General features: G+C 49.8%; 1 protein-coding gene across 1 annotated transcript; it reads right to left on the reverse strand.

Annotated features, from left to right (window-relative positions):
• Nucleotides 1-13771: 13771 nt before the first annotated feature.
• CNDP1 (carnosine dipeptidase 1) lies at nt 13772-48517 on the reverse strand. Its single transcript, XM_075993794.1, has 12 exons — nt 48337-48517; nt 32698-32817; nt 30211-30360; nt 29067-29229; nt 27437-27525; nt 23899-24099; nt 22953-23037; nt 19582-19742; nt 17950-18114; nt 17102-17243; nt 14959-15106; nt 13772-14327 (listed from the first exon to the last, which is right to left on the reverse strand). Exons 1-12 carry the CDS (start codon nt 48358-48360, stop codon nt 14258-14260), a joined length of 1518 nt encoding a protein of 505 aa, XP_075849909.1. The 5' UTR covers nt 48361-48517; the 3' UTR covers nt 13772-14257.
• Nucleotides 48518-58161: the final 9644 nt, after the last annotated feature.

The raw sequence follows: 58161 nt of genomic DNA on the forward strand, positions 1-58161 counted from the left end.
ACCCGCTGGGCCACCTTCCATAAAAGATCCCGGGGGCGGCGCCGGAAACTCGGAGAAGGCCCACGGCCCGGGGGCGGCCCCGCACCCGGCGTGCGCGGACCGCTGCCTTCTGCCCCCAGTGGCTGCTGTCGCCTCTGGGGCTCCGATTTAAAGAAACGAGATTTTCGAGCTATGCAAGGCGTCTGTGCTACTCCAGGTTTTGAGAAAAACCTCTTGAATGACTCCAAAATGGGTCCTCGATTTGGAGGCCTTAGGAAGGCAGGAGCCAAATGCAAATACTAACGAGGAGGTTAAGAGCCGGAGTGTGGCTTGTTGGCCAGTTTGGCAATAAAAGCTGAAACGCCTTGGGTGTTTAAAACGTTCTGTGTGGACCTTTTTTTATGAACGTTAACGGCACAGAGCAAGGGATTGTTAGGAAGAAAACAAGATATAGCAGTTACAACCCCTCTCGCTCCCTTGGACAAGTATGTTCATGAACCTCAAGTTTAGAGCCCTTTCTTCTGAAACTCAGAATCTAGTAGGGAAGACCTGGGTAGACGAATAAATACATCACAGCTTGATAAGTGCTATGTATGACAAAGTCATATGTGGAAATGGACAGTGATACCCTACTTGAGAACAGACTGAAGATACGCCTGGTTAAGGAGTTTTGACTATGTTGAAGGCTTAGGGAGACAGACTCTGTATGGGTCGTTATCAAATTTATATTTAGAAAGATAATTTTAATTGTTAAAATATTTTTTTAAAGAAAGCTAATTGTAAGTAAATGGAATTTTCATAAATGTCCTGCTGAAGATAGGATTTCTAAACCAAATTATCTCTCAAGGCCAGTTCTAGCTCAGTTCAATTTAAATCAGAATACATTCAGGTGATAATCCCATACCTTTTAAAATACAGTTTATAGAGAATTTTTCATAAACATTACTTTGCTGAATTCTCATTGTAATCCACGTGAATTCTCATATCAGCCACAATTGGGAATTGCAATTTAGAAGAGCCAAATGACTTAAAAGATCGTACAGCTAGTAAAAGTGGAACTCAACTTCAAACACCATAGTCAACCTTTTCCACTCTATCATGCTGACTCAGTTTAGTAATAGTTAATTAAAAGTTCTAGAGAAGGATGTGGAAAACAGCTTCCTCAGGACAGGTGACCAGCCTGTCAATGTTACTAACCAACATTTATTGGATGCCTGTTACATAAAAGATAAGTAAAACTAGATTCTGTCTTCAAAGAGTTCACTTGAAATTTACTTAAAACTTATTTGAAAATGTAATGCTTCATGCAATCTTTTAAGAGCTATTTCAACAGTGTTGATCTTATATGACAAAGTGATAACTTTCTTGATAATAATAGCTAACCACAATTCTCTGTATAGATTAGGCATTCTCTTGGTCCATGGGTAATTCATCTTGCTACCTTTCTTACCTTGGGGATTTACTTAACATTTTATCTTCTCTCTTTGAGCAGCGAAGTAAAATCCGGAGTTATTTTTCAGTTCTATTTTGAGTTCTAGGAGGTTTTTGTTTGTTTTGTGTATTTGGTTTTTGTTTTTGTTTTGTTTTTTGAGACAGAATCTCACTCTGTGGCCCCAGGTAGAGTGCAGGGGTGTCATACCTCACTGCAACCTCAAACTCCTGGGCTCAAGCTCCTCCTGCCTCAAAGAGTACTCCCAGAGTGCTAGGATTACAAGCATGAGCCACTGCACCTGGCCCCATCTTAAGTTTCTAAGTTGAGTTTTGTGAGTATTTTGGGTTTCTAAGATTGGACCTTTGCATCATAATGTTACCACCCAACCAAGTCCCTTGCCTACCTCCCAGAGAAAGGCCAATGTACTGAGACAGCAAGAGTTGCAGCAGAGAAAGAGTTTAATATCACAAGACACTAGTCAAGGAGATGGGAGTAATTTCTCAAATCCACCTCCAAGAATTTGAGGGCAAAGATGTTTAAAGGTGCTTTGGCAAACAAAGTGCTAGGGAACTGGTCTGCTGATTGGCTGAGGATGAACTTGTAGGTTTCAGAACAGAAATCGTATTCTTAGTTGAGACAGTTCTTGGGTAGGGGATCACAAGACTTGTTGGATCAGTTCCTATGTAGGGCCACTAGTCTGGTTCCCATCAGTCACAAATGCAGAGTCTGGAAGATATCTCAAAGACTAGTCTTAATTTTTAGAATAGTGATGCTACCTATAGAAGCAGTTGGAGAAATCACAAATCTTGCACCTGTCAAGGAGATGTGAAACTTAAGCAGTGAGCAGTTACAGCAGTAGAGAAGTTAGGGAACAATGCCTGGTTATGTTTTAGCTATATCTATATTTTTATAGAAATCAGACTTTTATCACTATACCCCTGCCTAATGTCCTTACAGTATTTTAAAATAGGTGGTTTCAATGTGATCTTAAGGAAGTCAGTTTGACCTCGTTTCCAATTGAGAGGTTTGGTTGGTCTTATTAAAGACTAATTTTCTGACTCTAAGAGTAAAATTCAGAGCCAGTTTTTTCTTCCTCTCTTTCTGACTGTTTGCCAAGGACAACACGGACTCGGGATGAAGGCAGAGCTCTAGTGACACCTCGAGGCCCAGGGTCAAGCCTCACTCTAAGCCAGCCCCACTTGGGACTTCCACTTAGCCAGAAAAGCAAATCATTTTATAGTTTAAGTAAATTTAAGTCAGGTTTTCTTTTACTTGCATCATGAAGCAGCCTAAATGACATAGAAGGGTTGTCACCAAATCTACCACAGTTGCAGTCTAAGAAAGTTATAAAGTGAAAACTCAGAGCAAAGATTTTCAAACTTCATAAGTAAAAAAATGTATACTCTATCACATTTGAAAAAATAAAGCAGTCAACAGATTTACATCTTTTTCTAGGTATGTGTGATTTTCTTCCATTAGATACTAAATAGTAAACACTTTTTACAATAGCAGGCTGAAAATTAAAAGAACATCTAAAGGAAATTAAAATATATCAACTGTTAAATAAATGCCAGGCATTATGCTAGAAACCTTATATACATTATCTCAATTCCTATAACCACTCTACATAGATCATTATTTCCATTTTACGGATAGGAAAAATGAGGCTCAAAGAAATGTTCTGTTTCTGTCTATAGTGGGAAACCTGGGAGACTATTTCCCTCTGTCTGACGTCCCAGACTTTCGCTTACATGCATGCCCGCTCCTCCTGTTCTGTACCTGTGGCCTGGATGTAATCCCAGCAAAGACAAAAAACACCAGACTGGGAATGAAATAGGATTTTTTTTGTTTCAGTTTCATGGTTTACTACTGTGTTACCTAAACTTTCTGAGCCTCAGTTTCTCATTAGTAAAATGGGGATGATGATGATGATATCTACTACAAAGATTTTGTGAATGTTAACAGGATCACTATGTGAAAACAATGTTAAAAACTGTAGAAAGTTATACAAATTAGAAATGTGAAGGGAAATCCCTGTCTCCAGAGTCAGAGCCACCACCCAGGCCTGTGCGCCACGAGTTGAGAAGACTTTCAAGCAAAGAGCAGAAGATGTCTAGATGTCCTACGTATCCTAAGAGCAGCATCCCGGTGATAAGAGAACAATACAAGGGTGAGAAGCAGCTTCCTGTCCTGGATAAAACCAGGTTTCTTGTACCTGATCATATCAACATGAGTGAACTCATCAAGATAATTAGAAGTCGTGGCACAGCTCAATGCTAATCAAGCTTTCCTCCTACTGGTGAAGGGACATGGCGCTGTGAGCCTCTCCGCACTGCCCCTGAGGCGTATGCAAGTGAGAAGGATGAAGTCGAGATTCCTGTGCACGGTATATGCCTCCCAGATGTTTGGAATAAAATTGTCATTGTAAGACTAGAAAAATGCATCTATTCTAGAATTTTTTAAGCCCTTACCAACAGGAAAAAAAGGAATGTTACCAACTGAGATCCATCAATTCATCTAGTCACAAATCATCTGACATTTTTGTAACGACCGTGTGATCAGTAAGGTTCCTATAAGAAATGCTTTCAAAAAAAAAAAAATACCATGCTAAGAGGGTGAACTATAGCCCACATTAGTGGGTGGTCACTTTATTTATGGGATCTTTAAAACAAGTACATTTTTAATGAACTAAGATGAATAAAGGCACAATTAAAAACTGTCCCAAAAAGTTATCACTACTTTGAAAATGATGGCGAAATATAGAATAATTGAAACGATAACACAAAGCACATCTACCAGGAGACTTTGAGCTGCAGATAATAGAAATGAAACTCCACTGCCTAAATCAATAAAAAGTGTATTGGCTCACAAAACATGTAGTCCAGGGGTAAAGGAGCCTTCATAATCGATTGACCCAGGAGCTGAATGTTGGCATCAAGGACCTAGATTTTTTTCATCTCTCTGCTCTTCTCAATGTCTGATTCCAATTCCTAGCAAGAAAGTGCACATTTCCTAGCAAGAGACCTCAACTTCAAGGCAAAGAGGATCCCAACTGGGAACTGCATTATATGTACCCCAGCAGCACAAATAAGTCGATTTCCAATTCTTCTTAAAGAAACTGTAGAGTATTCCTCTCCTATTGATGAGAATATAGTTAGAAAATTAAAGCATCAGAAATAAAATCACATATTGAATATGTACTATGTGCTAGGCACTGTGCTAAGTGTTCCACATACATTGTCGCTTTGCTGCCAATAGCTCTGCAATGAAGATGTCCTCATTCCTACTTTATACCTAAGGAAATTAAGGCTCAGAGAGATGATATATTTGCACCAGATTATTCAGCCAGCAAGACCTGGAGTCTGAATTCGAACTGGAGTCCACTCAATATGCTTGCACCTCTACAAGCGTGCTCACGTTAGAATCACCTCAGGAACTTCTAAAACTCCCAACACCCAGTTTATACCCCATATCCAGCACAGTGGAAAGTTGGGGGTGGGAGATGGAGAGGAACCAAGGCATCAGTGCTTTGTAAAGACCCCCAGGGAATTCCAACTTGCAGAGGAGAGTTTAGGAACCTCTGTGCTATATTATGTTTACTCTTCAGGCAGGAATTTAAACCAGAATCTTCTCTTCCAAGGCCAAGAGCAGTGAATGATATTTCACAGTGTATACTCCCATTCCCAGTTGATCATTTGCTTCAAGAGTTCTGCATCAATGATGTGTTTTTCCTAATTAGGAGCAAATGGAGGAAGAATATTAGCATTTAAATTTCTGATCTCATTTCTTTTTGCTTTATAATTCTCGATTTTAAAATAATTTCAGACTTACAATAAAATATCCTGCACCCAGATTCTGTCATTGTCTGAATTTTACCATATTCGCTTTGTGGTTTTATGGATATTTTTTCTGAACCACTGGAAAATACATTTCAAACATGATGCCATTTTACTCTTAAATATGTCAGTGTCCAAAGAACTTGGATAGTCTCTTAGCTGTAATACAAATACACTCAGGAAATTAACATTGATGTAATAGTTTTATCTAATAATCATACCTTATTCATATTTCGTACTTTTTTTACCGTTCCTCTATATTTTTTTAGATAATGTAAAGAATCACCAAAAGAGGTTATAGATGAAAATTATAGATGAAGCATAGGAAAAACAAATTGTAAAATAGGAGGCCTTAATTCAATTACGTTATTAGTTACATTAAATGTTAATGACTAAGCACTCTATTTAAAAGGGAGAGATTACCCCAGAATGGATTCAAAAGTAAATCTTAGCCATCTGCTGTCTACAAGAGATATTTGTTAAATAAAAAGATTTGTTAAATAAAAAAATTTGTCTTTAAATGTCTTCTGTCCTCTGTTTATTCCTGATGCGCAGTTGGAGGTCATTCATATCTTTGTGTGCCATCATGTTTGTTTCCTTATATGTCATTTGCCATTTTTCTCTGTCTTCCTTAAAGAATTTCTCTTTATTTTCGGTTTTTACTAGCTTATGATATGACTCGACATGATTTTCATCATATTTGTCTTGCTTAGGTTTTTCTGAGCTTTTTTTTTCCTGAAATGTAAATTGTTTTTATTATAAAGGCACACAGAAGTCTTGATTTATAAAAAAATAAATATATATCATGACAAATTTATTCATGATCCTGGGGCTCTTATGAGGTCAAACTCTTGAATGGATCTATCAATGAAAACAGAAAACATATATGATGCTATATACACAGAAGCATATTCCAGTTGTAACTGCAAATTCCTTGAAGGCTCATCCATAAATATATCTTTAACAAGTCTGAAAATATTTCTCCAAATATTTTTTTTCCAACATTGAGCTTCTCTTGGTTGGTCTCTAGTTAAATATGTTATACTTTTTTTTTGAGACAGAGTCTCACTTTGTTGCCCAGGCTAGAGTGAGTGCCTTGGCGTCAGCCTAGCTCACAGCAACCTCAAACTCCTGGGCTCAAGCGATTCTCCTGCCTCAGCCTCCCGAGTAGCTGGGACTACAGGCATCCACCACCATGCTCGGCTAATTTTTTCTATATATATTAGTTGACCAATTAATTTCTTTCTATTTATAGTAGAGACGGGGTCTTGCTCTTGCTCAGGCTGGTTTCAAACTCCTGACCTTTAGCAATCTGCCCGCCTTGGCCTCCCAGAGTGCTAGGATTATAGACGTGAGCCACCTCGCCCGGCCTGTTATGCCTTTTTATATTATACAGAGCTCACTGAAGCTCTGTCCTATTCTTTTTTTATTATTCTTTTTTTCTCCTACCTTCAGGTTGGATAAATTCTATTGAACTTTCTTTCATGTTCCCTTTTTTCTTGTCACCTCCAACCTTCTGTTAAAACCATCCAGTGATTTATTTCAGATATTATTCAGATTATTTTTAAGCTCTCAAATTTCTGTTTGGTGTTTTCTTGTAATTTCTATTTCCCTGATGAGATTTCCTATTTGCTGAGTTATTACAGTTATGTTTTTCTTTATGTCTTCAGCACAGTTATAATACCTACTTTGAAATTCTATCTGCTGATTCCAACATCTGGATCATCTTGGAGTTTTCATTTTTTTCTTTTGAGTATTACTCATGTTTTATTATTTATTTATTTGAGACAGAGTCTCACTTTGTTGTCTGGGCTAGAGTGCCGTGGCGTCAGCCTAGCTCACAGCAACCTCAAACTCCTGGGCTCAAGCAATCCTTCTGCCTCAGCCTCCCAAGTAGGGACTACAGGCATGCGTCACCATGCCCGGCTAATTTTTTTGTGTGTATATATTTTTAGTTGTCCAGCTAATTTCTTTCTATATTTTAGTAGAGACGGGGATCTCACTCTTGCTCAGGCTGGTCTTGAACTCCTGACTTTAAGCCATCCTCCCACCTTGGCGTCCCAGAGTGCTAGGGTTACAGGTATGAGCTACCACATCTGACCAATGTTTTCTTATTTCTTACGTGTCTAGTAATTTTAGATTGTGTGCTAGACATTTGAGAAACACAATGTAGAGAGATTCCTGATTCTGTTAAGTTCAACTGACAAGCATTGGGGGGAGGGGATTGTTCCTTGGTTTTAACAGGCAGTTATTTGGGCTGTGTTCACACTCCATATTTTGTCTCTCCTGTCAAAGAAGCAACTAAAATATCATTTGGTTCTTTTAGCCTTACCTGGAAGGATTGAATCTGCCTCACACATGCATAGCTCTAAGATCACCCAGTGATCTAGGCACAGTATGCAGAATTCAATGCCTCCCTTCTGTGGCTTTTTGCTTTTCAGAAACTTTCCCCCTTTTACCTGCTGAAGTATCCCCAAACTCTGCCTTCTGTCTCTGCAAGTGGGATTTTAAATAAAATTTAGATTCCTTTCTTTCTTTCTCTTTCTTTCTTCCTTCTTTTTGAGACAGAGTCTCACTCTGTTGCCTGGGCTAGAGTGCCGTGGCATCAGCCTAGCTCACAACAACCTCAAACTCCTGGGCTCAGGCGATCCTCCTGCCTCAGCCTCCCAAGTAGCTGGGACTACAGGCACGTGCCAGCATGCCAGGCTAATTTTTCTATTTTTAGTAGAGACGGGATCTCACTCTTGCTCAGGCTGGTCTCGAACTCCTGAGCTCAAGCAATCCTCCCTCCTCAGCCTCCCAGAGTGCTGGGATCACAGATGAGGGCCACTGTGTTCAGTGTCAGCTTCCTTGATTTGATTATAGTTATGTAAAATTTGAAAGGAAGCATTGGTCATTTTTGGTGACTAGTCATTTTTGATGACTAATTTACTTTAACAGTATCATTTTAAACTTCTAATTTCCTTTAAACTAACATTTTTTTTGTCATTCTTTTCAAATGTCTACTGACAGTAACAGTGATAATGTGCTATGAACACTTAACCACCCACACTAGAAGTTTAAATCTAAGTTCTTTTTGAATGCTGTTTTGGTGAATTTCAATGTGGGAGGTGAGATGATTTAAAACTTCAAATTTTCTATTATAGTCAAAGGCATAATTTCTCTGACATCTCTTTTCATTCTGAATAAGGAATTACACTAGAATAATGTTTTTAAATAAAATTTGTCCACATAATGACCATTATTTTTACATTTCGATTCTACCCAAACTAGAATAGCTCAGAAGCATTTATTTACTTATCATAACTGTTAAGAAATTACAGTCATTACACATACCATTGCTTCTCTCCTACATCGTGCTGGAAAGAAAGAATGCATTGTTTTGTTGCTTCAGAAAATCTTCTGTATTCCAGTCTTTGTATTTCATGAATTGATTGAGACTTTGGACAGCTGAGCAAAGTATAGAACATCTCAACCCAACCTCTGCTTCCCAAGAGCTTACTTCCTAAAGAACATTCTTTTTCAACACGGTTGAAAAGGAAGACTATCTTTCTTATTTAATGTCTCTACAACATAGAATGTAGATGTTACAGAGTTGGTCTATGGAAGAGCACAAGGAATATGCTCCTAGGTTGCAAACCTGTACAGCACGTTGCTGAACTGAGTACCATAGGCAATTGTAATGAAACAGTAAGTAACTAAACATAGCATCCACACAGAGCAAAAGTACAGTAAAACCATGGAATTACAATCTTAAGAGACCAGTCACATATGTGGTTTATACATCATTGCCTAGTGCATGACAGTATGTACTCAATTACAATGAGGATTAGTGCTACAAGGAACCATGGAGCCTATGAGCGGGTAATGGGGATGCCTAACTTACTCAGGGGTAATCAGAAAAATTCTCCCTGAAAAACCACAGCTACGCTGAGATTTGAAGAGTGACGTGGAGGGTGTGGAGGGCGGCAAAGGGGAGGGGAATTGCCAGACCAAGGGGCAGTAAGAGTTTTGCAGGGAAGGGGACGAGAAGCCAGGAAGGCTGAGGCTGGCAAGCTGCTGGTGGTGGAGGCACTGGGAGATCAGAAGGGCGGGGCCACTGGCGAGTAACTAGTGAGGGCAGAGCGAGGCCAGAAGGGTGAGCCGAGAGCAGTCGTGTGGGACCTCTTGTGAAGTCAGACTTCATCCTAAGACCATATGGCCACTCGGGGGTTTTAAGCAGGGCGGGAGGGACACGCAGGCTGCAATGTGGCTCTCACAATGGAGAGGGGCCATCGTGCAAGCCAAGAGATGAGTTAGGGGCTTTTGCAACAACCCAGCAAAAGTTGTAGAAGTTTTGGGTTCTGAGCTACGGGAGGTGCCCGTGCAAATAGGAGGATGTGGTGGCTCTTGGAAAACGAAGTGGACTGGTTTTGATGTTAGTTGGATTTGAAAGAGAGAGAGTCGAAGAAGATTCAGGGCTCTGCTCTCAACCAGCCAACAGCCCGTCCACCAAGGTGGGGTGTTCCTCTTCCTGTTCCAGAGGTGGAGGCTGTTTGGGGGATGCTCGAAAGCCCCTTGTGTTGGACGAGTGGTGTTTCCCAGGTGAAACGGGCAGGAGGATCATCGTCTGGTTCTCAAGAGAGGGGGCTGGGCCGGGAGTCGTGGCCGTGTGGCCAACCAGGGGCCTCGGGAGTGCGGACAGGGAGAAGGGCCCAGAACGACCCTCTTGAGCCAGTGGCTCACTCCCTGCTCCCAGCGCCAGCACAGAGAAACGGCGTGACCGACCAGGGGTCTCGATGCGTGTCCAGCACACACGCACACAGTCTCCCAGCCAGTACGTTTTGCTTTCATGAATACAACATAAAAATGTCAGAATCCGGCCGGGCGCGGTGGCTCACGCCTGTCATCCTAGCTCTCTGGGAGGCAGAGGCGGGCGGATTGCTCAAGGTCAGGAGTTCGAAACCAGCCTGAGCAAGAGCGAGACCCCGTCTCTACTATAAATAGAAAGAAATTAATTGGCCAACTAATATATATAGAAAAAATTAGCCGGGCATGGTGGCGCATGCCTGTAGTCCCAGCTACTCGGGAGGCTGAGGCAGGAGGATCACTTGAGCCTAGGAGTTTGAGGTTGCTGTGAGCTAGGCTGATGCCACGGCATTCACTCTAGCTTAGGCAACAAAGCGAGACTCTGTCTCAAAAATAAATAAATAAATAAATAATGTCAGAATCCTAGTTAAGGCATTTTCATGGAAAAAGATGAGCTGGTTTACCTGGACAGAGAAATCTGAGTCAAGCATGGCATCTTCGTCTGAGTCAGGGCACCAAAGGTGTCAGGGCGGGAGTCTGCCCTCGGTGCTTGGTGTGCTCTTGGCGGAAGAATGGCCAGACACACCAAAGTGTCAAGTCCAGGCTGTTCTCCTGGTCCTCTGACTCCTTGCTTGGAAAACTCACCAGCAAGGCCAATACGACAGAGTAACCCCAGGCTGGGAGCAGTTTCGCAAGATCAGCTCTTTTTTGTAGAATAAAACCGGTCTGTCTCCGCGAGTGGAGAGAGACAGACCAACTCACTGACGCTCTCACTTCCTCCTGACTTTTTGTATTGTTTCCTTTTATTAGCCCAGTCTGGAGTAGGGCTCTCAGGAGGTGTAGGATATTAGAAAATGATCAACAGGTGTCCTCAAAATTCCATCTGTGCTTACGAGCTCCCTCTAAGAAAGCCCACCTAGCAGTCTGGGCTGTGGGGGGTGAGCCGCAAGGCAGAGTCAAGCTAATGTCATACTAATTACCCTTAGGTTACTCTAGGTCACTTTCTAAATCCTATCCTTCCTGGGCTGGAGAATTCCTAGATTGATAAGGCATTCCTTGCTTCTCCAGGTGTGGCAGCTGCTCAGGCTAGGATTAAGGGCAGGGCAGCAGAAAATGGAGCACCCGCCCTCATCCTTCTTCCCAGGTGGAACAACTGCTTGAGACAGCGCCGGAACAGGGAGCCCGAGTGCCAAGAAGAGCCGGAGATCCTAACTATTTGCTTAACAAAACCGGACACGTTCCCAGCCCTCGTTATTCCCCATAAGAGCATCTTCAAAACCCAACTGATGTTCACAACCCCTAAGGCTCATCACGTCAGCTGCACTTCGACACATACACCCACTCACTGTGCCTCACCCAGGACAATAAAGTCCCCTCCTGATGGATGTGTCACAACGTACCCCCAAGTATACTGGGTGGTCATTTTCATACCTGTGCATATATTTCTTTGATAAAAAAAAAAAAATTTCTTTGAGACAGAGTCTCACTCTGTTGCCTGGGCTAGAGTGCCGTGGCATCAGCCTAGCTCACTGCAACCTCAAACTCCTGGGCTCAAGCGATCCTCCTGCCTCAGCCTCCAAGTAGCTGGGACTACAGGCATGTGCCACCATGCCCGGCTAATTTTTTTCTATGTATTTTTAGTTGGCCAATTAATTTCTTTCTATTTTTTGATACAGGCGGGGTCCCACTCTTGCTCAGGCTGGTTTCGAACTCCTGACCTTGAGCGATCCACCGCCTCGACCTCCCTGGTAAAAATTTTGGAAGCAAATATTTAACATTTTTTGCCTCCTTATAGCTAATTAACTGGTCTGACCAATAACTGGGTAGATGTCGTAATGTAAGAGCTTGGAAGATGCTTCCTCTCTGGCCCCCTCATGGGAGCGGGGTTTGGGTAAGCACAGGGCTTAGAGCTCAGAGACCCAACCTGACCCTGCAGGGCAGAGACACGTGGACTCTGCCCTCCGACATTCCAGGATTGGAATCTCCTAGGTTCCCCAACTCAGTAACTATCCACCCTCCTCCCCTTCTCTCCCGGTAGCAGTTGAATAATTAACCAAGACAACACTGGGCTTAGAGAGACTCAGCAGGAACGAAGATCAGTGAATACATCTTACTGTTTAGTGACTTCTTTCAACTGATGGTACATTGCTCTGAAATGGTCATAACACATCTTTTTTTTTTTTTTTTTTTGAGACAGAGTCTCACTTTGTTGCCTAGGCTAGAGTGGGTGCCTTGGTGTCAGCCTAGCTCACAGCAACCTCAAACTCCTGGGCTCAAGCGATCCTCCTGCCTCAGCCTCCCGAGTAGCTGGGACTACAGGCATGCACCACCAAGACTGGCTAATTTTTTCTATATATATTAGTTGGCCAATTAATTTCTTTTCATTTATAGTAGAGATGAGGTCTCGCTCTTGCTCAGGCCGGTTTCGAACTCCTGACCTCGAGCAATCCGCCCGCCTCTGCCTCCCAGAGTGCTAGGATTACAGGCGTGAGCCACCGCGCCCGGCTCCATAATACATCTTATAATAAAATCTTATTGATCAATAGAAAGATCCTTTTTAACATACAAACTGGCATCATATACCTCTTGCACTGTTTGTCCTTGAGAACAAGGCCATATGCATCAAGTGGGTCCAACAGAAGCTAAAAGTGCCACCAAATCCTACATGACCCAGTGAACACGAACGATGCTTAATAGCAAATAGTGGCAAACCCCTGCCCACATTCAATAACGAGGACTTGATATTCTCCAGCATCAGAGAAGACGTGGCGGCTCGACTTCTCCCGCCTCCGAAGCAGACGCTGAATGGGAGCCGTGGAGTGCCCACCGCGAGGCTGGGTCCTCAGTTGGGCCCATTTCTGCGACTGGAGTCAGGGCAATAAACTGCATCACCCCCTGTGGGGTCCAGGCATTTTGAATGTGGTGCAGCAAGTTGTTAAAAAGCCGACATTTCGAGGGGGCGGCGTCAAAGATAAAACAATAAAACCGACATTTCAAGAACCGACAGAGAGATGGAAAAAAGTTGAAGGCAAATGTGTTATGCTTTTGTTTTTATTTGCAATCCTAAGAGGGACATTTTTAATAGACCCTTAAATTCTTCTCCATTAATGTGATTTAAATAATGAATTTATAAAGATCGAATTGATTTGTTTACATACACCCAACTGTGGAAAAATGACTTTTCTGTTGTTGTTTACACCATCAAATCCAATCAAGCCAAACAAGATGGTTAACTAAAATGATTAATGAATGCAGCATTAGCTGATGGCTTTAAATTTAGAATGTGTTACTGATGTCAGGGTTGATTAGTTCTCTATCTAAAACTGATGCTATTAAAAGCTTTGAGCAATTTAGATGTTGTCATTGAGTAAAATTCCAATGGGGTGAGGGAGATTCTATCAGGATTGATTCCGCTACGGTGCACCACATGCACAGATGTCGCAGAGCGGGAGGGAGTGGGCCTTTACTGATGGGGTCGGCAGAAAGGACTTGAGACGGTGGGCTGATTGGGTGGCATCCATCACGGCAAAGGGAAGGAAGCTTGGAATGAAAGAAAAAAAAAAAATACTCATCTTTGCACAAGGAGTCCCAAATGGCATCAGAGTATGAATATTGATCATTTCAGCTTCAGAACTTTTCAAGAAGTGGGGGGAAAAAATAAATGAAGGGGAGGCAAGAGGTTAACATAGCACCATGCTTTAGTAACTCCTCTGAAAATGAATCCACAGGGAAATCATTGTAGGCAGTGGTGGAGACCAACATTTTTATTAATCAGATAAAAGGAAAGAGTGGTAAAGCAAAGGTGATCATTGCATGGAATGATTAGGTGTCAGGGGCGGTTCAGGACCGAGAAAGCCAACTGGAGTGAGGATGCCAATCAAACTGCAAGGTCAGAGTCCAGCTAATTGAAGAATTGCCCTACTCATGCTTAAAGGTTAGAATGAATCCAATCCTGGTGGCTATTGCACAGGACTTGGGGAAATCAAGTTGTTGCAGGTAGCTGTGACTTTTGGAAGGTGTGTAATAGGGGACTTTAAGCCATTTCCCATGTCTGTGCCTTTGAAATATTTTATTATTAGTCCAAATGTCCCAAGGCATTTTAAATGGAAGGGAAAACGCACTTTACTGGACCCAAATTCACTGGCTATTTAGAGTCCATCACCGCCCAGGGGCCTGGGGAAGGGCATCTGTCAGTGGGTGATGAAACCAGAAGGTCCCGTAGTTACTCATGCAGCTTGGCTAACTCTAGGAAAAAGGCAGCAAATAACTTGGACCCCTCTATGTAGTTCCACCTAACAAAAGGAAAAAGAAAAAGAAACTGTTACAATTTCCATTCAAATGAAGGGGGAAAAATATTCTACCATTTATACAGAAAGATTTGATGTTATAAATTCAATCTAAAGTTTTTAACATGCTTCTGAGATCCCAGTATGAAAGGTGCTTGTTAAGAAGTTCAATGTGAAAATTGCAATATTATTAAGATAGAAATCAGTACTTGACTCAAATCCAAAAGGTCCATTTCCCTTGGTGTCTTATCATTGCCAGGACATGGATATCGGGGTCAAACACTTGCTTACCACTAGCCTGGGAGGCTCAGGAGATTTGCACGATCTGCCAGTCATGTACACATCAAATATTCCTAAGTATCCTTTGTTATGGACTGAATGTTTGTGTTTCCCCAAACGCATATGTTGAAGCTCTAATCCCCAGTGTGCCTGTCTCTGGAGATGGGGCCCGGAGGAGATGCTGAGGGTTAAATGAGGTCGGAAGGGCGGGTGCTAATGCAACAGGGCCCGATGCATGTGTCGTGTTCATGCACCCAGTCTAGCATTTTCCGCTCTCACATACGCCAAGTGGGGGATGGCCCGTGCCCAGCCCCGGTTTGTGCGGGGAGGACCCAGCCCCTGGCCAGCAAACGCGCACCTGTTGATCTTCTCGTTCTGAGAGTGTTCTCCGTCATCCACAGCTCCTATCGGGAGCATCATCACACTCTTGCCGATAATCTCCTGGAAAATTCTGGCGATTGGAATGGTCGACCCGTCCCGGATCATGTCTGGGTCTGTCCCAAACACTGAAACACAGGGGAAGAGGACATTTGAGTCAAACAATGACAAGACGACCCCAGTAATCTCCTCAAGCGCAGTGTTTGCTTATCCTTGTCTTCTTTGTTCTTCCTTCTTCCTGTTTCTTTTTCTTCTTCACCGTTAGATTCGGTGCCTGGGGTAAGCGAGCTCCTTGCCATCATGCAACCTTACATTCTAAAACACTCAGTAGAGTCAAGAAGGAAACTGTGGATGCCTTCTTTATGATTACCTACTTTAAAAAAAGTTATTTTAAATAAAATTTTATTTTGAACTAAGTTTTTAGAAGTTTAGAACTTAGAAAAGTTGCAAAAATAGTACAAAGTGCCCATATATCCCTTACTCTGCCTTCCCTAATGTTAACATCTCACATAACTATTATACAACAATCAAGAAGAGGAATTTCACACGGGCACAATATTATTAGCTGCACTCCGGACTTTCTTTGAATTTCACCCATCTTTCCCTTTTTCTGTTCCAGGATCCAACCCGGCATCCCACACTGCATGTTACGATTGCTTCTCCTTGGGTTTCTTTTAATTCTGTGACAGTTTCTCAGTGTCTCCTTGTCTTTCATGAGCTTGGAACAGCTTGAAGGGTATCGACCAGTAGTTTTGTGGAATGTCCCTCATTTTGGGTTTGTCTGATGTTTTCTTGTGGTTGGAATAGGTCATGCGTTTTTGGTAAGACATAAGACAATACCTACTTTTATGGTTTCTTCATGAATTAAATATTACGGAAATCGGACTTTTTAAAGTTTTTTGATAGAAGATGTAGACAAATAAGTAGTTGTACTCACTATCACCAGAATGTCACAGCATTTCTCCCAACTTTCAAGGTATCTGATAAAACAGTTTTAACTGCTATCCCAGGTTCTAGAAAGAGAAGAGCTCAAACCTAGCTTACTGGACAAGCAGCCAGGGATGGAGCAGAAGTGAAAAACAAAACAAAGAAACAGAAGAGAACATTCCACCTCTGTATTCACAAGGCATGGTGTAAACGTGGACACGGGTGACCGACCCCATCAGCAGCACTGGCTTAGCCTGCACGTGGACAAAACGGCGTCTCACGTCTTCCCGCGGGAGAGTCTCAGACCTCTTCATTGTTGCTTACCTTGACACGCCAAACACACCTGTCTCCCCAGGAGGCATCACATTCGCCTTCCAGACTCCTCGTCCTCTTTCCTCCACTCCCAAATTCTCCCAGTAAAACACCTGCTACATTGCTGGGAGCGGGAGCGATGATGTGGAGAAGTTGGGCTTTCGTACTTCCCAGACTTGTTCTCTAAGGGTTGACATCTGTGTTCTTTGCACTGACACCCAGCAGAGAGCTAGTGCTTGCAGGGGGTCTGGGCTCCCAGCCCCAGCTCTTGCTCCGTGAGCAGTGTGGGCTCGGCCCGTAGCTGCCATAAAATGCTGCAGGTCTGTATACACACGCCACTGTGGTCCCACCCAGCTTTTGGGAAGACCCCAAAACTCCTCCATTTTGCCGTTGGTGGCAGGGCCCCCTCCTGTCGCAGAAGCCACAGAGACTGGATGTTCCTTCTCCTCGCCCCGCAGCCGGTGCCCACGGGATTTCCCTTACTTTCGTACAGGTCAATCTGTGCTTTGAAAGGATGTTTTTATATGGCGACCAACATTTCCATGAGCGTTGCCTCGGGAGCGTTTGGAGGTTTTCTAGCTCAGCATTGTCCCCCAAATTCAGGTCTCCAGACTTCACTTTGAACCCTGTCCTTGCCACTCAAAGACTGGGAGCCTTTCCCCAAACGACTTCGTTTTTTTGAGCCTTAATGTTTTGCTCTGTACGACGGGGAGGGCTGTTGGGAGGATCACGTGAGACGGTGTATAAAGTGCCCTGTGCAGGGTGTGCATTCAAAATACGCCCTTTATAGAAGCCGATAAATTTGAGTTTTTACCAAATGTCCCATGGGCACCACTCCTCGGTCCCACAGCAAACTGGCAAGTCAAAATATCTTAAGGTCCCACCTGTTCTGATCGCTCGTTTGGCTGCAAGGTACTGGTTATCGCTGATGTTTGCTATCCACGGGGGCAGTCCTAGCACCATGGAAACGGCCATGTGGTTGGAACTATTTCTTTTGGAGAAAACGTCTTCAAGATGATGCTTCACCTAAAAGGTGACATTTTCAGTAGTCAGAGAGATTTTCGAGTTATTCTCTCCACTGGTTAACGCAGCTCCCGTCAAGAGACTGATTGAACCCCGAGTGTTATAAACTCACACGGTTTGCCAGAGGGAGATCCCTCTGCAGGGCTGAGGGCAGGAAGCCCCAGGCTTCCCCCTGTGGGAGAAACACTCTCTTGCTCCCCCTGTGGTCCTCTGCCCTGCCGCCCCAGTCCTGGCTCCCACCCCCTTCCCACCGGTGTCTCCCACACAGAGGTGTTGGAGTAACGTTTGCTGAAAATGATGAGCCGTCGTAATACAAGCAGGACATCTCAATGGAAATAGCCCTGTTTGGGGACTTATCAGTACCCCAACGAATATTTTGGGAGCATTAAGCACTTGAGAAATTTCCAAGAAGTGGGAGCAATTTGGGGCTGGGCCGTGGAGGAGACTTGTTCTAACATCCTTCCCGCTACCCTGTCTCTCCTTCCCAGTTGCTGCTGTGCAAACGCTCCCGGGGAGAGCTCCGTGCTCAAGCACGTCCCCCACGTGTCCTCCAGCCAACATTAAGGAACATCCGGGAACAGCCAGGGACTGCTCCAGGTGCGCAGATACACCGCGGACAGGCAGGCAGGGCCCCGCCCTTGTGCAACTTATACGGTGTGGAAGGAGGCAGCACGGCCCAAAAGAGTAGAGATGGAAGGACGCTTGTTACCTGCTTTTCCACCACAGAGGCACTCATGTGGGGGACGAGCCGGATGGAAAACTTCCCTGTGACTCGGCCAGGGATGACGGTCTTGGCCCCGGGCTCGTCAAACGCACCCTCGATCCCGTGAATAGAAAGAGACGGGTACCTCCACAGGTGCATGAGAATTTCCTCCTGCGTTAAAATAAAAGTACCCAATAGAATCTTTAATCAAAACTCGGTTGCATCGCCTCGTAGAGTATCGCTTGTATTCCCAGCCTCTGTCCATCTGAGACACCACCGCGGTACGTTAATTATCTCCTTGCAAAGCTCCAGGCGCCACCATGTCTTCGCTGATGACACCAGTTGGACGCTCCCCCAGGACCCAAACCTGCCCGCTGTCCTCCACACCCCCACCCCCCACCCCCCGCGGCTGGGCACGCTGCTTCCTGCCGAGAAGCGCCCGTTTTGCCCGAGCTCTGCAGTTTGCAGTTAATAGATGGCAAGAGGGGCCCTTTCAGAAATTTGGGTTTGATTATGTGATGGGATTGAGACGACTGGGACTCAGGGATTTAGCCCTGTCTGAGGCTGCGAGAGGAGAGGAGGTGAAGGAATTGCCCGAGCAGAAGCCTGGAATACGTGCAGACGTTAACTGCCTAGTCGGGGGCCATATGTCAGCGGTCTGGGAGTACAGCAAAGCATGCTCCAACCTCAGAGCCTCGGGGGTCTCACGCATGAAAAGCCGCAGGCGGCCTGACACGGGAACTCCTCACGGCTGTAGAGGTGGGTTGCAATGTGTCAGCCCAGGAGAAGGGTCTCAAGGCTTCCTCCATAGTGTTTGCACCCTGGGCCAAGTTCCTTCTCTCCCTTTCTCTCAACCATGCCTCAGACATAGCATCCCTAAGTCCCAGTGGTCTTAATCCCATCAATTATGAATTCCCATCCCCAATCAATGCAATAACTGTGCACTAAATGCATTTTATCATGCAGAAGACTTCGAAGAACTCTTGGGATGTTTAGCCGGTTTTCTGCCTTCTTACGGCCGTCCCAGAGCTAGTCCGAGGGAAGGTGCGCTTCGTGAAAATAATGCTGCCCGCTCTTTTCAGCACGATTCCCCCTCCCTCGGCAGCTCCCCAGGAATCAGCCATAGCTACCAAACACCCCATCGTCAGGCAGGCATTTTACAAAGAAGGAAGAGAAGTAGAAAAGAAAAAAAAATCTCAGTTTGCCAGCAAGGAATGCTTTTGGCTTTGTGTCTACTGAGCACGCTGAGGCAGCAATGTATTAATTTACAGAGCAGCCCCAGAGGCTCTGGGTTTTGTCTGGAAAAATCAACAATTACAGATCTTGGAGCTAACATAACCTCAGACTCCTCAGTCTTTGAACAGGTAAGAAGCCCTGGGCTGGGATTTCGGTGAGTAAACTGCTCTGGGAAAGCACGGCTATGAAATGGGCAGCTGCTCGCCGTGAGGGGCCAGCGAGCGGGACCCCAGAAGGGCTGGTTGACCGAACCCATAGGAAAGTAGCCATGAATGTCAGACTCTGCCTAGGAATTAACACCGGCTTGGGGTTGTAAGACGCATGGAATTAGCACCAGACGGTACAGGAGACACGTGTTATCGTCATTCCTCTTTCCGATTATCCACCAATCTGTGGCCGTACCTTTGTATCGAACAGAAATTTCTTAACCTGGCTGCTATTCCGGTATTCTTCTAGGTCCAGATCGATGGATTTGTATATGTTTTTTTCCTCCTCTGTAAGAGATGCCACGTGGTCATAGATTCCAGGGATTAGGATATGACCGGACGAGTCTACGAGGCTACCTGCAAAACACACACAGAAAGCAAAGCCAGGTAGAGATTACGAGCGTGCTGACGTTGCGGCCACAGAGCCAGACTGCAGGTGACCCTTCTGGGCAGCAGCAAGCCCCGTGACTGTCCCTGGTCCCCACGGGTCAGACTCGAGTTAGTGTTCATCTTGTCAAGGTGGGGCAGAAAACACCTGGGACTGAAGTAGATTAAGTCAGAATGACTTACCTGGACCATGTTCAAGTTCTCAACTATAGCTTTGGTTTGTTGTTTAGCTTTGTCTTATCCTGACTTAAAAGGTAATGGGTGTTCATCATAAAATACATATGTACATGTGCATATGCATGTGTACACATGCATACCTGAGAAACTGAACATTTCCATCATCCCTTCCTGACTTCTCTCCCCCTACACACACAAGCGATGATAATATAATACATGCTCATTTTTAATCAAAATCATAACACCCCCGAGGTCTATAGAATCACACCATGACCGCAAAATCCTTTATAATGGATAAGCATATACATGAGTCTGCTCCTCACAAAAGAGTTTGAGGGCTAATAGGAATGGAAGAAATCATCAATGAGTACATACAAAAGAAGCAGGTGCTGAGATTGAGTAAACACCACTCACTACCTGGAGAAAATACTCAGCAAAGATGAAATGCAACCAGGAAGTAAACTGATACAAATGACATGAGAATGTCTCTGGGGCCGATAAATAAATCCTCACCGACAATACAATCACGAAATCTTCCCTCGAGTCCCTAAGCTTCCGCTGACAGTCTTCTAGGTAGGGACGGAGCTGCAGGAATGAGTAAGAGGCACAGGTGCTCAGAGTCCAGCGGAAAGACAGGTGCAGAGACACACGTGGGCGGCAGGTGAGCCCTGCAGGAGCTAAGGGGCAGGAGCTAACTCAGCAAGACTTTGGCATTTTTGATAGATAGATTTGGTCACTGCAGGCACCACACTCAGAGTGCCCCCCCCCACAGCCAGGAGGCTCACGTTCGTGTTAGGAAACAGAACGGTGACATTTTAGCTGGTGTGCCGGGCGCTGTCCCTCGGGTGGCGGTGACTCGGTGTCTGCGGTAAGCGGGGCCGTGCTGTCCGGGGCTGGCTTTCTAAGCACTCGGGGCGCTTCCCTAGTGGAACGGCCCAGGCCCTGGTCCGCAGCGTCATTTGAAATTACGATTTCATCTCCTCGGGGTGCCAGGCAGCCGTCCCCGCTGCAGGCCTGGGAGGAATGCGGGTGGACACCCACATCCTGACAGAAGAGGAAGGGGGTTTGCTCACTTTCCTGTCACATTTAATCACTGTCAGAGAAACTCAGTTAGAGAGAGCTAAGGAGCGCGGCTCGGTCTCTCCGGCCCTGCCCGAAACCCCGTCGCAGGGAATGCGGCGCGGGCAGACGCCGCAGTCTGTGCCGCGCAGCAATGATTCTGCTCTGCACCTGCTATGCTCCACTATGCTCCACGTTCTTCCGCCCTAGTTCTTTACTACTGAGAGCGTCTGCCCGAGGACTGGATGCTTAAGAACGGATCCCCTCCCCTCCTGCTCATTTTGCACTCGAAATCATTATCCTCTGAATGCCATTTCTAGCCACCACCTCAGTCCCAGGCAACACATGGCGGGCAGAGGGTGCCTTCGAAAACTGCCTCAGGAAACTGGACCCTGGATCCCCAGGAGCCGGCTTGGAATTTTAAAATTTTAAATGGCATCGGCTATTTGGTGCTTGCTGAAATGTCCTCAGTTCTTTCCTGCTTTGTGTCTTTTAGGGAAATGCAGCAGGGCTGGGAAAACGTCTGCAAGGGGGCAAGCACGGGTTATCGGTCTGTTTGCAAACACGAGCATCCCCCACCCACCTCCCGCCTCCCTGGCATGCTTGGTTTTACGCGTCTTTGCAGACAGGGACGCGCTATCTGACTGCACTCCTACCCCCTAGTGGGGATTATCGTGCATGTCTCACAGTCGGAGCCCGGCAAGCGTTCATCGCCTGTTTGTGGTCACGGTACCCATCGGGATGGTGCGGACGGACGAGGACCTTGAAGGCCAGAGAGGTTAGGAGACTTGCACAAGGTGGGACAGTGGGACTGTCCCCTGGAGTCCTGGCTTCCCCACAACGGCCCAGAGTGACAGCAAGCAAAGTCCCTGCTTGTCCCTGATAAGCGCTACCGTTTATCAGCCCTGCGTCCTTATGCTTTTGTACAAAGCAGGGAAAACCACATAGCGGGCACTGATTATTTGATTTGTGCCAAAAACTACAGAAAGTACAGCCACGTGCTTTCCATCCCACTCGTGACCGTGATCTGACTCTTCCTTGGCAGAACAACGTGCATTTGGGGGGCTAGCGGGACCCCCCTGCCTGCTGAGGCCGCACAGTCTAAAAAGAGGTCAGGCAGCAGTCGTGCCTGGGGGAGTCGGAAGCTGCTGCCGAAGATCTGATGATGCCGTTCCTAGCGGAGAGAGGATTAGTTCGGGTAAGGTGGAAAGTTAACCTTTTTCCAAAACAATATTCACATGCATGCTCTCTGAATTCTCCTGGGAGGTTACCTAAGTTCTCTGGTGCTTGGCTTTCTCATTTATAAATGGAGCACGGTCCTGCATTTACCTCGTGTTGCTTTGAGGATGCAGTAAGAGGACACGCCCCGTCACTCGCACCCAGAGCCTCTGAGCCGGGCTGGTCTGCAGAGGGGACTGTCAGGTAACACGAGTGGCTTTGTAGGTGGAGGCCTCACCTGGAGGGGGGTCACCTCATTCCTCTCCCCTCTGGGCACCCCTTTGTTGGTTTGTCTTCAGTGAAAAAGCCCTGCGGGGTCTGCTGAAGCTGAACTTGTAGTCCCGCTGGCTTGGGAATCCCACCCCACCCGTCCCGGTTCTGGGAGCAACCGAGCGGGAGCCGGAGGTGGCCTCTCGGTCCGGTGCGTCCTCTGGGTCTCCACCCTCTTGTCCTTGTGCGCGGCAGGGTGTGTCACACTATCCAATGACAGAAAAAGGGGTGGATCGAGGAAGAGATTCCGTCCGTAAGAGAAATGCCGGGGATGTGACGATAAGTCTCGCAGCAGTTAGCCGAGGGGAGGAAAAGCTAAGAACTCGGTTTTTCCGCTGCGACATCCTTATTCGGAGCCGGCTTACGCCCCCGAGCGGGAGAGACACTCGGAGACAAACAGACCTGTGTTTGGCACACCTCCTGACGCTTAAAGAGTGACATAAACTGAGGCATTACCAAGAAGAGCGACCAGATCAGCCATCGGTTCGTTAAGGATGCCACCGAAGGTCCCCGAGTGGAAGTCCTGGTCTCTGCATTTCACCTGTGAAGCAGGGAAAAGAGGAGAGACACATCGTCACTGCCTGGGCTCCCTTGGCGATGGCGTTGTGCAGGGTGGCTGGTGTGTCCCCCAGAACACAACCCTGCGTCCTTATGCTTTCTTTCCGTGAAGCCTCCACCCTGTCCTCATCTTCATTCCCGCCGTCCCCTGACCCCCGAGACCCCCTGCGTCTCCAGCCATCCCACTAACCAGGTCCCAGCCAAGGCCGCCAGGCCCTCCTTGGCCGAATGATGGGAGCTTGCGCCGTGGTCTTCCTCCCGGTTTCACCCGCACTGCTGACCGTCCCTCCCTCTGGAGAAACTCCCTCTCTCTATGGTTTCCTTGCCTGCAGGCCAGGTCTCTTACTTAATACGGTCCTCTGCCAGCGCCTGCTCCTCCTCCCACCTCCCCAGCCTCACCCGCGGCGTGTCCTGCCTCTGTCCACGCGGCTCCAGGAGCTCACGTGAACTTCGCACAGCCCGGCGCTCATCCCTGTCGTCCGACCTTTCACCTGAACACCAGACCCGAAAGCAGGCACTGACCCGGCGTCTGATCAGGCAATCTCCTTACCTCCCTGCCGCTCCTGCCTCCAAATTCCACAGCCATGGCTCCTAAACCTTTTGCACTGTGGCTCACAAACCCCTATGAACCCTCTTAATGCACAAAGCACAACCACCGCAAGTTTTGGAGGGTTCACGAACTCCCCAGACCCCGAGGCCTCTGTGACCTCCCACTGCCCAAGGCCCGGGTAAGGACTCTGCTCCTGGAAGCACCTTCTCTCTCTCGCTCTGGGGGGTCCCGGCACGGGGTCCTCGCTGTATTATGCACAGCCCCGTGCCTCCCTGCACTCCCGCGGGCAGATACCTCCACCGTGAAGTAGCTGTTCCCGCGAGTGCCGTAGGTGACCGCGGGCTTCCTCCAGCTGACCCACAGGTTGTCTGAGATCAGGATGTAGTCCACGCCAGCGAAGAACCGGTCCTTTTCTTTCTGCACAAGTTCCTCCAGGGCGACAGACCCGGCCTCTTCCATCCCTTCGAGGATGAATTTGATGTTCACAGGGAGATCCTGAGTTAACCATGGAACAAAACAAACAAACAAAAAAACAATTGCAAAACTTGCCCATTCACATCTTGAGATCCAAGATCCGTTTGTATATACTATAAATACATTACATTATTATTTTATTATTTACATTCCCAACAGTTCTGCTCACAGCAGTGGAGTTTTAGGTAAGACTGTGAAGAATTCAAGGTAACATGGCCCATCGCTCCGAGGTCATGGTCAGGGTTGGGGGAAGGAATTCCTGCAGGAGAGGCAAGGTCCACCCTCAGCGCCTCGCTGTGCTCCTACAGAGGGAGGCATCTTCCTCCTCCTCCTCCTCCCAGAAGGAATTTGTCAAGAAAGGTTACTCGATTACAAATCGCTTTTCTGTCCTCATAATTCCGAGCATGATAAAGGAGAACTTTTGCCTTTGAAAGATGGTTAAGCCTTGGGATAACGTTTACTTCAAGTATCTGTTATTTTTCAGCTACGATTTCCATCTGCCTTTTAACTTATTCAAAGGGCTTTGATCTTGCAGCAAAATGGGACTGGAGTTTTTCTCTAGTTAACATGAGGGCATGGAATAGCTCCTTTAAAATTTTTACAGCATGCCTGTCCTCCCATTTGGTTTTGATCTTTTGTATCTTTATAATTTATAACTTCTAGCCGCAGAAGGAGCAGAGAGAGGTCAAAGTCCTTTCCGAGCGCACAGAGCATCAGTTCTCCATCAGTTCCAATGAGCGGGATTGGCTCGCCACAGATCAACACGTGCAAAGTGGGCAGAGGATTATGTATTAGAAAACGATGAATTATGTCATAATTAAACTCAGAAAATTGGAGATCTACTTGGATAAGGGCACTGTTGGATAATGATTTGTTCGAATGTAGCACTTGCTCGTCTGTGTGTCTTAGCAAGTTGAGCTGAAGTTCTAAAAACTCAATATTCGAGAGTTCTGTATCAACATTTCAACTAGCAAACAATTGCTGGGAAGTGGTTGGAAATCCTAAGGCTTCTCTGGCAAATCTCGTTTAATAAAATAGAAACCAACAGCTACTCAGGGTCGGAGGAGGACTGTGAGGCAGCCAGATGTGCGCCTTGGTTGCCCCTCTGCACCGCACACCTGGGGACTGGAGGACTGCATGAGCCGAGGCTTCTCTCCCTGTGGAATGCGGATGTCAGCACCCGCCCCGCCTCTTGGGGATCAGGGAGGTGTGCATGCCCAGGTGTGGTGGGCAAGGCAGGAAGCCGGGGAGAGAAGAATGAGCTGACCTTCCCAAAGGACCTGGGCCCCCCAGAGTGCCTTTGCGCTGTTTCCTCATTGCTCATTGCAATAAGCCTGTGGGTAGAAATTACCTTCCCAGTTCACAGATGAGGAAAATGAGGCTTAGAGAGATTAACTGACTCGTCCAAGGGCAGTGAGCATTTCTCATGTTTTATTTGTGATTACATAACTTTCAGAGTTGAAATTTAAAATGCAAAGCAGATTTTGGCCTTTATATAGGAACTATCTTATCAATATTGCTTATCCCTGGAAAGAAAGGAAGGAAAGTAGAAAAATGAAGGAAGAAAGGAAGGAAACAAGGAAGGAAGGAAGGAAGGAAGGAAGGAAGGAAGGAAGGAAGGAAGAGAGGGAGGGAGGGAGGGAGAGAGAGAAGGAAGGAAGGGAGGGAGAGAGAGAAGGAAGGAAGGAAGGGAGAGAGGGAAGGAAGGAAGGAAGGAAGGAAGGAAGGAAGGAAGGAAGGAAGGAAGGAAGGAAGGAAGGAAGGAAGGAAGGAAGGAGAAGAGAAGGGAAGGGAAGGGAAGGGAAGGGAAGGGAAGGGAAGGGAAGGGAAGGGAAGGGAAGGGAAGGGAAGGGAAGGGAAGGGAAGGGAAGGGAAGGGAAGGGAGAAGGAAGGAAGGAAGGAAGGAAGGAAGGAAGGAAGGAAGGAAGGAAGGAAGGAAGGAAGGAAGGAAGGAAGGAAGGAAGGAGAAGGGGAAGGGAAGCGAAGGAAGGAGGGAGGGAGGGAGGGAGAGAGAGAGGGAAGGAAGGGAGGGAGAGAAAGAAGGTGGGGGAGAGAAAGAACTCAAGGCCACCTTGAATGTTGGCACCTTTTCGGGTGCGAGTGAGTGTCGCAGGTGAGAAGACAGAAACCGGGTCTGATTTTGGCGCCTGCCTTTCTCTGTGAGATAGAGGAGTCAGCTCACATGGGCAACTTCCCTCTCGTCCACTTACGGCTCAGGAGAAAACAAACTCCTGGGTGAGAAGCTCCTGGCATCTGATGAAATACCGTCCAGGAGGAGCCACCCATAGCTCGGGGCTGCTCTGAAGGACGGGGTTTGGGAGAGGCACCCAGAGAGCCGAGCCGTGAAGCGCGGGCGATTCGGTGAGTGTTTTATCTGTCCCTCAGGACGGCGTCAGAGATGCACCCCTGCTCTCAGCTGGGTCTTGCTCTGCGGCTCAACTGGAGTGCAGTGGTTTGATCCCCTCACCACAGCCTCAAAAGTCTTAAATTCCTGGGCTCAAGCTATCCTTCCACCTCAGCCTCCTGAGAAGCTGGGACTGCAGGTGCTCACATTCCCAGCTAATTTGGGGGGAGGGGGGGGCGAGGAGGACAGAGTCTCACTCTATTGCCCAGAATAGAGTGCCGTGGCGTCAGTCTAGCTCACAGCAACCTCAAACTCCTGGGCTCAAGCAATCCTCCTGCCTCAGCCTCCCAAGTAGCTGGGACTACAAGCACGTACCACCATGCCCGGCTAATATTTTATATATATATTTTAGCTGGCCAATTAATTTCTTTCTATTTTTTTCCTATTTCTTTTCTTTTCTGTTTTGTTTTTTTTTTTTTTTTTTTTTTAGTAGAAATGGGGTCTCACTCTTGCTCAGGCTGGTTTCGAACTCTTGACCTTGAGCCATCTGCCTACCTCGGCCTCCCAGAGTGCTAGGATTATAGGCGTGAGCCACTGTGCCCCACCCTCAGCTAATTTTTGAACATTTTTTTAGCAATACGGTCTTACTATCTTGCCCAGACTGGTCTTAAATTCCTAGCCTCAAGTGTTCCTCCCACCTTGGCCTCTCAAAGTGCTGGGATCACAGACGTGAGCCATTGCACCCAGACTTCATCGCATGTTTTGCTGTGTCTTGTTTTTTAATGTAGTTAACTGTGCAGACTTGAATCTTTCCTCTAAGTATTAGCCTTGCCACTCGCTGGCTGCTTTGGGTAAGCACACTAATCTCCCAACCTTACTCTTCTCATCTGTAAAATGGACGTAATTGCAACACACACCTCCCAAGAGTGTTGGGAAGCGTAAATGACACAGTGCAGTTTGCTTGGAACACAGTGTGCAACTGCAACTCCCAGACACAACTAACCGGTCACCTACTTGCTCCAGGGCTTGGAAGGCGCTCACGGCATTAATCCACGCCAAAACGGGGCCTTTGTTGTCTGTGGCTCCTCGTCCATAAAGTTTCCCTTTGAGAATGGGAGAAGAATTTTCAGAAAAGCGTGGTCACCTCGGCCAAGGTAAGAGAGTTAAAAACAAAGGTCGTTTTATGAGTAATAATTTTAACAGTGTTTTCTAATATCCCACACACAAATATTTTTTTTGAGACAGAGTCTCACTCTGTTGCCCAGGCTAGAGTGAGTGCCGTGGCGTCAGCCTAGCTCACAACAACCTCAAACTCCTGGGCTCAAGCAATCCTCCTGCCTCAGCCTCCCAAGTTGCTGGGACTATGTGCATGCACCATGATTCCCAGCTAATTTTTTCTATATATATTAGTTGGCCAATTAATTTCTTCAAATTTATTGTAGAGACGTGGTCTCGCTCTTGCTCAGGCTGGTTTTGAACTCCTGACCTTGAGCGATCCTCCCGCCTCAGCCTCCCAGAGTGCTAGGATTATGGGTGTGAGCCACTGCACCTGGTTCCATGCACAAATCCTGCTATGAAATTGCAAAGTCTGATTTCTTATATACACATAGTATGGTCATCGTCGAGTCAGATAAAATAAGCTAATGTGAACAGATTCCATCAATAATGTGAACAAGGCCAGGCACGGTGGCTCACGCCTGTAATCCTAGCACTCTGGGAGGCCGAGGCGGGCGGATTGCTCAAGGTCAGGAGTTCTAAACCAGCCTGAGCAAGAGGGAGACCCCCGTCTCTACTATAAATAGAAAGAAATTAATTGGCCAACTAATATATATAGAAAAGATTAGCCGGGCATGGTGGTGCATGCCTGTAGTCCCAGCTACTCGGGAGGCTGAGGCAGAAGGATGCCTTGAGCCCAGGAGTTTGAGGTTGCTGTGAGCCAGGCTGACGCCACGGCACTCACTCTAGCCTGGGCAACAAAGCGAGACTCTGTCTCAAAAAAATAAAAATAAAAATAATGTGAACAGATTCCATCAACCTTAACAGTAATCGGCTATGTTTTCCAAGTTCATTGATGGGAACCGAGGATTTCTTATAGTATGCCATGCCTCATAGCCTCTCATCTTGAGAGCTTGCAACTAGTGGAAGAATGAAGAAAAGATGCATGTTCGTCTCTATTAAGCTTTCTTCTTATTTTCTTTATAAAATGCAAATTATTGGGTATTGCTGAAAAGGAAAATGTGTGACCTAGACAACTGTTTTCCTCACAACCCAAGAACCCCTATCTAGGGGCATAAAGGTTCACGGTTTCTTTCATAAATGAAGGGAAATCAGCCTCATTGAACCAATCAGTAGATTGTGAGAGCAGTATTTCTCTTCATTCTTTATTATTATTATTGTCTATTTTTGATAGAGACGGGGGTCTCACTCTTGCTCAGGCTGGTCTTGAACTTCTGTTGTCAAGCAATCCTCAGCCCCCCAGAGTACTAGCATTATAGGCATGAGCCAACACACCCAGCCTCTCTTCATTCTTAACGACAGGGCAAAACCCGGAGCCCCGGGACAGAGTCCCATCCCAGATCCTCACGCCCGGGAAGCAGCCCCGGTCCCCAGCAGACACGGCCCTGCTGCGCCGCGCCTCACTGACCGTCCACCTCCGTCAGCGTGTAGGGGTCCGTGAGCCACCCGTCCCCCCGGGCAGCAGGCTGCACGTCCAGGTGGCCGTAGAAGCACACGGTGGGTTTCTTCAGGTCGTTCCCCAGCTCGGCCAGGATGATGGGCGGTATTGGGAGACTCTGGCCGTCAGGCAGCTGCAGAAAGACAGAGGGTCACAAAGCGCCCTATTGTTCTTCCAGAAAATTCAGACCTGGCGTTAGGAGCCCTGTCCATTCCAGCCCTGGGTCTTCAGAGAGCCGGTGTCATTTCTCTGAGCATCACTTTCTTCACCTCTGAAACGAGTGCCGCGACACACTTTTAACTGAGACATGACACATAATTGAAAGCGTCTACTACTTCCTTAGATAGGGACTGACAGATAGCATGGTGAACCGGGCTATTCGGCAGGGACTCAGGTCTCAGCTGGCGAAGGTTAGGTGGACGGAATCCCGGAAGACAAGGGCTGCCCTGCGGCGGGTCGGCGCTAAGGCAGGTGGCGCCGGGCGCGTGGGTTCGCGGTTGTCACTCGAGGCAGAGTGAAAGCTCCTGGCAGAGACTCTGGGAAGGGACACAGCTCTCTCTATGGGCCCTCTGGGAAAGACTCGCAGGAATTTAAGGCAAGGACAATCTGGGAGAGAGTTGCACCACGTGCCCAGGGAGCCAGCCGTGCACGGGAGAGAGGGGGTTCCATGGGGAGCCGACCTCCTCTCGAAACGCCCTATCGTTCTTCCGGAAAATTCAGACCTGGCTTTAGGAGCCCTGTCCATTCTAGCCCTGGGTCTTTAGAGAGCCAGTGTCATTTCTCTGAGCATCACTTTCTTCACCTCTAAAACGAGTGCCGCGACACGCTTTTAACTGAGATATGAAACATAATTGAAAGCACCGACTACTTTCTTAGATAGGGATTGACAGATAGCCCCCCCCCGCCCCCCCACCCCCCCACCCCCTGCCCTGGCGCCCTGCAGAGACTAGAATCAGTGGGAGTCCCATCTGAGACCTGCCACAACGTCCCCGGGAAGCGGGACCTGGGGTTTGCTTGGGGCTCGGGAAAGCCCCTCTCCTGCCCCCGCCCAAGGCAGGCCTGGCTGGCGTTCAGAGGCGGCAGCCCTTGGGTGGGGGAGGGAGCCCGCCGGCACCTGCTGAGAGCCCGTGTCCACGGAGTCCACGCTGGCCCCCAGGCGCCGGAGCTTGTCGGCAGCCACGGCCATCATCCGGAAGAGCTCTTCTCTGAACCGAGGCGAGGGCTGGACAGAGTCGCTCTCGATGGCCACCCACTCCTTGAGCGTCTAGGAAGAAAAGCAAGGAGGGGACTAGTCTTGGCGGGTCCCGCAGCCGCTCTGGGCGGGGGCGAGGGGGGAGGGGGGAGACGACAGGTCCCCAGACACTCTGGAGCTGGTGGGGACTGAAGACTGCCCAGTGAGCTCTGTGACGTCCAGAAGTAACCGACAGGCGGGAGCTCGGAGGCCAGGACGCCTGGTGGATACGGAAGACTAGGCGGGCGGGTTGGGGCACAGGTGTCTTCTTCAAGACCCAGGCCGTGCTCCCCCCGGGGCACCCGGGTTGCCAGGAAGGGCAAGTTCCCGCCCACTATTTCTAATTATTAAGAACAGCGTTTTGGGGAATCTTGGCTTCCCACGAATGCACCTGGGGGGGGGGCTCCTGGCCACCGCAGGTGACACCAATTTAATCCCATGGTGGCCTCAGCTGGGCCTCAGGCTCCTCCTGACATGCTCTGCATTTAGATTTCCTGGCCAGCCCTCCCCGAGCCGCTAGGACCCAGGCGCTGCGACCCTGGGCTTAAACTCAGTGCCATGGACAGCCTTGGCTCCCGATCCTGTTCTTCTCTTGCAGCTGCGTGGCCTCGAGCAGGTTCCTCAAGCCCTCTCAGCCTGAGCTCAGCCACCCTTACAAGAGAGTGACGCTCCCTAGCTACAGGGCTGTGGAGAAGAGGAAGAGACAATGTGTGCACAGAACTCAGCACACCGCGTGGACCTGGCAGGTGATGAGTTCCGGCCACGCCGCGTCATCAACGGTCTCTGTTCACGTCCCCGAGGTGCGACCCCAGTCGCTCGTGCTGGGATGGCCGTCATTTTTATGAAAAACCACACACATTTTGAATGACCGATTTGGGCTTTTCCTAACTTGCTTGAGTTTGATCCCTCTACCCTGGTCGTAGTACTGTTATGTTTGTTATAAAAAGAGTTAAGGCTGGGCGAGGTGGCTCACGCCTGTACTCCTGGCACTCTGGGAGGCCGAGGCGGGAAGATTGCTCAAGGTCAGGAGTTTAGAGACCAGCCTGAGCAAGAGTGAGGCCCTGTCTCTACTAAAAATAGAAAGAAAGAAATTGGCCAACTAAAAATATGTAGAAAAAAATTAGCCGGGCATGGTGGCGCATGCCTGTAGTCCCAGCTACTGGGGAGGCTGAGGCAGGAGGATCACTTGAGCTCAGGAGTTTGAGGCTGCTAGGAGCTAGGCTGACACCACGGCACTCTAGCCAGGGCAACAAAGTAAGACTCTGTCTCAAAAAAAAAAAAAGAGTTTATTTAACCTTAAGGAACGCCGTGCTTTATATTGTTAAACTAGATTCCGCAGAGCCAACGCTGTGGAGTTCTCCCAGGAGTGGGCGTGGGGACCTTTGAGGAAGGTGAAAGAGGAGATGTTTGGGCTGAAAGACCCAAATTGGCAGTCAGCTCCCACCAGGCACCCTTTTCCCACCCCCTGTTCATTCCAGCCGATTCCGGAACCCTCACTCAGGTTTCAGAAGTCCAAGAGGCCCTTGTGTCAAGTTAATATTCCAGGAAGAGTCAGGATCACATGAGAGCCACGCTCAGGAGCCGGGGCCTGGATGTGCGGTTCCGTACCTTCAGCGTGGAACTCGGAGGTTCACATCTACCTGTCTGCACACGGCAACGTTCCTAAGATTGGTTGATTGACCGGACACACATATATTGAATGTCCTTCCTGTGCCAGACACGGCGTGGGGGGCTGGGGGGACAGGGTCCGGTGAGACCCCCAGGAGGCCCCCGGCTGGTGAGCACAAACACCTCATCAGTGTGGGAGGGGTGCGTGGCGATGGCCAGACACCTGGGAGGGGACACCAGAGCCCCACGTGGGGGGAGGAGTAGCCGGTGAGAATTTGGGAATGGCAGCTTCTGCTCCCTGCACTCCCCCTCCCCCTCCCCTCCCTCCCTCCCACCTGTGCGCGGGGCAGGGCGGTGCATTAGGACGCAGGAAGGAGGATCATAAAGGAGGAGACAAAGCGCACAGGCCACGTGCAGAAAACGAGCAGCAGCGTTGCCTTTGAACTGTGCGAGCTCCCTAGCGCCCCAGCTCCGCCTACGCCTCACCTGGAGCCGCAGCTCAACAGAGTCTGCCAGCGGCCCGGTGGCCTCTAAAGGGACACCCCTCCAGCAGAGGTGCGGGGGCGCAGAGGGCGCCCTCTCCAGGCGGCCTGGCCGGAGCCATCCCTTCCGTGGATCGAATGACTACGGAGGGCCTTACTCCGGTGAGGAGGCACAGGCTTTTCTCAGATAGATGGAGTTGTCAGGCAAAAAAAACAAATCCACATCTCCGAGCAAGTCGTGGCTCTCCCCAGATGCCCCGAGGCGCGCAGCTTCTCCTACCTGCACGAGCGCGTCCTGCTGGAGCTCCAGGTGCCGGAAGAGCTGCTCCAGCCCCTCGGAGGGCGCGGGCGAGGCCATCCCCCCCTGCAGCAGCAGCAGCAGCGCCAGCAGCCAGGACGCCTGCGGGTGGCGGACACGGGAGAACAGCTTCAGATAAACGCCTGTCTTTGGACTTTTGACCTTTCAAATACTTAAGAAAAAAGTTTGGTGTCCAACACAGCTGCTTCGAGTCAGCTGGACCAAAAGAACACGAGCTGGAAGAACTAGAAAAGTATTCTTTGTTGCTACCTTTACCCCCAAACCCTTCATTCTCAACGCTAAAGATTTTTTTTTTTTTTGAGACAGAGTCTCACTCTGTTGCCCGGGCTAGAGTGAGTGCTGTGGCGTCAGCCCAGCTCACAGCAACCTCAAACTCCTGGGTTGAGGCGATCCTCCTGCCTCAGCCTCCCGAGTAGCTGGGACTACAGGCATGCGCCACCACGCCCGGGTCATTTTTTCTATATATTTTTAGTCGTGTGGCTGATTTCTTTCTATTTTCAGTAGAGACGGGGCCTCACTCTTGCTCAGGCTGGTCTTTTTTTTTTTTTTTTCCTCAGGCTGGTCTTGAACTCTTGCCCTTGAGCGATCCTCCCACCTTGGCCTCCCAGAGTGCTGGGATTACAGGCGTGAGCCACCGTGCCGGCTGACGCTGCAGAATTCTAATAAGACAGAAACCAAGTCTTTAAATAGTGTAATTCGGTTGATTCCTGGGTTGCCAGGTGTCCATCCTGCCGGTCACTGCGGTGACGAATCCCAGGTGTGAAGGGCAATGTTTGGAAGAGAGAAGTGTGAGGTTAAACCAAAACCAAACATGCAAAAACCTCTACGTGTGATTAACCATGTTATTAGAAAAGATCATTTGCGAGGGATGCCAGAAATCCTGTGCAGTGTTGTGGGTTTCTTTCTACCAGCTCCTGAGATTGGAGAACTTTAGAAAGAAAGGAAGGAAGGGAGACGTGCACACCACTCTGTGACAGCTGACGCGGAGGGACTTAGGCATCTGTCAGTCCCTGGGAACACCCCGGTCCCCTCTGCTGGCTCCCTGCCACCTTGCTGGTTGTCCTCGGTCCCTAATGGGTCCCTTCCCTCCTGAGGCTCGCAGTGGGGGACCTGTGGCCCTGTCCCCTCCCCTGTCGCTCTTCCTCTTGACCCAGCCCCGTGCTGGGCACGGCCTCGCCTACCCACGCTGGGGCGCCTCCACCAGTGTGCCCTGGGCCCCTGTGGGGATCATCCCTTCCGGACCCCAGACGCTAACTAACCGCCCTGTGGCAAAGCCAGCAGGAGACCCCGGGGGCGGCCAGCCACAAAGGGCCAGGTGTGCACGGCCCCACGTGCGTAAAGTGCAGAGCAGGTACACGCGCAGAGACAGAAGGTAGGGTGAGGTCACGGGGCGGGGGGGTGGGGTGGCGGGCGGAAGAATGGGAGCAGCTGCTAATGAGCAGGGGTTTCTTTTGCATGATGAAATTGTTCCAAAACAGTTAACTATGGCACTGGCACAACTGTGAATGTACTAAAAACCACTGAATCACACACTTCGCACGGAGGAGTTGTAAGGTAGGTGCATTATGTTGCAATGCAGCCATTATAAAAATAATAATCACAAGTGTGACCACTCATTGGACAACAGAAATATATTACTGAGCATGAGAAACGCAAACAAAGGAAGCTCAGTGTGGTTAAAATCCAGGTAAACGCGAACCGACGAAGAACTTGGTCCAGCAGGGGGCGCAGGCGAGCCGCCCGCACGCTCTCTTGTAGCCGGGCCAGGACATGGCAGGTGCAGCTCCGCTGGGGACCCGCCAGCAGCGGGCGTGGCAGGTGCGTCAGGCGAGTGCGACTCAGTAGACCCCCAGTGCAGGGGAAGGAGCTCAGGGCGCCCGGGAAGCGTCAGCGCAGGCTCTTGGAGACAACATAGGCTACCTGTAGCCACCGAGCCACCAAAATGAACAGCGGGACTTTTACTTTCATTTTTCCTTCAGACAATTCCATTTTTAAAAAGTATCTGGTTCTCCTTTCCAGTGAAAAATAAAAAGGGAATTTTTTTTTTTTGAGACAGAGTCTCACTCTGTTGCCCAGACTAGAGTGAGTGCTGTGGCGTCAGCCTAGCTCACAGCAACCTCAAACTCCTGGGCTCAAGCGATCCTCCTGCCTCAGCCTCCCGAGTAGCTGGGACTACAGGCGTGCGCCACCATGCCCGGCTCATTTTTTCTATATATATTAGTTGGCCAATTAATTTCTTTCTATTTATGGTGAGACAGGGTCTCACTCTTGCTCAGGCTGGTTTCGAACTCCTGACCTTGAGTAATCCGCCCCCCTTGGCCTCCCAGAGTGCTAAAAAGGGAAATTTGAAAAAGAGAAAGAAGGCATGAGAAAAAGAAAGAAAGAAAGAAAAGGAAAACAGCATTTGTAAGGGCGAGGAGGATTTCAGGTTTCAGCAGGTGCCGGCTCCGTGGCAGTAGAGAGCAAGGGGGACGGGTGGGGCTGGAGGGACCACTCCTCCCTTCCCCTCCCGCCCGCGGACTCGGATCCTGCCTTGAGGGTCTCTGGGCGGGATCCCAGGTGCCATCCGTGTGCTCCTCTCCCGTCCCTTTGCCTTTCTCTTTGTTTTCTTTTAGTCCTTCTTGACCTTGAACTACTCAGGCCAGGAAACCCTGAGGATTTAGGAAGGTTAGTCCCGGGTTTTTTGCCTTGGCAGAAAGGAGGAGGAGGAGCTGGAGAGTGGGGAGGTGAACGTGGGTTCTCCCGGGCGCGGAGCGCTTCCTCCTGCGCAGGTGGCCCGAGGTGACCAGCTCCCCTTGTCACCGGGCCCCTGAGGGGAGCCCCGCAGCTCCACAGCCTTGTGTCGTTCCTGCTGGCCACTCTTAGATGTTCAGATTGGGCACAGAAGTCCCAAGTCCCCCTGTGCTGAGTCTCGCCTGGAAATAATTTAACTTTTAGGAGGCTGTGCACATCCTCTGCTGTGTTGCTCACCCCTGCACTTCCTCAGAGTCTTCTCAGCATTTTTTTAAAGACACTTGAGAGATTTTTATTGTCATTCTCATTCTCAGAAGAAATATGCATGTCCCAATATTTGACATGATGTCTAGGATATTAGTGGCATATAACTTAGAAGAGCATTTGGTCTTTGTGACACTTCGTAGGGCTTTTTTTTTTTTAATTTTAAAATATTACAGGGACACAAATGTTTTTGGTTGTATGGATCACTTCTGTGGTGCTCGAGTCAGGGCTGAGAGTGTGCCCGTCACCCAGATAGCGTCCTTAGCATGTCCTTAGCATGTTGACGCCTTTTCCTTCTGCTGCTTCTCCCACGGCAGCTCAGCTCGGCTTGTCATCCTCCTCCCGGCCGGCTCTAGCCAGCAACTGGGGACGCCGGGTGACCTGGGTGCTGGGCTGGCGGAGGCCCTCCCAGCGCGGCCTGGGCCGCCTTCGCCCGGGACACCCCTGTCCCCAAAGGGGAACTGCTGCGGACTTCCCCACAGGAGGCCGGGCGCCGTGGGAAAACCCGCCACTGCACGGAGTGTCCGTGCTGTTCGTTCTGGTGTTCGATAGAATAAAGAACAGAAAAGGAAAGCGCTCTTGCCTCCCACCACCACGCCCGGAGCCCCACAATCCACGCGGTGGCCGATCAGCCAGGCCTGGCCACGGGAAGAAACCGGAGTGCCAGAGCCAACTTCTCTGCGAGGAATCCTACTCACCCAGGCGCGTCTGGAGTCCTGGGACTGTTGCACAGAGGCAGCTCTGTCCTGGGTCTGCTTTGACGGATTTGTTATCGCACAGAAAAAATAAAAGCGTCTGATTAGCCGAGTTTATTTACCAGGACGGGGACTTTAAAATAACAATAAAAACAGGCTCTTCTGGATTCTGTCGGTCCCCCGCAGCCTGCAGCCGGGTCCAAGCGGTTCCTGCAGGCGGATTAACTCGCTGCGGCCACGAGTGCCTGTGCGGGAGCCGGGCCGGGCGGGGCTTCCCCGGACTGCGGCGTGGACAGGCTCCAGCGTGGAGGAAGCAGTTTCGAGGAGCAAAATTCCCCAGAAATCCCAAGGACCTTTCTCCACTACCCTCGCGTGGGGTCAGATCCGTGAGTCCGACCCCAGAGGACTCTGGCGGGAGTAAGGTGATGCCTGCACCCCCCGTGCGAGTGGCCAGAAACACTGACAAAGGTCACCGGGTTTGCCAGGACGCCAAGAAGGCTGTTACTGAAATGCTGAGCGGAGCCGTGAGAAGTCAGACCAACGGAGGCCGGGGGACGGAGGAGCAATTGAGAGACAGACACGGGGCAGTTTAAGGGAGAGCAGGCTCAGGACGGGTCACATAGAGTCTGAAACAAGGACAGCAGCCCCCACGGGAGGATGGCAGCAAAGACACGTGTGGGCACCTGCACTGCGTAGCCAGAGGCGCTGCACAGAGTGTCCTCCTGCCCGGGCAGAAGCAGCGTGTCCAGCACCCAAGCGGCCCAGGTGGGCCCAGGCGGGCTCGGAGCTCCCGACGGTGAAGGGGCCTTGTGGGTGCCTGCGGGAAGGGGAGGGCTGGCGTTGTTCCCACGTGGTGCCGGGTGATGCCGCCTGGACCACGGTCACCTCCGACCCTCTCTGTCCCTCCAGTCCGGCCAGGCATCGGGGCCTCTCCAAACACCCGCCGGAGAGACAGCCTGGCTTTGCACCACTTCCAGAGCCTTCTGTCACACGTGGTAGCACAAAGACAGAAGCAAACTGGGAAAAAAAAGAATGAACGAAATAACCGGAGACGTTTCGCTGGCCAGAATCTATTGACGATTAAGTCAACACATTGAAATGTTCTCCGCCAATGAGAACAGCGTCACCATGTAAAGCTGAATTGTTTTTTTGTTATTTTTTTTGAGATTGAGTCTCACTCTGTTACCCAGGCTAGAGTGCTGTGACGTCAGCCTAGCTCACAAACTCCTGGGCTCAGGTGATCCTCTTGCCTCAGCCTCCCGAGTGGCTGGGACTACAGGCATGCGCCACCATGCCCGGCTAATTATATATATATATAGATAGATATACATATATATATATTTGGGGGGGTTTTTTTAGTTGTCCAGTTAATTTCTTTCTATTTTTTAGTAGAGACGGGGTCTCGCTCTTGCTCAGGCAGGTCTCAAACTCCTGAGCTCAAACGATCCTCCCGCCTTGGCCTCCCGGAGTGCTAGCATTACAGGCGTGAGCCACTGCGCCCGGCCGGTAAAGCTGAACTGTAACCTTCTCAAAGGCAAGAGCATGTTCTCTGAGCCTGTGTCTGGAACAGGGTGTGGCCCTCAGTTCGGAGGGGCGAAAGGTGTAAATCCCAAGTGGCCGATGGTCGCGTGCCTGACAGCGGGGCCAGAGCCCGGCGAACTCCCTTCTTTGGGAGATCGTGACTGTGGCCAGACCAGAGCCACTGCCTTCTTCTTTCTGTAAATCCCATTTGAGTGATTTTTTGTGTGTGCAAAAGTGTTAATAGGATAAGTATAAAAATACACGCAGAAGAGATTGAGTGAGGCGGGAACAGCACACGAAACCGAGGCGTTCCGGCAGCAGAACAGCGGGGCGCCGGGACAGACCTGGATCTCGGACAGAAGGACGGGTGACCAGGAAGAGAACGGAGGTTTCTCGAGGGGTCAGCAGGGGTGGGCCTGGGGGAATCCCGGTGGGACCGTGTGGCAGGGCAGAGGCACCAAAATGCAGGCGTCAGCAGACAGCATCTCCTTTCCTAGAAGCCTATAATTACCTGGACTCCCTTTTGAGTGTTATAAACCCTTCAGCTCACAGCAAAACGGCTGTAACTTCGAAGCTTTAGCTGTCCTTGCAGGCAGGAAGCAAGGTCGAGGGGTGACGGGAAGGACAGCTTCCGGAATGGCATCTCAGGCTATGTTTGACGTGAGCAAAAGTTCCTTCAGCCAGTGGGAATCCAAGCACACGGGCAGATTCGAGGAAAGGGTGGGGACTTTTCTCCCCTTTGTATCAGCTTCCTACCTAAGGCAGCTGGAGCCAAGCACCCCAAAGCGGGTGGCTTAACCAAGAGGAGTTTCTTATCTCCCGGTTCCGGAAGTCCTACATCGAGGTGCCAGTGGGGCTGTGCGCGCCCTGAAGGCCCAGGCCGGCTCCGTCCGTCCTCTCCCCAACTCTGCGGGTGCTGCAGTCCTCGGGGTCCTTGGCCATGGCTCCGTCACCCCAATTTCCGCCTCCATATGCACGCGGTGGCTTCTCTGTGTCTCTGTGTGTCCTCTCCTCTTGCTAGAAGGACACTGGTCTTTGGTAGGGCCCGTCCGGCTGCAGCAGGAGCTCTTGTCAACTAGCTACACCTGCCAAGACCCCATCGCAGATGCAATCACATTCTGGGTCCACAGTCCAGGTGGACACGAATGTTTGAAGGGACATTATTTAACTCGGTTCACCCTGATTTTTATTTTCTTATCACTGTAAGATACGCTATCATCTGTTCACTTAATACTTACCTGCCTGACGCATGTGAATACGAGCTCCGAGAGGGCCAGGACTTTGCCTCACTCCCAGACCCCCCACGCACGTAAGCCCTGCCTGTCATGGAGTGAGGGGCCAATCGGCATCTACTGAATAATAATAATTATTATTTTTTGAGACAGAGTCTTGCTTTGTTGCTCAGGCTAGAGTGAGTGCCGTGGCATCAGCCTAGCTCACAGCATCCTCAAACTCCTGGGCTCAAGCAATCCTCCTGCCTCAGCCTCCCAAGTAGCTGGGACTATAGGCATGCGCCACCATGCCCGTTAATGTTTTTCTGTATATATTAGTTGGCCAATTAATTTCTTTCTATTTATAGTAGAGACGGGGTCTCGCTCTTGCTCAGGCTGGTTTCGAACTCCTGACCTCCAGCGATGGGCCCGCCTCGGCCTCCCAGAGTGCTAGGATGACAGGCGTGAGCCACTGCGCCCATCCCAAATAATTATTAATTAATGCACAGTCCTGAAGACACAAGTAGTTGCTTTTCATCGACGTAACCAGTTCTATTTCAACACTGTGTGGGAAATGCAGCATTTGTCTACCAACAAAACTACCCGGCCACACACACGCACGAGGGCAAAGCAAAATCCGTATTTGGGGGAGACTGTTTTCTCCTAGCAGTCTCCACAGGCCCCGCCATTCCCTGAAACCCCACAACTGGACCCTGGTTCACTGCGCGTCCTGCCTGGGTCCCTGTTGCCTCTCCCCACGCACGGAAGTCAAGCCGTGCCACCTTCTCGTTCTTCTAGAAAGCCTGTGGGGCGGCAGCAGCCCACGCCGGGCTCCCTCTCCGCGCCCCCGGGTGTCTGCGCCGGCGCGGTGGCGGGCGCCTGTGCGCCTTCCTCCCCGGGCGACGTCAGGTGTGATGCTGGACATCCGCCCGTGTCACCGTGACGCGTCTGCCTGCCGCGTGCATCTGTCTTCCTGCGTCCTCAGCGGCCGCCTGCGAACCGAAGGCCCACTGGTGTCCTTTCCTAACGTTTAGCCGTTCTCTCCCCTAAGGCTGCTTCTCCGCCACTTCCTCTGCTTCCTTCCCGAACTCCTGCTGCAGTCGGAGCCTTCCCCCGTCACGCATTCTCCGGATCTCTTCCTCGGAGTCTCCTGTTTCCTGTTTGTCTTCCTGCTCTGCTTCCTGGGCGCGTTCCCCGTGAGCTTTTCCAGTTTGCTGGTTCTGGCTTTGACCCAGACCCTTCCAGAACTGACACCGCTCGGCCATTTCAGGGACAGGTTTTCTTTTTCAGGATTTCTGACTGGCTGTTTTTCACACCCATCTGCTCTTGAGTCATAGGTGCCTGTTTATGTTTTGTGATTTCTTATCCTTTTACGTGGGTGTTACTCTTCCTTTCATGCCTTGAAGAATGTAAACATGCTTCATTTTATCCACTTTAAACATGTTCTACGGTTTGCATTTAAGCATCAGTAAATCCACTTCCTAACAAATTTCGTGGGCTACTTTTCTTATTGGGAGTCCTTCTCGTACACTTAACGAGAGTTGTTTTATTCCCCCTCTCTGTAATCTCTGCTGCCTAGCAGTGCCGGGGATGCCTCCACCCGGTGCTTTAAGGTGCCCAGGCAGGTCCAGCTCTTAACTGGGCGGCTTACACTTCCCAAACAGTGTTCCCTGGAGGGCTGGGTCATGTCACCCCGGGAAACTCACCATCCCCCGGGCTGCAGGCAAGGACGCTGGCTCTGGCTGCCCCTGTGCCCAGATGCTCTCAGTCCTGATTTTTCTGCAGGAATCTCACTTCTTGCTGCCACAGCTTGTTTCGGACCCACAGTCCAGCAAGGCTGCAGCTTTGGCCCCAGCTCAGCCAGTGTGGTTCCATTTCTGTTCAGCGGGGATGCTGGTTATGTGTTGGAGTCTGTGTCTTTTTGATTAACGTCCTGAACAACAGGTAATTACCGTGTTTCCCTGAAAATAAGACCTACCCATAAAATAAGCCCTAGCAGGATTTCTAAGCATGTGTGCCATAAAAGCCCTGCCCCGAAAATAAGCCCTAGTGATGGGCATGGCTACGCAGTGCATCTCCACAACCCATGCATGTCGTCATGGAGCGGTAAAGAAGATGACCAGCCCTTCTCAGCTGCCCCATGAGAGCTCTATGGCTCGACAGGAGGGATCGGGGTCAATGGTTCTAAAGGAAATAGAGTCGTAACAAATTCGGGGTAGAATTTGAGGTTTAGAGAGTGATGATGATGTTCCAAAAGACAACGACTTAACTGTATTTGATTAAATGTAGATTGCTGTACCGTACTTAAAAAAACTAACACATCCCCCGAAAATAAGCCCTAGGGTGTCTTCTTAAGGAAAAATAAATACAAGACCCTGTCTTATTTTCGGGGAAACACGGTACTTAGTTTGAAGTGGATGGGGAGTTTTAGGGGTGAACTCACGCTGTGTCTCCATCAGAACTCCCTACAGGGGGTTTGCTTCCTGGAAGGTGATGTCCCCACAGCCTGGCCCCGAGCCAGGCTCCACACGCAGGCTCCAGGCTCCGTGGGAAATGCCAGCTGATGCAAACGTCCCCAAATAGCTGGGGGCATGGTTGGGGTGCAGGTGAGAAGGGCTCACCTAAAGCGTGCGCGCTCTGCTCACCACACCTTGAAAGGCACGAATGTCTGTGTCCTGCAGATCCTCAACCTCGGGAACTGGGGCTAGGAATTACTCACTCGCGAGCTCGACACCCAAGCCCCGCACTGCCCGCCGGGCGAGTGCCGCAGGGCAGTCTTGCTGCTGCGAGCACCCTCGGCCTGCGGTGCAAGGTGCCGAGTTGGTGACACCGGGCACACTGGAAAGCTGGGACATGCGAACACAGTTCTCCTGTGAGCGCCACCAACTCTGGGATCCCAGGGCACTGGAGCTGTTCATGGACGGAGCAAGGGTCCCTCCTCAGCTACGGTCTTTGTGCGTGCTTCCTCTCAGTGCCCTTTCCCGCCTCTTCACAGTGCTCCCCATTCCCTCAGGGTGTTCTGAACCCCATTCCTTCGGGGGTCAGCAGGGGACAGCGCCCCCAGCTTCACGCGTGCTGGCTGCCGGAAGCGCAGTGTGCTTCCTCTTCTGTGCCGGGTGCCGTGAAAGGCGCCTCTGTTCCGGGCAGAGCGCTTGGGAAGGGGGAGGGTCAGAACTGCTTGAAAGAGCAATTGAGGCCCCGGACACTGGGGCATTGTGGGGCCAGCGGAGAGATGCTTCGGGGACAGAAGTCCTTTGCCTCCTCTTGTGTAGACGTTGCCTACCGTGCTGTGTGCAGGGCCGGGACGAGCCTTGGGGTTCAAGTCCCCTACGCCAGCTTTTCTCTTATCTGCCCTGAAACGGACCAAACACAGGTCCCGGCTCCATCCCATAAATGACACGCCTACATTTCCTTCTGGGGCAGGAGCTCTGTGCTGGGACCGGGAGGATAGAGGCTGGGACCCCTACACACACCTGACCCCTCCTCTCCTCCCGAGACCTCTCACAGAGCCAGACTCTCAGCACCAGCCAACAAATGCCCCTCAGCAAGCCCCGGGGTTTTGGTGGCACCTGGGCCACTGGGACACAGGTATGTCCCGTAAGATCCAGGGTGCCACAGGAGAATCCTCTGAACCTGCCAGTCTAGAGCCACTGGAGTGGGAGTCACCAGGGCAGCTTCCCTGTCTGGTGAGCAGCAGATGACAACCTGCTCGGAGGCTAGAACAGTCCCCGAGGCACGCTCGGGGGGAGGCACCTGTCCATGTGTCTTTCCGGGCCGTGGCCTGCAGCACCTGCCGTGGCTGAATTGTGCTGCCGCACGTCCTTCTTTCTCTCCCTCCCCGGGAGGGCACTGGGCTGCCCTCACCGTGATGGGACCCAGCCCCGCTCTCCCCTCCGCTTTTGGAATCTGCAGGTTTCTGGAGTGAACGACAGAAAGGTGCGTCCCAGTGACAGCAGAATGGCCGGGGCTCTCCTGGACCGGCCTGTAGACGGTGCTAAACGTCTAGCCACGGTGCAAGAAAAAACCAGCGTCACCTTACGGGAAGCCCGATCCAGACTGTTTACAGTGTTCCTCGGATTACAACTCCGGAGTGAATCAGTGACTTCATACATCATGAGATTTGTTCATTTGTTCATGTCTGTTTGCAATAAGGTCAAATTTATATTTTTATTAGTATTAATAACATAGATGAAGGACAGGCTGCCTGTGCTGAGCCCTGAAAGGCAATGATTTTACCAAACCAGCCTGACATCCTATGAGGCAGATACTATTGTTGCTCCATTTCACAGATGAGTAAACTGAGGCATCAGAGGGATGCTTAGGAAACTGCTCAACATCATGCATGGAGCATGAGTGGGCTACTCACTCACTTCTAATCACAGCTCTACTTTCCCAACTTGCTCCAATCCTCACCACAGTCCCCCCAAGGCAAATGCTGTCATTCCCAATTGCACGTGCCATGAAGAACCGAATGTTGGTGGGAATACACGGTGGCGGATCTCCTTAGTCAAATCCCTGCTGGATGGGGAAGGCTCTTTTATGAGAGGGGGAAAAAAATCCACCGTCTTGTTGGACCTTTATCCCAGCTAATGTCATGCACTTTCTGGCTGTAATCTGCTGCTTGTTAGCTTTAACAGCCTGCTTGGTTGGGAGGGGAAACCATTATTAGTTAGGCACAAGCTGAGCCCTAGATATAATAAGGACTGATATCTACCCAAGCTCAGAATCTTGGAGCAAGAGACATACCCTCGATAAGCCAGGAACACTGCAGAGGGACTTTTTATAGTTGAACTTGAAAATAGTCTCAAAAGTGACAGGTGGAACCCCTCCATCAGAATTCCTTGAGGCCGGGCACGGTGGCTCACACCTGTAATCCTAGCACTCTGGGAGGCCGAGGTGGGTGGATCGCTCAAGGTCAGGAGTTCGAAACCAGCCTGAACAATAGCAAGACCCCATCTCTACTAAAAAGAGAAAGAAATTAATTGGCCAACTAAAAATATATAGGAAAAATAAGCCAGACATGGTGGTGCATGCCTGTAGCCCTAGCTCCCTGGGAGGCTGAGGCAGGAGGATTGCTTGAGCCCAGGAGTTGGAGGTTGCTGTGAGCGAGGCTGACGCCACGGCACTCTAGCCCAGGCAACAGAGACTCTGTCTCAAAAAAAAAAAAAAAAGAATTCCTTGAGCAGGAGTGGGGTGAAGGGTCGTTGTTAAAACTGTAGATTCCTTGTCCAATAAGCACATGAAAAAATGCCCAACAATGTCAGCCACCAGGGAAAAGCAAGTCTAACCACAGCGAGAAACCACTTGGCCCCAACTAGGGCGGCCAGAATCACGAAGTCGGCCAGCGGACGCTGGTGAGGAGGCGGAGAAATGGAGCGCGTGGGCACGGCGGTGGGCAGGAACGTGCAATGGTGTGATCACTGTGGAAACCGTCTGGCGGCTCCTCCCACGGTTCAGCACGAAGTCCCCACGTTGCCCCGCAGTTCCACTCCCACGCACGTGCCCAAGACGAACGAAAACACGTGTCTGCCCCCAAACCGCCACAGGAGTGTCCATAGCAGCATCCTCCGTAACAGCCAAATGGCGGCAGCCACAGACACAGGAATAAACAAAACGTGCGGGGCCACGCTGCGGAACGCTACCTGGCCACGGAAACGCGCGAAGTAGGCACACGCGCCTCGGCAGGAGTGGACCTCGAAAGCGTGTTAAGCTGAAGAGGCCAGACACAAACGGCCACACGCTGTGACACCCTGCACACGGAGCCCAGAACAGGGAGCTCCCCGGCTGGTGCGCGGGGACGTGGGGCGGGACTGGGACAGCAAAGTCACAGCTAAGGTGTGGGGTGTCTGCAGGTGATGAATGGTCTGAAATGGACTGTGGGATGGTCGCACGTGCCTGTAAAGTCACTAAAAACCACTGAATTGTGCACCTTAAAATTGCAGATTCCTGGGCTTCCACCCCCAAACTACTCACACTGAAGATTGAAGAAACAGGCCGGGCGTGGTGGCTCAAGCCTGTAATCCCGGCACCCTGGGAGGCCGAGGCAGGAGGATCGTTTGAGCTCAGGAGTTTGAGACCAGCCTGAGCAAGAGCGAGACGCCATCTCTACCAAAATTAGAAAGAAATTAACAACTAAAAATAGAAAAAAAAATTAGCCGGGCATGGTGGCGTGTGCCTGTAGTCCCAGCTACTTGGGAGGCTGAGGCAGGAGGATGGCTTGAGCCCAGGAGTTGGAGGTTGCTGGTTGCTGTGAGCTAGGCTGACGCCACGGCACTCACTCTAGCCCGGGCAACAGAGTGAGACTCTGTCCCCCCCTTCCCCCCCCCAAAAAAGATTGAAGAAACAAAAACCTTGAGTGAGTGTGGGGTTTAGTGAGAAAGGCGGCAAATCACAGCTGGGCAGGCGCAATTCTCCTCACCTTCCTCTAGACCACGCTCTGCCTTTGTGCTCAGCAACTGGACATTCTGCTCTGCTTTTTTTGTTTTTTTTTAGACAGAGTCTCGCTTTGTTGCCTGGGCTAGAATGAGTGCTGTAGAGTCAGCCTCGCTCACAGCGACCTCAGACTCCTGGGCTCAAGCGATCCTCCTGCCTCAGCCTCCCGAGTAGCTGGGACTACAGGCATGCGCCACCATGCCCGGCTAATTTTTTCTTTGTATTTTTAGTTGGCCAATTAATTTCTTTTTTTTTTTTTTCATGTAACCAAGATGTTTGTATATTTTTTTTTCATGTAACCAAGAAACCAATTAATTTCTTTCCTATCTTCCTTCCTTCCTTCCTTCCTTCCTTCCTTCCTTCCTTCCTTCCTTCCTTCCTTCCTTCCTTCCTCCCTCCCTCCCTCCCTTCCTTTCCTCCCTCCCTCCCTCCCTCCCTCCCTCCCTCCCTTCCTTTCCTTCCTCCTTCCCTCCCTTCCTCCCTCCCTTCCTTTCCTCCCTCCCTTCCTTCCTCCCTCCCTCCCTTCCTCCTTCCCTTTCCTCCCTCCCTCCCTTCCTTTCCTCCCTCCCTCCCTTCCTCCTTCCCTCCCTTCCTCCTTCCTTTTCCTCCCTCCCTTCCTCCCTCCCTTCCTTTCCTCCCTCCCTTCCTTCCTCCCTCCCTCCCTTCCTCCTTCCCTTTCCTCCCTCCCTTCCTTTCCTCCCTCCCTTCCTTCCTCCCTCCCTCCCTTCCTCCTTCCCTTTCCTCCCTCCCTCCCTCCCTTCCTTTCCTCCCTCCCTCCCTTCCTCCTTCCCTTTCCTCCCTCCCTTCCTTTCCTCCCTCCCTTCCTTCCTCCCTCCCTCCCTTCCTCCTTCCCTTTCCTCCCTCCCTTCCTTTCCTCCCTCCCTTCCTTCCTCCCTCCCTCCCTTCCTCCTTCCCTTTCCTCCCTCCCTCCCTCCCTTCCTTTCCTCCCTCCCTCCCTTCCTCCTTCCCTTTCCTCCCTCCCTCCCTCCCTTCCTTTCCTCCCTCCCTCCCTCCCTCCCTTCCTTCCTTCCTTTCGTTTTTAGTAGAGACGGGGTCTCGCTGTTGCTCAGGCTGGTGCTGTATGGTTTTAATGAGAATGTTGCTTTTTATGGGAAGAAAAATGAATGTGGGAAAAGTATGGTGATGTGTGTCCTAGTTCATTCCCCCCAAGAAGCTGCCTGGTCCTAGAGGACACACCTGGGCCCCCAAGCACTCAGAGCACACAGCAGGCGTGTGGCTGCGCCCGGGCTGACGGGTGCTGGCCGTGCACACCCTACCTGGACAGCAGGTGCCACGCGCACAGGCCCCTCCTTGTCCCGCGCACTGCACGCTGCGGCTCACCCCGTCCTGCTGGGCTGGGGCCAGGGATCCACTCTGGCTGCTGCCAGGCGTGAAATCTGTGACATGTTAAAGGAAACTGGCCAGTCTTGGGTTCAAGGTCTCAGGAATAGACCCTGATTCTTTTTTTTTTTTCTTTTTGAGACAGAGTCTCACTTTGTTCCCCAGGCTAGAGTGAGTGCTGTGGCGTCGGCCTAGCTCACAGCAACCTCAAACTCCTGGGCTCAAGCAATCCTGCTGCCTCAGCCTCCCGAGTAGCTGGGACTACAGGCATGTGCCACCATGCCCGGCTAATTTTTTCTATATATATTCGTTGGCCAATTAATTTCTTTCTATTTTATAGTAGAGATGGGTCTCACTCTTGCTCAGGCTGGTTTCGAACTCCTGACCTCGAGCAGTCCGCCCACCTCAGCCTCCCAGAGAGCTAGGATTACAGGCGCGAGCCACCGTGCCCGGCCTACCCTGCTTCTTTTCTTTTCTCTCTTTGCACTAGGAAAAGACAATGGAGATAAGTTAGCAATAGACAGTGTGTGCGGGCGGTGGGCTGTGAGCTCTTTCTCTCAGAGCGGCGATTCTGCAGTGTGATCTGGAAACCTCATGGTCTTCTAGGTGGGTAAAGCCACACCTCTGCAACCTGCCTCCCGACAGGTTGGCGCCTCCTCTTTTACTGTGTTTCCATCTTTGCATCTGGTGTGCATTTGTTTCAATACTTCTTTTCAGGGTCTTCTAAGTATCAACCTTCCACAGAATTCTGAAATTTCTCTATTGGTTGTGTGTGTGTGTGTGCACGTGTTTGTAATGCAAATAAACAGTCCACGAATCTTATCTTTTCAAGTAGTCTGGGGACCGACAAAAACAAGAGAGCACAGCCAGATGCAATCGCCTGCCCGCTGTCCGGGCTGGAAGCTTCCCGGCCACCCGGGCGCTCAGGGCCGCAGCAACCCCACAGACGAGAGCCCGGGAGGGAGGTCCGCCCAGGCAGCTGTCCTAAGCCAGCCCGCCAGGCCGAAGACCTGGGCCCAGGACTAGCAGCACACTGTCCGTTGTCACCACTAGTTAGGCAAAATCTTTCAGGATACAAGCTCGTTTTTTAAAGAGAAAAACAATTGAAAAAATGTTGACTTAAGATGGCTAAGTTCATGACAAATTCGAATACAGACTTCCTTCTTGACAATAATGGCATGACTTAATTATTTTTAAATACATACAACCACCCCAAAGCATTATTGGCTCAGTAATTCCAAATGCCACCTCCCTAGGGCTGAGACAGCGACCACCTGAGAACACCTGCAAGTGGCAGCGTCTGCGGGGCCACGCTGGCTGCCTGGCTGCCCACTGAGCACGCGCGTTCTCTGGGCACACGGAAATCTCGCACTCGGAGCCCGGACGTCTTGGGGCTTACTCACCATTCTCCCAAGTTTGGGGTCCATTGGAGTTATGAGGTCTCTAGCAACTGCCCAAGTTCCAAAAACTATGGCAGAGGAAGTCCCATCGAGGGCCCGAGCCGGTGACAGTAAATATGTCCCCGTGCCCTGACCCACACCCTGTCCCCCCGGAAGGAAGATGAGGCTGAGATAGTGGGTCCATTCACATCTGGAAAACAAAGATGCTTCAGAGATTGTCATTCAATTCGACCAGCAGAGGAAGAACCAACGCATACAGATGGGGATGAGGTAGTGGCCCGAAAGTCATCTGATGGCACTGACGGCCAGTGGCTGGCCCGGCTCAGGCTGCCGCTCCCCGGGCGCCTCACTGGGTGCGTGGGGTGTCACCACCGAGAGGGAGCAGGCCCATGGCCAGCAGGCAGAGCCTCACCTCTGCACGCACCCTCACCTATGTCACCCTGGGCTGCTGGGTGCACGTGGCGGGCTGTGTGTTGGCTTCCTGGGCTGCTGAAAGGAAGGAAGAACCTCAAGCCGGGTGGCTCAGACAGCAGAGACTCAGAGACTCATGGCGATGGAGACTAGAAGTCCAAGATCGAGGGTTCGGCAAGGCTGGCCCCTTCTGAGGCCGTGAGGGAGGGACGGGGGCCAGCTCTGTCTCGGCCTCCAGTGGCTGCTGGTGCTCCTGGCCTTCTAGGTGTGCTGCAGTGGCTCCCTGACCTCTGCCTCCGTCCCTGCCTGGCGCCCTCCCCGCGTGCGTGCGACTGCGTCCAAATTCTCCCTTCTTGCAAGGACACAGGCATATTGCACCAGGGGCCCACCCTGCTCCTGGAGGACTGCATCCTTATTTAAGTAATCGCATCGGCAATGACCCCATCTCCACATAAGGTCACATTCCGCGGTCCTGAGGTTAGGATGTCAACATACGCATTTTGGTAGCAGGGGGTGGGGGGCCCAGTTCAACCCATATCGGGCTGTGAGCCTCCTAGGCACCTAGAGATCTTGCAAAACACGGCCGGCCGCCACTCCGTGGCTCCGGAGCAAAGCCCTGGGCGGCGTGTTCCGGGGAATCCTCCCCGGGGGACGCCGGCTCCCCTCCTAGAGGGCTCCACGGGGCAGCGCCCAAGTTTCTATCTGCTGAAAGCTCTCGGGGGATGTTAAGTGCAGCCAGGACTAAGGGGTCTCTGTTCTGGTGCAGCCTCCTTTCCTTACAGATAGGGAAACTGAGGCTTGTCCCTCGTCCTGTGCACCCCAGCATTCTGGCTGGGACTTAGGCCCTTGTACATGGCCCCAAGTGTCCTGGGGAGAGCAGAGGGGTGCCAGGGCACGGGTCAGAGCCCTGGGACAAGGGTCTGGGCACTTCTCTGTGGCACCTGGATCCCCAGTGGGGAGCTGGGGTCAGGCCCGAGGGCACAGCCGAGAAGGTGGCCCCTTACCTGCACACGGCTCGCAGGGGCCTCACGGTGCCTCACGGCAGCCCATGGGGGCCGGCTGTCCCAGGCGCACTGGGAGTCCCGAGACGGTCCGTGGTGGCGTTTTGACTGTGACATGGTGCAGGGAGAAGGACGGCTGTGGAGGCCATCTCACCAGCTTTGCTTCCTGAAGCTTCAGGCCTGATGCAGCCGGCGAAGATGTTCTCTGAAAAAGAGGTAACAAAGTGCGTTCATGAGTCGTTTATGCATTCTTTAAAAAAAAGACTTGGCCGGGCGTGGTGGCCCACGCCTGTAACCCTAGCACTCTGGGAGGCCGAGGCGGGTGGATCGCTCAAGGTCAGGAGTTTGAAACCAGCCTGAGCAAGAGGGAGACCCCCATCTATTACTAAAAATAGAAAGAAATTAATTGGCCAACTAAAAATATATAGAAAAAAAAAATTAGCCGGGCATGGTGGCGCATGCCTGTAGTCCCAGCTACTCGAGAGGCTGAGGCAGCAGTATTGCTTGAGCCCAGGAGTCTGAGGTTGCTGTGAGCTAGGCTGACGCCACAGCACTCTAACCTGGGCAACAGAGTGAGACTCTGTCTTTGAATAAAAAAAATAACAAAGACTTAATTGTCAAGTAAAGATTGTATATGTTCAAGTTGTAAAAGGTGATAATATATGAATACATATAATGATTATCACAATCAAATTCATTAACACACCTTCACCACCCAGGCTGCAGGTTAAATCCCAAGAACTTGTTTGTCTTACATCTGAAAGTTTGTACACTTTGGTCAACATCCCCCATCTCCCCAACACCACCCCGAACAGCCTCTGGCCACCACCGTTCTACTGTCTGTTTGTATGAGTTTGACTTTAGATCCCACAAATATGTGAGAGTTAAAAGTATTTGTCTAGCTTCGTTTCACTTAAAGTCCTCCACGTGCATTTATGTTGTCTCAAATGTCAGGATTTTCTTTTCTTTTGTGGCTGAATAATATTCCATTGTGTGTATATACTACATTTTCTTTATCCATTCATTAATAGACATTTGGAGTGTTTCCATATCTCAGCTATTGGAAATAGTGCTGCAATGAACAGATATCTCTTCAACATATTGATTTCATTTCCTCTGGATATATACCCAGGAGTGGGATTGCCCAGGATGGTTCATACGGTAGTTCCATTTTTAGTTTTTTGCAGTACCTCCATACAGTTTTCCATAGTAGCTGCACTAATTTGCATTCCTACCAACAGTGTGCAAAAGCTCCCTTCTCTCCACGTCCTCACCAACACTTCCCTCTTGCCCTTTTGATCATTGCCATCATAACAGGTGTGAGGCTATATCTCATGGTTTTGATTTGCATTTCTCTGATGATTAGAGGTCTTGAGTACCTTTTCACATTCTTGTTGGCCTTTTGTGTATCTTCTTTGGAAAAATGTCTACTGTCTACTCAAGTCCTTTGCCTATTTTTAAATTAGGTTCTTTATTTTTTTTGCTATTTAGCTGTGTGAGTTCCGTATATATTTTGGATGTTAACACCTTATTGAAGGATATGGAGTTTTCAAACATTTTCTCCCATTCCATAGGTTGTCATTACATTTTGTTGATTGTTTCCTTTTGCTGAGCAGAAAATTTCTAGTTTGATGAAGTCCCACTTGTTTATTTTTCCTTTTGCTGCCTGTGCTTTTGAGTTCATATCCAAAAATCATTGCCAAGACCAATGTCATAGAGATTTTTCCCTGTGTTTCTTTCCGGAAGTTTTACTGTTTCAGATATTATATTTAAGTCTTGAATCCATTTTTAGTTAATTTTTGTATATGGTGTGAGATAAGGGTCTAATTTCATTCTTCTGCATGTGAATATCCAATTTTCCCAACACCATTTGTTGAAGAGATTATCTTTTCCCATTGTTTGTTCTTGGAAACTTTTCTGAAAATCAATTGACCAAAAACGTGTGGATTTATTTCTGGGCTCTCTGTTCTGTTTCATTGGTTTAAATGTCTGTTTCTTTGCCAATACAACATTGTTTTGATTACTATAGCTTTGTTGTATATTTTGACGACAGGTAGTGTGATGCCTCCAGCTTTGTTCTTCTTTCTCAAGATTCCTTTCTGTATTCAGGGTCTTTTGTGGTTCCATATGAATTTTAGGACTGTTTTTTTTTCTATTTCTGTGAAAAATGCCATTGGAATTTTGATAGGGATTGCATTGAATCCATAGATCATTTTGGGTAGTCTTCTTCAACTTCTTTTATCAATGTCATATAGTTTTTGTATACAGATCTTTTACCTCCTTGGTTAAATTCCTAAGCATTTTATTCTTTTTATGCTATTGTAAATGGAATCATTTTTCTAATTTCTTTTTTGGATAGTTTGCTTTCTAGTGTATGGGAATGCAACTGATTTTTATGTGTTGATTTTGTATCCTGTCACTTTACTGCATTTGTTTATTAATTTGAAGACTGTCTTGGTGAAGACGTTTTCTATATATAAGATCATGTAATCTGCAAACAGAGACAACTTCACTTCTTCCTTTCCAATTTGGATGCCTTTTGTTTCTTAAAATTTTTTTTCTCTATTTGTTTTTCTTGGGATATATGTCACGGTATAATTGTGGTATAATAGGGGAGCTTAAAAGAGGACTTCCAGTCTGAGGAAAGCTGACTGCTGTCCTCCACTACCTGCTCTCCCTCTCCTAAAGCAGTGTCTTTAGCTAGGCACATTTTCATCCTCTCATCCCGTGGAGGTGGCCATGTGACTGCTGTCTAGAGAGCAAGAGGCAAATGGGAGAAAGTTTGAATTCCGGATTATCCTCCCTGCCCCTCCTCCTCACTGGCTGCTTCAGCAGCAGCTGATGCAGAAATCATGGCCCACGAGATGAACCCAAGGGTGGAAAAGCCACAGGATGGAAGGAACCCAGGCCCCAAGTGATACAGCAGCCCCTACACCAGCTCCAGACTTCCTGCACAGACTTCTAGGCGCAGGACAAATATGTACACTTTCATTCTGTGGAGACCTTTCGTCCTTTTGGTTATCGTAGCTTAGCCTGTATCATCAGCAATTAATACACTATTGCTTAAGGATCCTGAACATTTCTAGCATGACTTTTTTTCTGACCTGGATACCAAAAGTAACAGGATGAACTTGACTTTCCCTAAGTAATATGGAGAAGTTAAACGTTCTTTCAGGTCAGAAGAGCTCACTTGGGCTGGGTGTGGTGGCTCATGCCTGTAATCCTAGCACTCTGGGAAGCAAAGGCGGGAGGATCACTTGAGGCCAGCAGTTTGAGACCAGCCTGGGCAAGAGTAAGATCCCATCTCTACTAAAAATAGAAAAATCAGCTAGGCATCATGGCTCACACACGTAGTCCCAGCTACTCGGGAGGCTGAGGCAGGAGGATCACTTGTACCCAGGAGTTTGAGGTTGCAGTGAGTTAGGATGAGGCCACTGCACTCCAGCCTGGGTGACACAGTGAGACCCTGTCTCTCCCCCTGCCAATAAAAGAAGGACTCACTCAGCTTATTCTCCTCTAGGTCAAGCAAGAGAATGGCACGGTAAGTTCTGCCTTCTCTAAACCAGACAAGATTATGGCATTTTCTCAGAGGACAACTTCCTGTTGTGGGGTGAAGGCAACGTGGGACAAGCTTCTGATTTGGGCAGTAAGGGGATGGCTCCGTGCACAGAGCAACCCCCTGCAACTGGTTGTCAATGAACGCTGTTTCATTAGCGTGGAATAAAGCTTTTTTTTCCTAGCTAGAGACAAGAGTTAAGAGCAAAGAAAAATTCCTGAGAGGGAGAGCACAGAGGCTTGGGTCACAGAAGCATGTGAAATTATTGATATCAGATGTGGGGAGAGTTCGGAAGAAGCTGGGGGAGGAGAGTATCTGCTTCTGAAGACCCCCTGGGGGTGACTCTAGGGCAGGGGTGCCAGGGGAGTGGAGGCAGGGACAAGAGAGGCCACAGCAGTTTCACCACTCGGTCCTACAAAGTGCTGGGCATGAGAGGCCGCCATGAATATCATTGGCACCTCATTTTCCCATCTGAGTTCTAATGTATGAGTCACAAAAGTCAGCAAAGTGGACAAAATTAAACTTTATAATGAGCAATAAAGCTGATGTGCTAAAGGGCAGACTCTATACGTAGGCAAGAATATGTCCTGTGCTGATTGCAGGATCAGGCAGCTGCTCCTGCCAGCAGCCCGGGAGGGACACAGCAGAAAGTGCTCCCTGGACAGCGTCCTGCCCGACAAGGACGCCGGCCAGCGCCCAGGGCCAGAGGCTTCCCCCAGAGCCCTCCCTGGCAGGCCTCACGGCAGAGTGCCTTCCACAGGGCGCCTCCCTGTGCCCGCCTTCCCTGGCACCCAGAGGACAGGTTTCCAGCAAGCTCTGCCCGCGCTCACCGCAGACACGCCTCTGTGGGCGCTGGGCCATGACCACGCCCTCCCCAGTGAGCTCTGGACTTCAGCCCTGGGGACGCCTCGTCTCGGGTGCTCAACGTGCGGAGTAGTCGCTGCCCCTGTATCTGCCCTTCCAACTCCTGGTTTCCGCACACATTATGACTACAGTTCCTGTTTCTAACGGCCAGTGTCTGGAAATGGCATCATTCTTGTATTTATTGGGTCTAGGAAGAAATGCTGAGATACCACCTCGCACCACTGGAATGGCATAATCAAAAGGGAACAAGTGTTGTCGAGGATGTAGCGAAAGCCCAGCTCACGCACTGGGCGGGCGGCGCACCACGGCACAGGCGCTGTGGAAAACAGCCTGGCAGCTCCTCAAACGGCTGAGCGTGGAATTACCACATCGCCTGGCGCTTTCACTCCTGGGGTGCATCCAAGAGAAATGAAGACACATGCGGACTGGAACATGAATGCTCGTAGCGGCATTATTCATAACAGCCAAAAGGTAGACACGCCAAATGGCCACCTGCCGGGAGTTCGAGACTCTCCCAACAAATCGGGTCCCAGGCAGGGACATCGTGAGAGATTGATTGGAAATACAGGAGACAGAGACAAAGTATAAAGTTATGGGGAAATCAGGGATCCTCCAGCATTCCCGTGATCCGTGAGTGGCGGCCTACATCAATATTTATTCTTTCAGCAATTATTATCAGTCACTGATTTACATGTACATATCATGAGTTTAAGTTTCGAGGTCTCCCAAAGTAGCAATAGACTAGCTGAGTATACACAAGTTAAAGATAAAAAGATAAAATCATGAGTCAGCAGTAAAGCATATAATCCAAGCTGGGAACAAAGAGACCAAGTACTTCCTTCTACTTTTCTACTTTATCTAGTTCCTCATTTGCTGAGACATGAAGTCAGGAGAGAGAGAGAGAGAGAGAGAGAGAGAGAGAGAGAGAGAGAGAGAGAGAGAGAAGAGAGAGAAGAGAGAGAAGAGAGAGAAGAGAGAGAGAGAGAAGAGAGAGAGAAGAGAGAAAGAAACATTGCCTCAGGCTTAGAATAGCAAACTGCTCTTATCTGCTGGGCGGACATGGTTTCATCATTCTCTCCCCTTTGGATTACCAACCCCGTTTTGCAGGTGTCCAGGCTGCAGCCCTCAGGCTTCAAGGCGGGGTCTGCTTGCAGTCATCCCTGATCGGTGGAATGTCCCCCTCAAGGTCGAGCAGCTTTTGCTCAGTGAACTGACATGTCCACAGGTTGCTCTTTGGCAAAGTCCTGTCCCACTCCTGGGGTTCTCATGTCTCGGCCCTAACCCTCAACAGCCACCCACTTACGAATGGATAAACAAAATGTAGTCTGTCCTTAAAATGTAACATTACTCAGCCATAAAAGAGAATGAATGAATCTTGACATTATTCTCAGTGGAAGTCAGACACAAAGGCTGTATGATTCCCTTTGCATGAGAGTCTGTGCAGACAGAATGTAGGTAGGTGCTCATAGTGCTCGCTCAGGCCTCAGGGAGATGGGGTAATTGTGTGTGGGAGTGTGAGGTAGGCAATTAGGATCCCACACACCTGGGAGGTAGGTGGTTAGGGTCTCACACACCTGTGAGGTAGGTAGTTAGGGTCTCACACCCCTGTGAGGTAGGTGGTTAGGGTCTCACACCCCTGTGAGGTAGGTGGTTAGGATCTCACACCCCTGTGAGGTAGGTGGTTAGGGTCTCACACACCTGGCAGGTAGGCGGTTAGGATCTCACACACCTGGGAGGTAGGTGGTTAGGATCCCACACACCTGTGAGGTAGGTGGTTAGGGTCTCACACACCTGGCAGGTAGGTGGTTAGGATCCCACACACCTGGGAGGTAGGTGGTTAGGATCCCACACACCTGTGAGGTAGGTGGTTAGGATCCCACACACCTGGGAGGTAGGCGGTTAGGATCTCACACACCTGTGAGGTAGGTAGTTAGGATCCCACACACCTGGGAGGTAGGTGGTTAGGATCTCACACACCTGTGAGGTAGGTAGTTAGGATCCCACACACCTGGGAGGTAGGTGGTTAGGATCTCACACACCTGTGAGGTAGGTGGTTAGGATCCCACACACCTGGGAGGTAGGCGGTTAGGATCCCACACACCTGTGAGGTAGGTGGTTAGGATCTCACACACCTGGGAGGTAGGCGGTTAGGATCCCACACACCTGTGAGGTAGGTGGTTAGGATCTCACACCCCTGTGAGGTAGGTGGTTAGGGTCTCACACACCTGGGAGGTAGGCAATTAGGATCCCACACACCTGGGAGGTAGGCAATTAGGGTCTCACACACCTGGGAGGTAGGTAGTTAGGGTCTCACACCCCTGTGAGGTAGGTGGTTAGGGTCTCACACCCCTGTGAGGTAGGTGGTTAGGATCTCACACCCCTGTGAGGTAGGTGGTTAGGGTCTCACACACCTGGCAGGTAGGCGGTTAGGATCTCACACACCTGGGAGGTAGGTGGTTAGGATCCCACACACCTGTGAGGTAGGTGGTTAGGGTCTCACACACCTGGCAGGTAGGTGGTTAGGATCCCACACACCTGGGAGGTAGGTGGTTAGGATCCCACACACCTGTGAGGTAGGTGGTTAGGATCTCACACACCTGTGAGGTAGGTAGTTAGGATCCCACACACCTGGGAGGTAGGTGGTTAGGATCCCACACACCTGGGAGGTAGGTGGTTAGGATCCCACACACCTGGGAGGTAGGCGGTTAGGATCCCACACACCTGTGAGGTAGGTGGTTAGGATCTCACACACCTGGGAGGTAGGTGGTTAGGATCTCACACCCCTGTGAGGTAGGTGGTTAGGGTCTCACACACCTGGGAGGTAGGTAGTTAGGATCTCACACACCTGGGAGGTAGGTAGTTAGGATCTCTGGCCCTTCTCCAGACAAGGGCTCTCTGCTTTGGTGCTGTCTGGAGCAACTGCTCCACCTGGGAAGAAGGCTGCGGCGGGCGCTCCATGGTGGTGCCGCCCCGCCCTCAGTCCTGTCCGAGCAGCTGCTGCACCTGGAGGAGGGACGCTGTGTCCATCGGGAACTCCCCAGCCCAGGCTGATAGGACTTAGACAGTGACCAGGAGTAACCTCAGGGTAGTTAATATGCCATTAGCTTGACTCTGCACTGCGGCTCACTCCCCCGCCCAGGTGGGTTTTCAGAGAGGGAGCTCACAAGCGCGGATGGAATTTTGAGGCCACCTGTTGACCGCAGGGTAACAGCCTACTCCTCCCGAGAGCCCTCCAGACGGCGCTCAAAGAAGGAACACTGAGAAGTGAGGAGTAGCGAGCGAGTTGGTCTGTCTCCCTCCACTCGCGGAGACAGACCCGTTTTATTCTACAATAAAGAGCCGCTCGTGTGAAGCTGCTCCCTGCCTGGGGTCACTCCGTCGCCCTGGACTTGCTGGTGACTTTTCCACGAAAGGAGTCAGAAGACTGTAGTCCACATAAGGCAACCGACGTTTACTTTTTCACGTTTTTCCATTTTAATACAACTCCTTGCAGCTATTTGGCCAGTAAATATTAATAGTAAGGATATCTATCTATGATTGCTTTTCTGGAAATATTAAAACAATTCATTTGTGAATCTCCAGACTACCACTGGATTCGTGAACACTTTTCAAAGCACTTTTTATCTTTTTGATAAAAGATATTATTTAAATAAAATATTTAAATAAAATTTAAATAAAATATTTAAAATATTTTGACAATGTCATATTAAAAGGGCCAGGTGACTGCCGGTTTTCTGTTGCTTTATGAAACAGCTTTCTGTAAAGGACCTAGGATATGTGTCCTTTCTGAATAAAAATGAGAACATTTACAGAAGTCCTTTTCAGTAATGTTCAAGATTTCTATCATGTGCCACATTTCGTAGTCTGAAAACATTTTAAACTCATTTAAAAAAAAATTGGTCTCAATATATGATGAGACAAAAATATATCTACTTCCCACATCTGCCTTCTGCTGGGGAAGGCCGGGCCGCAAGCGTGAAAGGGAACAGCTCTGCG

This window comes from Microcebus murinus, chromosome 17 (assembly GCF_040939455.1).
Source record: "Microcebus murinus isolate Inina chromosome 17, M.murinus_Inina_mat1.0, whole genome shotgun sequence".
NCBI lineage: Eukaryota > Metazoa > Chordata > Mammalia > Primates > Cheirogaleidae > Microcebus > Microcebus murinus.

Coding starts and splice junctions, on each gene's coding strand:
- CNDP1 (XM_075993794.1), bottom strand. CDS start 48,360: ATGGACCCCAAACTTGGGAGAATG. Junction 18,115..19,581: donor AATTTCTGTTCGATACAAAG/GTACGGCCACAG, acceptor ATTTTAACGCAG/GAGGAAATTCTCATGCACCT. Junction 17,244..17,949: donor CCTCTGTGGTGGAAAAGCAG/GTAACAAGCGTC, acceptor GTCACCTTTTAG/GTGAAGCATCATCTTGAAGA.